The sequence below is a fragment of the Portunus trituberculatus genome, chromosome 41 (assembly GCF_017591435.1).
Source record: "Portunus trituberculatus isolate SZX2019 chromosome 41, ASM1759143v1, whole genome shotgun sequence".
Classification (NCBI taxonomy): domain Eukaryota; kingdom Metazoa; phylum Arthropoda; class Malacostraca; order Decapoda; family Portunidae; genus Portunus; species Portunus trituberculatus.
The window spans coordinates 21,748,540-21,815,363 of record NC_059295.1 but is presented as its reverse complement, the minus strand read 5'-3'; the positions used below and the strand labels follow the sequence as shown (position 1 = coordinate 21,815,363).

Genomic DNA, 66,824 nt, shown 5'->3' with positions numbered 1-66,824 from the left:
CACACACACACACACACACACACACACACACACACACACACACACACACACACACACACACACACACACACACACACACACACACACACACACACACACACACACACATATTAAAGTGTACACTTCAAGAGGGAAAATAATGATATTAGGTATAATTGTATTTGATATAGTTGTTTAATGTTTATACAAGACAAGAAGTATTTTTATTGTTATCCTGAGAAACAATAACATCCGCCAGTCCAGCACAAGTTTGCCTGGCACCGGGAGGCTCAGAGTGCCTCGTGGCGGCCGTGAACTTCAGGAAGGCATCGCAGCTCTAAATATTCCGCGCTCAATCCCCGCAGTGTGTCACTGAACACTTGAACACTATTAACGCGTGTCTTCCATTCATGTTACAGTTATTTTGACACTGGCGTTGGAGTGTTCGGTGAAAGTGTGGCTATAAATTGTTGAATTGAGGTTCTGTGTAAGTAAATCCCGTGTGTACAATCTGGATTGCACAGGAGCGGGTAGCGTTGCGGTGCAGTGTTTGGCTGGTGGCCGAAAAGTTATTGTGAATTCAATCCTGGCTCGAGGCAATTTCTCGGTGAGAGGCAAGGAACAGAAGAGCCAACACTCTTTCGAAACCCTAGAAGAACCATATAGCCAGAGGTACGTACTACTTACCTTAATTAAGACATTTTTAATCAACTCTCGAAAGAAAGCGTCTAGACGCAGGTTTCTCGTAAGGAATATAGAAGTGAGACACGCAAGGTAGCATTGCCGGGGGAAGACAGAGCTATAGCGAGTGACTTGTTTGTAGCATTTCGCTATGTGAGGTTAACTTGCTAATTGATTGCTAATTGTCCTCTCCTTAGCTGACCGACTACATGGAATGTACCATTTATAACCCTGTTAATTACTCACTTAACTCTTTGTTATTGTATTTTACATGATATATATAAGAAAACCACCGACCACCGCCATACGTCAGCGTTCATGCACAGGCTTCAGCTGCTCGGGAAGACTGCAATCACAGCGAAATTCAGAAATCATCCCAGTATTTATTTGTTCGCCGCGTGACCCAACAATGAGACCTTGATCTTGAACAGGTGAATGAACTACAGAATGCATATTGTTGTAATGCTGTACTGCAGGGTATGAAGGCTGTGCGTGCCGGCCACTCCTATAGCCACAACTGGTAGGAAGGAACACATGAACATACCTTCTTGAGTCATAAGCGGTTCCTCAAGGTTGCCATGCTGCCTTAACGAGTGACGACTGTTGCACTGTTTCGGAGGCTGCTATAGTGACCCAGAGAGATTTACGAGATGAGATTCAATTCCTTCGTTAAAAAGATAAACTTACTGATTTTATAAGAGGATATTCTCATGACAGTAAAAAAATCCATCCAGTAGTAAAGTTATCATGAGTTGAAATGCCAGCGGGAGAAATCAGCCTCTTTCACTTTCTCCACGGAATTCTGCCAATATCACAGTGCCGATGAAGCCAAGACGTCCCTCCCTCTCAGCTCGACTCGGCGCTTTTGGGGGAGGGAGGGGAGTTAAGAAGAGTAACTTGTCAGAATGTATGGCTTCCTCTCAAGACTCGACGACCTAACGGGCTTTGGAATTTGCTTTTACTATGCGCATTATATTAGAGGCCGGTATTGTGTGTGTGTGTGTGTGTGTGTGTGTGTGTGTGTGTGTGTGTGTGTGTGTGTGTGTGTTCACTGATGCAGTCTAATAGCCCTTTCATGCGAGGTAATCAAATGCCAAACATCATCATCGGCGCCTTGCAAATGTTAGGTTGCGCACCTTCACACTACTTAAACACGCTCAGCCCTGGTATTACGATATAACTACGGTGAAAACGCCTGCCAGAGCGATAATGGCGGTCCGTATTGATGACAGTGGCAGTAGTGGCAGTGGTAGTGGTGGTGGTGGTGAGGCGAGGCAGAGGTCAGAGGGCGAGGGAGACCTGCCACGCCTCTGTCGCTTTAAAATATCGACCAAAGATACTAGTGCCTTGCCTTCGCCTCTGCCTCTGCCTCTGCCCTTCATCGCCCCACTTCATCCCCCCCTCCCCTAACAAACTATTTCCTTCATTCTACCACTCTCTTTTCGCTCCCTCCTCTGTCTCGTATCTCCTCCGAATGGATTAGCGTTTAAAATTTTACCAGAGCTAGCTAGGTTGTCAAAAAAAAAAAAAAGAAAGAAAGAAAGAAAAATCACACACGTTCTAATAAAGCTCGTATTTTCAAACGTTTCTGTGCTTCACCTCATCTATTTGAGAAGGCTTTATTTAAATTGACACGAGTTCTTTTTAAGGTGTTTTTACGGTTTTAGAGGCAGAGTGACAAGATTATTAACTGGAGAAACTCTTGAAAAACTCCACCGATCATCTATGTGGCCTTGGAAAATAGTCATTGTGAGGTAATATAGCATTTTTAAGCAGGTTTTTACGGTTCTAGAGGCAGAGTGACAAGATTTCTACATTACTAACTGGAAAAACACTCTTGAAAACCCCAGCTAATCATCTCTGTGGCCTTGGAAAATATCCGTGCTGAGAGAATAAAGCGTTTTTAAGCAAGTTTTTTTTACAATTCTAGACGCAGAGTGACAAGATTTCTATATTACTAACTGGAAAAACACTCTTGAAAACCCCAGTTAATCATCTCTGTGGCCTTGGAAAATAGTCGTGGCGAGAGAATAAAGCGTTTCTGTATCCGGATCTAATAAATTTCACGATTAAATGGGTGCACTGAAAAGTAAGCTAATATTTCCTTTACTGGTTTGTTCACTCGTTACTGCCGGGAAGTGGGGCAGCGGTGAACGACGGCAGGCAGGTGTGAAGAGCAGAGTTGAAAGGGAGGAGGAGGGAGGCAAAAGATAACATGAGGGAACCTGATAACGGAGGGGGCGACTTCGCTATTTATTTTCATTTCCGAGGAGTTGGTGCTTCTTCATCGCCGAGGTGGTGGAGGTGCGCGGGAAGGTTGATGATGGACGGGAGGGGAGGGGAAGGGAGGGAAGGGCAAGGGAGAGGTGGGTCCCATGCAGGCAGGCTTATCCCTCTGCTTCTACTCTCTCTCTCTCTCTCTCTCTCTCTCCTTGCTTCTTGTTCCTCTTAATATTGTTGTTGTTGTTGTTGTTATTGTTGTTCTTTTTCTTCTTTTCTTATTTTTCCTCTTCTTCTTCTTCTTCTTCTTCTTCTTCTTCTTCTTCTTCTTCTTCTTCTTCTTCTTCTCCTCTCCTCCTCCTCCTCCTCCTCCTCCTCCTCCTCCTCTCTCTCTCTCTCTCTCTCTCTCTCTCTCTCTCTCTCTCTCTCTCTCTCTCTCGGCTACTGAAGACATCACGCGGCCTTCAGGAACAGCTTGACGTCACGCAGCCTTCAGTGACGTCAGCAAACATTCGTGCCACACACCTGGAGCCTCGGGTTATGGGAGGTCTGACGCCATTCCTGTTTTCCTTCAATAAATGCGTAGCCTGTAGAGACTAAATTTTAATATCAGGTGTTTTTATTTATTTATTTGATTGTCTTCTTCACATCTTATCCTTATAAAGTGAAGAGGTATGTGATGTTGGTAGATTTCTTGCTTGTTGCGTTGAAGTTTGTGAATAATGTGTGTGTATGTTTTATTCAGTTCATGGTTTTTTTATTATTATTATTATTATTATTATTATTTATTTATTTTTTTTTTTTATATTTAGTTTTTTTTTTTTTCCTACACTTCATATCCGTGTTTTTTTTTTTTTTTTTATATATATGTATGTTTTAACCTTCACTTTCTCGCTCCTTCTTGTGTGTGTGTGTGTGTGTGTGTGTGTGTGTGTGTGTGTGTGTGTGTACGTGAGTGTTTGTGTTTGTGTGTATAGAGAAAAAAAAGTAGTAGTAGTAGTAGTAGTAGTAGTAGTAGTAGTGGTAGTCGTAGTAGTAGTAGTAGTAGTAGTAGTAGTAGTAGTAGTAGTAGTAGTAGTAGTAGTAGTAGTGTTTTGCGTGTGAGAGAGAGAGAGAGAGAGAGAGAGAGAGAGAGAGGAGAAAGAGTGACGTGCAAGCCGACGCAGGGGGCGGCAAGTGTCCTGTAATTGGTAACAGCTGGTTCGCCTTTGAATCTGAGCAGGACTAAAAGATTGGTGTGTTTCCTCATGTATTCGCTACCTAACTTCTCTTTCTTACATTACTGAATCACTAAGCTTGGCGACGCGACATGCTGAGGACACAAAACACGCAAATAAACAGAGATAATTGTGTGTGGGAAGGTTTAAGTCGAGAAAAGAGTGCGCGAAAGAGTGAAATGAAAGAGATTGTGAGCCGGCAGAGTTTTACGTCACGCCACACCTGTCCAACCCTCACTGAGAAAAGTTACCACCAATATCTCTTGTATATGTGTTTGTTCATTGTGTTTATTCACGTTTGTACCTCATGGGTTATTTATTTATCTATTTATTCATCTGTTTATTTATTCACTTATTTATTTATATTTTGCTGTTGTTGTTGTTGTTTTTATTGTTGTTACTGCTGGTGGTGTTATTGCTGTTGCTACTGTTGCTATTGCTGTCATTGCAATCATCGTTATCATTATTATTATCGTTAGCTGTAGTTTTGTTGTTCTTATAATAATGATAATAATTAAAGCTATTACCATCACTGTTATATATTTTGTTATCATTATTGTTATCATTCCAGTCAGAACAAACACCACTATACCACGTGCGATGCGTTATTTGACTCTGCGGCAATGTGTTTGTCGCGTGTCGGGTGCCGTGATGGATGACAATCAGTGTCTCGCCCACCGGGAGTATGTGCTGGGCTGGGTGAGGGGAGCATTACGAAAAACACCAGTACATGTGTGGTGGCCCCTCACCTTTCAGCCGCCGTGTGGCAAGCCCAGCGCTGCACGATCCTGCACACTCTCCATTCCGACACATGATTATTAGTGTGTTGTTGTTGTTGTTGTTGTAATTGTTATCGCTGTCCCATTTATTTACTTACCTAACTAATTTATTTATTTTATTTTTATTCCCTACACTGTATCGTGGTGTAAACAAAGCGACTATTTCCTTTTCTTTTCTTTTTTTCTTTTTTCAATATTCATCTACTCTCCAGTGAGTCACAATGAGTAGATGTTCGAAGTGCATGACCTTCACCCATTGATTCATTCATTGAGTCACTAATGTACGTGTGTGTGTGTGTGTGTGTGTGTGTGTGTGTGTTTCACTGTTTGATCTGCTGTAGTCTCTGACGAGACAGCCAGACGTTACCCTACGGAACGAGCTCAGAGCTCATTATTTCCGATCTTCGGATAGGCCTGAGACCAGGCACACACCACACACCGGGACAACAAGGTCACAACTCCTCGATTCACATCCCGTACCTACTCACTGCTAGGTGAACAGGGGCTACACGTGAAAGGAGACACACAAATATCTCCACCCGGCCGGGGAATCGAACCCCGGTCCTCTGGCTTGTGAAGCCAGCGCTCTAACCACTGAGCTACCGGGTGTGTGTGTGTGTGTGTGTGTAACCACTGAGCTACCGGGTGTGTGTGTGTGTGTGTGTGTGTGTGTGTGTGTGTGTGTGTGTGTGTGTGTGTGTGTGTGTGTGTGTGTGTGTGTGTGTGTGTGTGTGTGTGTGTGTGTGTGTGTGTGTGTGTGTGTGTGTTTCAGGAGGTGCCTTGTGTACGTAGGTCAACTGGCCTTTCTCAGTCTCCTTATTTTCTTTGCTCACACTGTCTTAGCAGGAAGAGGCGTGAGGGACTCCTACCGTGCATACATAACCACACTCACTCACTCACTGCCCGTCTGTAGCCACGTTGCATTATGATGTATCAGAAGAACACAACAGTAGCACCGAAGACTCTCTCTCTCTCTCTCTCTCTCTCTCTCTCTCTGAAGCTGCTCTTTGCCTCCCCACACCACAAATTTCCACTATTTCTTTTATATCTATTTACTTTGTTTTTATTTAATTTAATTTTTCTGTTGAAATTTTGTACTGTCGCTTCAGATGATAGTTGTACATTACTCAGCTGTGTATAGCGTTGGTTGTATTTGTAAAGTGTACCTGCTTGTGGTGCATTAGTTCGACGACAGGCAGATTGACAGTGTAGTGGCGTTTGTAATGTAGATTTATGACGGTGGTTGCCAAGATACGGTTCGGCTGAGTGCCACGGAGAAGGATGATTGCTGCTGATGTCCGTCAGTATGTGTGTACACTTTCTGACAGCATTCCTTTGTTTCTTAACCCCTTCAGTATACCATGACGCGTTTCCATATTCACTCTGGTGATTTTATATAGCTTCAGAAACTCATGTTGGGGATTGAAAGAGTGAAGACTCTGGCCATTATTAATCTTCTGATCTCCATAGACCTTTTATGATGTCAATGAAATGGTCTAATTGTGCCCAGAAATCAAGATAAAAACACATCCCAGTTCTGAAGTCGTTAGTAACACCTGAGAACACACTGACCTGCTGCATGTCCACAAAACACACACACACACACACACACACACACACACACACACACACACACACACACACACACACACACACACACACACGGTTACTTTTAAGGTGTTTCTGTCTCGCCTAATTAAGGTACAGAAAGGCTGCAGCGTGGTGTGTTGAGCGTCAATACTCAATTTCTCGACCTGTCAGCTAGTGTTGTCACAAGCTTCCAGTCAAACACACACACACACACACACACACACACACACACACACACGGCCCGGTAGCTCAGTGGTTAGAGCGCTGGCTTCACAAGCCAGATGACCGGGGTTCGATTCCCCGGCCGGTTGGAGATATTTGGGTGTGTCTCCTTTCACGTGTAGCTCCTGTTCACCTAGCAGTGAGTAGGTACGGGATGTAAATCGAGGAGTTGTAACCTTGTTGTCCCGGTGTGTGGCGTGTGCCTGGTCTCAGACCTATCCCAAGATCGGAAATAATGAGCTCTGAGCTCGTTCCGTAGGGTAACGTCTGGCTGTCTCGTCAGAGACTGCAGCAGATCAAACAGTGAATTACACACACACACACACCCTATCCGAAGATCGGAAATAATGAGCTCTGAGCTCGTTCCGTAGGGTAACGTCTGGCTGTCTCGTCAGAGACTGCAGCAGATCATACAGTGAATTACACACACACACACACACATACACCTGCTCCTTCCTTGTACGTATCTACCCTTAATTCTTTATATCACCGCTCCACCTCCCACCTTCCGCATCCCTCTACCTGAAACATTACCTGGAAATTACAATGAATCAAATGTTACCAAATTAGCTCCAGTCAACTTAACCCCTTCACTACTGGGACGCATTTTTACCGAAAGTTTTGGGATCAATTAGACGATTTTATTGACATTAGGAAGGGTCTATGGAGGACAGACGATTAATGAGTAGAGTCTTCACTATTTTAAATCCCCCACATAAGTTTTTAAAGCTGTATAAAATCACGAAATAATAAGAAAAATAGGAAAACGTTTCATGTTACTGAAGGGGCAAAAAATTTCGTATAGTCAGTTCTCTCTCTCTCTCTCTCTCTCTCTCTCTCTCTCTCTCTCTCTCTCTCTCTCTCTCTCCCTTGGAATTTGTGGAGCCGTAAAGCTTAGTTCAGTTTGACAGTCTCCTATGTGTTCGAGAAGCGTTTTTCTTTTCTTTTTTTTATGTAAACAGGAAAAAAAAACTGGCCAATGATAACAAAAATTACTAAACAAAGATCCCCACTTAGTTCCCAGCCCCCATAGAGGTCCGACATTGGGTTGAATAGCTTACAAAAAAGACTATATGGAATTAACCGTTTTGTTTTACCAGTTCCTCTTTCGTTCGCTCCCACACGAAAAACACCGGCCAGCATTGACCATGGAACCTGATCGCGGCTGAAGTACAGTAATCTCGTTGGTTAGATAGCAAACGAAAAGGAAAAGGAGACTGGAACTGGCTAAGAGTGTAGCGATCTCGTGTACTGGCAGTGTGTCGAGGGATGGAGGCTTCAACACATTTATTCCACTCTTGGCTAACTCTCTCTGACCTCCTCATCGTCATTACCATTGGTGTTATTCTCTCTCTCTCTCTCTCTCTCTCTCTCTCTCTCTCTCTCATGACGTGATTGTGTATATACATTCTTGTTGTTGTTGTGCAGGAAAAGCAGCAATGGAATAACAACAATAGTAGCAGCAGTAGTAGTAGTAGTAGTAGTAGTAGTAGTAGTAGTAGTAGTAGTAGTAGTAGTAGTGGTGGTGGTGGTGGTGTTAACAGTAACTTTCAAACATACCCAAGATAATTAACAGGCTGTTCATATTCTCGTCATGTGAATTGCTTGTTTTGCCTTCCATTGCTTTCTTTACATATTTGCTTCTCATTTCGATCGGCTTCAGCCATTCTAACTGCCTTACTTTTTAGCGAACAGTGTTGCATGCATGGCCAGTGCCGCCGCCATAAAGTGAAATGTACCGGTGCAGGAGTAGCAGGAGTAGGAGTAGTTTTAGGTCTCCCCCATTACCTGCAGCCAGTAGGTAGAGGCGTGGGAAGCATGGGGAGCAGGGGGCATGTTTTATGGACCTCTAAAGATCTAATGAACGCCCTAAATTTCTCCAGGGCAATACAGTACACCGGCTGATCCTCTCACACCCATCCTCCCTCTGTGGACCTATGTATGGGAGTGGTGGATGTTCAGTATGCTCATGTAAGACTGACCCCATCCCCTCCCATGCCTTCTGACAGTTCGTCCACGTAATGACCGCCAATGTGTGTGTGTGTGTGTGTGTGTGTGTGTGTGTGTGTGTGTGTGTGTGTGTGTGTGTGTGTGTGTTGGAATAAATAATTCATGTGCAATTTCATTCTTTATTTTTGTTGCAAGTTCATTCATCAAATTCATTACAGAAACTGAAATCAAAGGCCAAATTAATCACTAATTGGAACTGTGACGCTAGCAAACTGTAAACACAGCATGAGCTGTGCGGGAAGCTTATGCTGCCCAACAAATCGCTATCACTTCACTATACACAAGGATGTCTTTCTGTGTGTATCCCTGCGCGCCATCACTCTCACCTCATGTACCTAGTACCTAGCCTCTAATTGCTAATTGATCGGAGAGAGAGAGAGAGAGAGAGAGAGAGAGAGAGAGAGAGAGAGAGAGAGAGAGAGAGAGAGAGAGAGAGAGAGAGAGAGAGGGGTGATATCATTTCACAATAAATATGGCTCTCCCAGTTATCCTTAATGCCGCAGGTGTGTTTCAATGGGAGCTGCTTTGCTATCATTATCCCGTGCTGCGACCAAAATTCTCGTTAATTCAGCAAGCAGTGCGTACAATGCCATCCTGCGGCCACTGTGAGGAACAGCAACTGCCACATTGTGTCCAAACCACGTTGTCGTGTTCCCTCCTCCCTCCTCCTGCTGTACTGACTTTCTTTGAGAGAAGACTGCCAGGTTCTCAAAGGTGTCCTGCAGAGGAGTAACACAGCGGATATCAACGCTTTGTGACAGACTATCAAAAGCTTTGGATATATTTAAGTTTCATTAAAATACCTAAAAGAGGATGACCAAGATTCAGCAAGGAATGTCAGAAGACGATCAGTATAGAGCGGCCTTGATGGAAGCCATCTGGCGATTAGATAGAAGATTGTGAAGTGATTGATGTTTAAGAATCATTGTTGAGGATATATTAGAAAAAAAAGTGGGCAAGAAATTAAAAGTCACTCTTTTTAAGAACAGGCTGAATGTAGGCAAACTTGCAGTAGGAAGGAAAAGTAGATGCTGAAAGACAGAATTGGAAGAATTTGAGTAGGCAAGATGCAGCCACGGAGGCACAGTTTCCGAGAACAATAGGAGGGACCCCTTCAGCTCCATAAGCCTTCTGAGGGTTGAAGGCAGATCTTGAAAGATTTCGTCATTTTTTTATTAATGAAAGAGTTTTTGGCAAGTTGGAGAACAGACTTGACATGATTACGGACATAATTATGAAGTGCATGAGATTTACTGAAATACTGAAATACCTGTTGCGGGTCATCTCTCTATCATATATAGTACGAGGACAAGCTTTTAAACCAAGGTTTGGAAGATCGGGAGAAAACGAGGAATTTAAAAGCCTCCGTGCCAGACACTCACCTCTGTTATGCGCTCTGCACACAAAAACGGGTCTCCGACAAGGAAGCAATAGTCATTCCAAGGAAATTCACCATAATACCTTCTCATGTCCCCCCAAATAAGCAGAAGAAAAACGCCAGCGGTATCTCCATTTTTTTAATCTTAAGGAGGGATTGGAGAAATAAGACAGTACACAGATATGACATTGTGATCGGAAGAGCCCGACAAAGATAGAGTAACAGCATAAGCAGATGGATTTAGGTGAGGAAAGGATCAAGAATGATGAGCTTATCTTCAAGACGGTCAAGAATACGAATATTGTGTTGCACCAGTCGCTCTAGATCATGGAGGATAGCAAAGGTAAAAGCTTGTTCATAAGCATGGTCAGTGAAGGGAGGAAAGTCAAAGCTCGTGGTGAACATTGAAGTCTCTTAAAATGGAAATCTTTACGAAAGGAGATAGGGTCAGAATATGTTTCACTTCGGGATTTAAGGATTCAGAGAATTCTTTATAGTCAGAGGAGTTAGATGAGAGTAAGAGAGCACATAGAAATTTACATGGACAGTGACTAGAAGTGACCACGCATTTCTGGACCAGCTATCACTATTTTCACCATGTGTGCTACAAATTCAAAACTTTCTGACATTCTCTAGAGCCATCTCAAAACTGTGAACTTTGCTATTAGGAAATCATACACTTACATAAATTATGTAGTCAGTCGGCAGCACTTGATGTATGCCCAGGAGCTGCCCGGGGACACTGCTACGCCCACGTGATCAGCGGGACAGTTGCTCTTTTTGGTGGAGGAACTAACTTTCTCATCGGAACAGTCGCTGATGGACACGCTGCCACTTATTGGCCTGCCTGGATATATATATATATATATATATATATATATATATATATATATATATATATATATATATATATATATATATATATATATTCACTCGCTCGCTTGCGTGTGTGTGTGTGTGTGTGTGTGTGTGTGTGTGTGTGTGTGTGTGTGTGTGTGTAATAAATTAGATGGACATAGTGAACGAACAGAATCAGCATGGGATTGTCACATTACGTGTGTGTGAGCATGAGGGTGGATGAGGCAGGTGTGTGGCAGACCAAGGTGGGGAGCATAACAGTGGTGCATATGCTACTACATAATTGTACTGTAGGCTTTACTCACACCAGAATTTGGAGGTATCACTCAGCGTGGCGGTGATGGCACCATTGGCGTCACACTGCTCTCCCTCCAACTTACTGTACTCTGAGCCGACCCACTGCAGCTGCTGCGTCATGAGATCTGTCAAAATCTTTTTACTGTTGTCTGTTTGTATTCCTGTCACCACCTCATCCGTTTGTGCCTCAAGCAGGACAGCAGAACTCGCTGCAGAAGAATAGTTGATTAATTACTTTTCTCTCTAAGATATTATTTGTACATCGGAAAATGATTTGGGACAGGAAGTCTTTGAAATGAAATCTTTGAAATTAAGCAAGTATTGTTGGAACGGTGTGGCAGTGAAATTTCCACAACGTACGTACACTTATCAGGAAAGGTCTCAGGAAACGTCTTGATAGTGTGTCACCAACTGCTAGATGTAGTGTTGTAGTGTTACCGTCCCAACGCACAGGAAAATAATGAAGGTAATTTTGGTTATAGTAAAAGTAACTTGTATAGGAAAAAAAAAAAAGCATGGCAGAACAATTGATTGGGAGGAGGCGTGTGTTTGCCCAGCGTGGTGCTTGATACTGCTTACCCCGCTGCGCTAATCAACCATCCCCAGCACTGTGGAGACTGACGCGCGTGATCTTGGAACTTTTAAGCAGTATTTGGCTCTCAGAACACACACACACACACTCTCTCTCTCTCTCTCTCTCTCTCACACACACACACACACACACACACACACACACACACACACACACATTACAATACCTGTTGTAAGAGTGGTAGAAGACTGAGGTGTGGTTGAAGTCGGAGTCGTAACAGTCGTTGGCGTAGTTGGTGTAGTTGAAGGAGGCAGAGTCGTAGTAGTGGCAGTGGTTGTGGTTGAAGCAGGTGGAGTCGTGGTGGTCGTTGCAGTGGTAGTGGCAGTTGTAGTTGGTGTGGTTGAAGGAGGCGGAGTCGTGGTAGTCGTGGGAATGGTAGTGGCAGTGGTTGTGGTTGTAGGAGGTGGAGTCGTAGTAGTGGCAGTTGCAGTTGTTGTTGAAGGAGGCGGAGTCGTGGTGGTCGTAGGGGTGGTAGTGGCAGTTGTAGTCGGTGTGGTTGAAGGAGGCACAGTGGCAGTGGACATGGAAGAAGTTGTTGTTGTCTTTGTGCCAGATCTTGAATAGTAGTCAAAGTTGGAGTTTTTGTTACAGTTGTCTGAGGTCTCAACAACCTCACAACGCCGCTTGGAGTTCATCGCCACCCCCAGGCTGAACCCGAGACATTTATCCTCTGAAACACCAGTCTTTGCACCAACGTGTTGGGAGCCAACACGCATATATATATATATATATATATATATATATATATATATATATATATATATATATATATATATATATATATATATATATATATATATATATATATATATATATATATATATATATATATATATATATATATATATATATATATATATATATATATATATATATATATATATATATATATATATATATATATATATATATATATATATATATATATATATATATATATATATATATATATATATATATATATATATATATATATATATATATATATATATATATATATATATATATATATATATATATATATATATATATATATATATATATATATATAATGTGTGTGTGTGTGTGTGTGTGTGTGTGTGTGTGTGTGTGTGTGTGTGTGTGTGTGTGTATGGGCTAGAATGACTGCGAATCATGGTTGTAGACTACAAGCGGAAGGAAGTTTAGTTGATTAATTTATGATAGCTTAATGATCTCATCAAGACAACAATTTTGTATACTGACGTCATGCTCAACATTGGTAATCACCAGTACTGCAGATGGCGCCGCAGGCCACCGCGGAGGTGACCTGAGTAGCGAAGTAAGAAGTCCCACATTGATGGCTGGGTTTGGAGCGGTGGAAGAGTGAGGAAGTGATCCCTTCCGATGGCGAGGAACCAAACAGCAGGAGCAGATGCACCCAAGCCACCACCAGTAACCAGAACCTCCCCATCGCATAAAGAGAAGCGTCGCAGAAGCAGGAACACAGCCAACAGACTTTTGTTGCACCCTGTGTAATGAGAAGATTGCTTCTTTGGTCTAGTCGGATTTGAGACGGGGCAACAGGGACAAACCAACCTGTAGAGACACGTACGAGTGTGTATTGCCTTGAGTTATGATTTCTGAACACCTAGTGTAAAAGAAGTCATGATAGACATAGAACAAATTGGAGCCATAAGTGTAGTAGTTTTGCTGGAGTGGTCTGGATGTTTACCACGTTTTTCCATATTCCCTGCTAGCCATAAAAAGCGACTCAAACGAGAAGAGAGACTACTAACACTTCTTTTTGCTTCGAGATTCTTTAATGCAAGAGAGATGAACAGTAACTGAACGATAAAGATTTTTTTGTTCTTCCTTGTATTGTGCTTTTCAGCCGTCTTAGCGGGGATGGAGGAAATACGGGGACATTGATTCCCAGGATTTTTTAGACCGCTGTATTTCTGATCTCTTAGCTAATAGGCTAATGTCCACCGAACTCGTAGGACATTGTACTGGACCACAGGAAGGCGAGTGACTTGGCCGTAAGCTGAGTGTAGAGCAGCTCACGTCTGGCGTACGGACCATGTACAGAAACAGAAACGCTTTGCTCTCACAACACGAGTATTTTCAAAGGCCTTGGGAATGACTTGTTGGGATCTCACGCATGTTTTCCTGTTAGAATTGTAGAAATCTTGTTAATCTGTCAATAGAATAACAAACACACTCTCAAAAGTCTAACCGAACCTAACCTAACCTAACCTCGTAGAGCGTTTGTAAGTAACCAAGGGGCGGCCAGGTATGTTTCAGAATACGGTGCAAAACACGAACACATACACATACACACGCACACACGCACACGCACACACACACACACACACACACACACACACACACACACACACACACACACACACACACACACACACACACGAGCGTAATGCCCAGGCCCTGTAAGATTATAACTAGGTAAAACTAGGTAAATACACACACAGTGTCACACACACACACACACACACACACACACACACACACACACACACACACACACACACACACACACACACACACACACACACACACACACACACACATATGAGAGTTAGCATTACGAATTTTCACGCCACACACACCCACCGCATTGTTTCACCTTCATTTCCATTTTTTTTAAATATATAAAGTGTACAGAAAGAATATTACACTAATAAAAACAAATATACATAAGCCTTCCATCGTGCCAAGCCATCCTTTCTACTATTAACCTTTTCAGTACCATGACATGTTTTCATATTCATTCTGCTTACTATTTGGTGATTAAACACCTTCAGAAACTTGTGAGGGGATTAAAATAGTGAAGACTGTGGCCATTAACATTATGATCTCCATAGACCTATCAAAATTTAAATAAAATCATATAATCATACCCAAACTCAAGGTAAAAAAAAAGTGACCCAGTACAGAAGGGGTTAAGTCCATCACAGCGTGCGAGGTCGCCACTATCTAGTTACTAACAAGAGGCAAATTTAGGCAAAGGGAAGGTAGTATATCTTTTTCTCTTTTTTTCTGGTCAGACATCTATCCAACCTACCCACATACTTACAGTTCAGATCAAACGTGCGTCTGAAGGGAGCGTCGCCTGCCGTGTGCGTCCTCCGTGCCCCTCACTGTCCAGGTGGCGCCACTCATCGACCTGTCTCGTGTACACACCATGTTTCACTCCAGGTCGGCTCTCGTTTGCCCTAAGTGCCTCCTGTCCTTTCTCTTTATCGCTCTGTCTTAAATTATGGGACGAGATAAATACAGACCATGAATATAACGTTTTCTTCTTCTTCTTCTCCTTCTTTCTTCTTCTTCGTTGTCGCCGTCGTCATCGTCTTCTTCTTCTTCTTCTTCTTCGTCGTCGTCGTCGTCGTCGTCTTCTTCTTCCTATTCTTGTTCTTGCTCCTGTTCTTCTACCTTTTTGTTTTCTTTTCTATCATCTAACTCACATCGAGAGAGAGAGAGAGAGAGAGAGAGAGAGAGAGAGAGAGAGAGAGAGAGTGTGTGTGTGTGTGTGTGTGTGTGTGTGTGTGTGTGTGTGTGTGTGTGTGTGTGTGTGTGTGTCATACACGAGTTCTGCTAATACAAAAGTTATATTAGGTCAATTAAGAAGATCCGTTGTATTATAGGTATCTTGATAACGAGTTCTCGTAGATTTATTTATTTATTTATCAACTTATTTATTTATTTTCTCTCAATAACACCTTGGAAATAGAAGAGAATATAATGGTGACCTAAGCGCGCGTTGTGAAATATCTACCGTACTGTCAAACTCTGGTAAAGATTAGAATAGGAGTCATAACATGGTATAATCAACTGTTCTCTCTCTCTCTCTCTCTCTCTCTCTCTCTGTGTGTGTGTGTGTGTGTGTGTGTGTGTGTGTGTGTGTGTGTGTGTGTGTGTGTGTGTGTGTGTGTGTGTGTGTAAATACTCTTCTGTCCAACAAGTATGCATGGGCCCCACCTCAGTGTTTGTGGTCCATTTCCGGCAGCCTTCCAAGGAGAAATCACGCATGTTCCCTGTCACCATATATCACCCGTAATTACTGTTTAAGTTTTGGCTCACTGTTGACTGATATACGCTTTGTTTCTTCTCATAGTGGCCGGAGCGATACTGTGTTTGCATCGCCTATTATAGAGAGCGCAGGCCTCGTGAGTGCTGATTAAAGTATAGAACCCCACTTAATTTACCTTCCGCAGGGTTTCTTGTCGTTGAGTTTTAGGTGTGTCAGTTTTGTAAGGGTTGAGTTTTGAGGGGTCGCTTCGTTCACTGAGATCACAGAACTCTAAACAACAATCACTGTATTGGTGGATTTGTACTGCAACACGGCTCAAAGTTGTCAGGGTATTCGACTTTTGTTCAGGATTGAGAGAGAGAGAGAGAGAGAGAGAGAGAGAGAGAGAGAGAGAGAGAGAGAGAGAACAGCTTATAAAATAACATGTACAGTACATTAGTGTAAAACAAATGATTAGGAGCGAAGGTGGTAAGTGCCAGGCCTGTGCACCCAATACCCTCAAGGCAGATGGCGTGTGCTTCACCATGGACACTTTAGTTTGCTGACACGATTTGTGGCTACGTGTCATTATAATAGTGCTATGAATAGTGCCATACGTGTGTACTCTGCTTGTACCTTCACCATATAGCACACGCCCTTCCATCGTAAAGGTACTCAAGGGGGAAGATTATCATATAAAGTGTGAAATGTGTGTGTGTGTGTGTGTGTGTGTGTGTGTGTGTGTGTGTGTGTGTGTGTGTGTGTGTGTGTGTGTGTGTGTGTGTGTGTGTGTGTGTGTGTGTGTGTGTGCGGTGTTGTTTTGTTTTCCTCCTCACAGTTAGGCATGGACCATCTCGGGTCTCTTATAAGAAGCAAGCTACAGACTCCGCAACACTTCCTTGCGGCACAGGAGGTTAGTGTTGCTGGGATTGCAAGGCTTTGTTCCTGCTGGGTGAATGGGATGTGATGTAGCGTGAAGAATAGAAGTATTTTTATTGTCGTCTGGGTGTGAGTCAAGTGCGCTGACCTTTATACCACCAAGGGACACAAATGCCATACCTAACAGTTCCCAATTCTCAACATACAAACACATGTAAGAATCATAACAATTCAATTCGTCTTTTTTTATTATACTGTTCATATATATATATATATATATATATATATATATATATATATATATATATATATATATATATATATATATATATATATATATATATATATATATATATATATATATATATATATATATATATATATATATATATATATATATATATATATATATATATATATATATATATATATATATATATATATATATATATATATATATATATATATATATATATATATATATATATATATATATATATATATATATATATATATATATATATATATATATATATATATATATATATATATATATATATATATATATATATATATATATATATATATATATATATATATATATATATATATATATATATATATATATACATATACGCAGCTCTTCTTACATTCGAAACGTGTGAAGCAGTGACGTCGCCGGGTCCATAGCGACCCCGAGTTCACCCTGAAGACCCTGTCAACCCTCTGCGTCCTCGTGTGGCTGCTGCAGTGCATTTCTCGGAAGCAGCACGTGCTCACCACGTCACCCTGCCTTCCCTGTTGCTTGTCTCCTGAAGTCTTACTCCACCACCTTCACTGCTGCCTTGTCACCTGGACCACACACCCGTAATAATAATGTCGGGTCTGATGCATGCCCAGTCAACACATCCCTCTTGTCCTTCGACACTGTCTCCTTAAAGCCTTCCATGCTAGTCCATCGAACCCTTTTTCAAGTGTCTTGCTGTAACAACCACCACGTCCAGCCTGCTCGTCTGAAGACGTAATTTGCTGTGTTTGTCTCCAGCCGTCATCACCCACGAACATAATCAGCATTCGCCGCCACACACACACACACACACACACACACAAAGTCAGTATTCGCGTTCGAGCATGAAATATAATCAGTGTTCGTCTCTGGACATAATCAGTATCAACACCTGCCATAAGTATTCGCCTCCAGGCATAAGCAGAATTCGCCTCCACACATAATCAGTATCAGACTCTGGACATGATCAGAGTGTTCTCTTCTACGAATGATGAATGTTCACGTGGCAGCATAATCAGTGCTCCCCTTGCTGTCTCAATTGTGCCTTTATCCTTACCTGTTTGTGGTGTTATGTCTTATCAGGCGTATGATGTGCGGGGTTTTTTTTTTATCTGAAATGTGGATAGTTTTGTTTTATTTTATTTATTCATTTTATTTATTTATTTATTTATTCATTTATTTATGTATTTATTGCGGTGTCATGGTGCATCATGGTGGATTACGGAGGGCAGTTGTGGCCAATTTTCGGCACCTTTACAATCACCAGCTATTATTTAATATCATGTTGACCTGACACGACATAATCGCCATGCGTCATCGACACCGTCCTGGCAACTCAGCTCATCTCCAAACCCATTTTGCTGTTCAACGCAGGTTTTGTTACACGGGAGAGGGCAAAGTAGTGGTGTGTGGTGTGTGGTGTGTGGTTCTATATAGTTCTAGCCAACCATTCCTCATTTACTGGCTGGGTGGTCATAGGGTCTACTTAGTCATTATGGAAACGAAGCAGGAAGAGCTTACATTTATTAATAAACGCATTTTACACTGAATTGCACAACACATCGAATCACATAACATTTAAAGATACATTGATTAGTCTAACTGAATAGGCCGCGGCACCTTACTTCTTATCAAACCACTCGCGAAGGTTTGCTAGGAAAACACGTCTGTTGAGATCAGTCTCGATGACACACACGTAGTGAAACAACAGTGGACAGTCGCTGCCGGTGTCCAAGACCACTAGCGTGCCCGGCTGGCCCTCCTGCTGGCTGCGGCGGATGTTCGTGATGCCGTGATTCTTGACTGTTGCAGAGAGAGAGAGAGAGAGAGAGAGAGAGAGAGAGAGAGATGCACTTATTCATCAGTTTTATCTTAGTAATTGCCTCCCTTCACTCCTCCACTGTAGAGTTTTTCCATGTTTCATCTCAATCACGCAAGTAGAGAATCTTATTTTGTGGCGTGAGAAAAATCATCATAAATCATTACTCACTCTGATCATGTACAGTGCGCATTGAAAAGTATCAGAGTCAATTACCTGCCATACTAACTTCCACCGTGCTTTGTGTTGGTTGTCTTCTGATCTGCTGGTAATCTGTCAGTTAGCAGCTTTTATAGGCAGTGTCAGCAGATCAGAGGACTGAAGACTTGGCTCGAAGCGTACCACACAGTGAGAGTGAATGTGGCAGGCTAGCTGACTATGATCCTGGCCACTATTACTCAACTCTTTCATCTCTCTTAAGGACTGATTTCAAGTTGTCGCAATACAAGTAACCCCTCCGATATTGGAACACATTTTTACCTTGATATATCTGTACTATTAAACCATTTTATTGACATTAGCAAGAGTGTATGGAAGGCAGAAGATTAATAGCCTGAGTCTTCACTATTTAAATCCCCACGTAAGTTTCTGAAGCTGTTTAAAATTAACAAATAGTAACCAGAATGAATATGGAAACGCGTCATGGTACTGTAGTTGTTAAGATGCCCAAACACTTGAGCTTATGATACAACAAGCACTCACTGAGCAGCAGACCACGGAGGCTCGTAGTGAGGTAGGATTCCTGTATGTAGTAGTGGTCGGGAGGCGAGACAGGCTCCGCTAGCATCTCACCACGATTCTCATTCAGACCGAACAGCCACTGGCCCACCATGCCCTCGTAGGTGACCAAACGGTAGCTCCAGTGGTCCGGCGATTCTATCAGGTCCAGTAACTCCCAGTGGTCTCTGAGGGCACGAAAGGAAGAGTGTGTGTGTGTGTGTGTGTGTGTGTGTGTGTGTGGTGTGTGGGGAAAGGGTGGTGAAGAGTATTGTGCTGTCCGCATGTGATATTGTGACGTCAACTCTAACCAAGATTGGAAGGAAAGATCTCTCTCTCTCTCTCTCTCTCTCTCTCTCTCTCTCTCTCTCTCTCTCTCATAGAATACATTAATCATTCGACGAATGGGAAGAGTTGGAGGGAAAATGTATATTACGGCAACAAATAGAGATCGGGTGTTTGAGAGGACAGAGTAGAATTTGAGAACCAAGGAGACATAATATTTGTAAGCATTAAAACATATCTTCAGAAATGGACGTATCGCTTGGAACGGATTAAAGAGTAGGCGGCGATAGTGGAGGAAGGAAATATGGGATAGAAATGAAAACGGAGACGGAAACACATTTATCCGTACCTTTAGACTTTTAGAGTATACATAAATGCATACATACATACATACATACATACATACATTTATACATACATACATTTGAATACTTGGATTCATTTTGTAATTTGCCTGGACACATACATCAATAAATGAATAAGGGAACGGATGAATGAATAAATAGATCAATATATAAATAGACACATGGGTGGATATTCCGAAACATATGGCAAGGTTCACTTATTCCCCAAGGAGACGCCAGGGATCACTTCAAAGCGCTCGTTTTGGTTTTTCGGGAGTGGAGTGGTTCATGAAGTGCTCGAGTTGTAGCGACAAAAATAAGTCACTGATGGCGACCGTGCCGAGAGGAAACGTCTCTGTCGTATGAGTAACCATTCTGACTAAATAAATGACATCATAGTACTGTAAGCATTGACGTACGCTGATCTCAAGGTGAAGATAACCAACCAGCCACGTGGGGGACTTGAAGACAACAATGATCTTTACTTGAACACGCAAGAAATACATACGAAAGCAAGTCTTCATTAGCTTATACATACTAATAGGTTCTCTTAATCGCGTCTGCCACCGTGAAGTAGGAACAAAAAAATGCCTTCAGCTATCACGTTATATCGAAACAGTGAAGATGTTGGGAAAGAAAATGAGGCGAAGGGGCGGAGCGAGGTTATCAACACAAGGATGCAGATGAAGTTCGATTGAGGAAACCACTGACACGTGTTACAAAGAGTGAGTATAGAGTAAAGGCCTCTGTTGGAAACACTACTGAAAAAAAAGGTTATATCAACTCTCGTACACAAAAAGCAATTATTGATTAAGATACATAATGAATAAAATTGTACAAGAATAGTTCTGAAATTAATTCCCTTTCTCTCTCTCTCTCTCTCTCTCTCGAGAGAGAGAGAGAGAGAGAGAGAGAGAGAGAGAGAGAGAGAGAGAGAGAGAGAGAGAGAGAGAGAGATAAAACAGGATGAGGCTGATGTTTGATTGCTTATCCCCTCTCGTTTTCCGTTTGGTTTTAATAGACTATAAATATGTACTGTACATTCATTTCGGTGAGAGGAAGGGCGGGAGGGAAGGCGAGGGGGGGGCGGGAGAAGGGCCCTTGTTGCAGCTGGCGCCCAAATGATTGGTTTTCAAGATAGCAAGATGATAAGATGATTTACGTAGTCTCCCGTGACACAAAGTAAGTTCACCTTCTGAGAATAACTTCTTTTCAAAATTAATGTTATAATGTGTCCCATGCATAAGTTTAATTCATGTTACTGTATTCGTGGACAATAATTTTCCATAATAGACCATACACACTGAAGAATATTATATGTTGTATATATGCAACACTCGTAATGACAGAAGTTCCATGCATGGCATCTGATGATTGCTGAAACGTTGTGGAATCATGAATCCATCCTCATTAACAGACCAACACCCTACTTTTCTTCATGGTATCAGTGTGTGTGTGTGTGTGTGTGTGTGTGTGTGCAATAAATACCTGGGCAGTCGATACTCAAGCAACAGGTTGCCGTGGTGGTGACTGCCTCGTGTCACTTTTACACGCAAAGAAACAAATGGCATGGTAGCGGCCAGTAGGACTCACCAGATTCACTGTTAAAGCTTGAGGAAGGACAGTGGATACTCACATTCTGGTATTCATTTGCGCTATGTTGCTAAAATCTGCCAGTACATTCCACACCTCTTTGGGTTCTTGGTGCGGGAGAAAGAGTTCATAGTTCCTAAGTTGTTTTCCTTTCTTGAGATACAGGAATGCCACGAGTAAGAACGCTGCTATCATGGGCAGCCTCTTGTGTGCTCTTAATCCTGCCATGGCGAAGTCTACCCAGGATGGTATAAAAAGAGAGGGAAAGGGCGAGGGAGGGGCATATGAGGCCGCTTATCCTTGCCAGAGGCTCCTACACACACAATAAGGAAGCACCTAAACAACAGAACAGCTGTTTTATTCTTTTTCACGCACCTGTAGTGTAATTCATATCAACAAATGATCAAGCAGAGAGTATTACGAAAATATTTACTTGTCAAATATTCAACAACCAGTACGAACATGTTTTACACTTTTTTTTTTTTTCTTTTCTTTCTCCACCCCGTTTGTAACCTTAGTTATTAACACTGTTGTTTTGTGAGGGTACTTGTACTAGTGGCGAAGTGTGATGAGAAAGATGCCCCCACATGTTAATTGCAGCGTTGAGAAATCGTGATTTACATAAGCAAGCCCTCGGAATCATTCTAAAACAATCTCACTGGGATTCATTTCCTCACTCACGCGTGCTGTTTCATATGATATATCGTAACAACCTAAATTTGTGGCGAGTGGAATTATGATGTAGCGCGGTGAAAAGAAAAAAAAAACGAGAAAGAAAGTGGTGTGTGATGTGTGTGTCAGTGTGTGGCTGCCCTGCCCACCCACCCAACCCTTCACCACCAGTTGCCTTGCTCACCCCTGCAGGCGGGGCCGTTTTCTGTGGGCTGCGGCCTGTGTTGATATCGATGTGGAGGAGACGATATAACTGGTTACTTATTCTCTCCATCAGATATTACCGAACCTAAGATGGCGCTGTGTAATCCAATAAAGAGGAAGCCTGTGTAGTGTAGTAGGCTGTAGCGGTGTGGTTGTGGGGCTGCGGTGGTAGTGTGGTGGTGGTGGTGGTTGTGGTGGCACTGTCTGACTCTCCTCTCCCTCTCTCTCTAGTGTGGGCTCAGTGGCTCTCTAAGTCTCACCATGGCTGGCGGGTCCAATACACGTTTGCTACTTGTGACAGCCAACATTGCCTCTTGTTTTGAACAGGTAAAGTACTTTTTGTGTTCCAGCACAGGTGAACATTGCACCTGTACTGCTACTACTGCCATACTAACCTCGTTAATTTGGTGTTCATTTACCTACCCATCATTATCTTGCACGATTTCATTATTGGTGTTAATTATTCTCGTGTTTTGTAATTGGTGGACATTATCCTTCTAAAACAATAGCAGCAATTGCAACTGAGGAGTGTTAGTGACTGATGCTGGAGTGACAGACGTTAGCTTGGAGGATAGTGAAAATTTCGGTAAGCTGCATCCCACCCTTTTCCAGTGTGATATTTGTTTGGCTGATACCTTTTCAATATGCTGTGAATTGATCTTACAGTTTCCTTGTGATGTTATTGGTTTTTGTTTCCCTGAAATTTCATTGTGGACAGAAAATAATCTTTCAAGTGATTTTGATAGAAAGATTATCAAGTGAATTCAATAAGCAAGAAAACTCATTAGAAAAAAAGATTGTCAGGAAAACATTGTTTTATATTTACAAAATATTAAATTGTTTCAGCTTGACTTGACTGACATAGGTAGTGAAAATCAGTGCCAGCCAGCCTCTCTTTACTTATGTCCTGTAGCTCCCACATCTAAATGTCACATGAGGTGTCCTTGTGGCCAAACAGTTGATGTATGCACTGCCTGAATGCCCATCCCCACCATGGGCTGCATCATGCACTGTGTGAAATGTGTCTGCACTGCACTTTGTGTTAGTGGTTGCCTTGGAAAGTGTCTGCTTGCATGATCAGATTGAGCCTCACCATGCATGGGAGATCATGGTCATCAGCAAGCTTGCCACTTTTTGAGATAGACTTTGGTTCAGCATTTCCCGGAAGTGGTCCTCAACATGGTCTCTGTTCAGTGGATGTGAATAAACACAAGATGCCTCGTCAAAACACAAGTGCATTTAATCCACCAACAGACTGTGCAACTCTACACCAATCATTGTACATATTGGGGAAAATTAGTTACTGTAGGAAGAGAAGAGAAAAGTGTGATTTGCAAGTAGTGAACCAATATCCATGTGTATTAAATGCTAGTACTGAGTATGTGTTGCAACTATGCCGTACCATGAATTTCAAAGTCACAGTTGTTATGAAAAAGTTTTGCTAAGTAAAGTCATACCACCAGTGTTCCGTGTATTTACCATGACTTTGAACAGGAAGAAAGACATCTTTTCATAAAAGAAATTACTGTGGCTGGAGGTGGAGATGGGCGAGAAGAACATGGAGGAGGAGGAGGATGACCTGCAGATTAAAAAATTAATAATTGTGTTTCTTTGCCTTATAAAAGCATGTTTCTGTTATCATGCTAAAGTTTACTTTGTAATTTAGCTGAATCGCAGTCATAAAGTAGCAAGTCGCACTGGGAGGGCCAAAAATAGTTGCAAAGTCAAAGTTACCTTTGGAAAAATTAAAGTCGCATCCAGTTCTGTTAAATGCAAAGAAAATAATGTGATCAATGTGTGTAGTGCCAGTGAGGAATAAATCACAGCATGTCACAGTTTCATATATGTACTGAGTCCATACCTATGAATGGTGTTGTGGAGGATTGAACTGATAGACTTTTCTTAGCATCAGTGTCTGTTCTCCTCATAGTGTTTAGCACTGACTGCCTCGTGGCACCTCCTCATCAGCCATCTGTTGTTTATAATATCATGCATTGTTAGACTAGCTTTTCAACATTAACATAAATAATAGGATAACAAAGGGCCACCAGGGCCCATCTAGGTTATCCTGTATCAGTTGCACAGACCTCATCATCAGTACTTAAAGATACACTTACAAGTACACAATATATTATATACTAATTCTAAATATTTGGCCCATTAACAGGGCTAAGTCCTGCAGCGAAATCCTCTACAATTTGTGGTCCCCATACATGGGGATCATGTCTTGTTTAACTATAGTAAATTTCTTATAAAAACTATCATGCAGTGCTATACATAATTATAAATCTAATAAATTTAAGTGCTTATCTAGTCTGTTTTTAAACATTGTGATGCAGTCACAGCAGTCACTGCAGGGCATGGTATGTACCACACTGTCTTGGTGGTGTTGACAATCCATCACATGCTGCTCAGTCACACAGCCCATGGAGTGTATCTGGCTTCTGCTTGAGGTCTGACCTCACTACTTTGCATCATGCATTCTGACATGGCAAGTGGTGGTGACACTGGCTGAGTATCCTCACTATGGCATATGATGCCGAGGCATTGGTGATCACTGGCTCGTGGAGGGTGGTGCATGGCAGTTACTGTTGAGCATTTGGATAAATGCCAATACAAAAAATGATTGTAAATTTTTTATTACATCCACATTTTTACAGCACTTTTCATATGGAAAATTTTTGCTGTTCTACACTTGCACTGCTTACATTTCTCATCTTGTGTTCTATACATTTTGCATTCTATACATGTGAATATTACTCCTGTAATTTGATGAAGAAATGTTTTCAACTCAACAGAAAGATGACTGTTGACCTTTTCTAAGGAGCACTAAGCTGAGATCTATCCCTTTGGAAGTATTCCTGCCTCTGACCATCGCCTCAAACTGTCACAACAGTTGTGTCAGATGTCATATGGGATGGGTTTCTTGGAAGCTAGAGAAGGGTTTTAATCCAACACTGCCTCTAACACAGGATGGCAGAAAGCATTGTGTTGACAGGCCCTCAGCTATGTGGGAAATGATACTTATAAGTAGAGTTACTTCTCAGGATGACAGATCTGAGTTAATTGCTTCCCAGAAATGGTCCACCACCCATTGCTTGCTAGTGTTTTCAGCACCATGCACTCCCTCATAGTGTGTTGATGTGTGGGTTTGTTCCAGCACTATACAACAGCTCAGTGTGCACTACCGAATATAGTGTGTACATGTTTATTTATTTTTGTTCTCATTTACTGTGTCACTCCTGTCAGTAGTTATATCATTTTCTCTGTTTGGTAGTATTGAAAAGTATGTTACTATTATGATTTTATGAATAATCACTTCAACAACTGAGGATTTTCTTGTATATATTATAAATTTCTTCTCGATAATGTCTGTGGAGGGAGTGATGCACAGCCAGGAAAACATCACTGACTGACTTCATAACTATGTTAATGAGAAAGAAACACGTAGAAAGAACCCTTACCAAGAGATGGGACACAATTGTGGCAATGAGAGAGAGACTGAAGACAGATAAACTTTGATAATATCTAATGAAGCAATGTTGAATATGTACCTACTCTGCAGTACTTATGTCCTGTTAATGACATAGCGTTTGGAATGATACTGCATTGATATTAGTCAGATCATGATACCTGCTATGATATCTTGTAGTTGAGGTGTCAGGTAGTGCAAGCTAGTGGTTGCATTGCCGCATGTGCTAGTGATATGGATGATAGAGCAGGTTTTCCCCTAATCCTGGTTGGTATGGTTTCTTTGTACCGTGCAGACAGCCTCATGGGGATGATGACATGCAAAATGGGACCTTTGCTCATATTATCCTGCCTCCTTGTCTGCTGTTATCAGCTTGGCAGTGAATGCTTAATAAAGTCCTTGCATGATCACTTCTTTATCATGATTGGTTGTGATTTCATTAGCATTTTTTTAGAATTTTTTTTCCTGCAAATAATTCATTTCATCTAGAACTGTATAGTTATTGACCATCTTGATATCCTTTTTACCATTATTCAGGTTGACTTTAATATTGCTTGCATGAACCACTTAGATTTTGATAATTCACCATTGTGTGGTAGGAGGAGAAGGAGCATACTCTCCTAGCTGGCCCCATGTGGTTTGCTGATCATTTTGTCTTTTTCTTAAGTGTGTTGTGCATGTGAATATGGACAAATATCATATAGTTGATATTCAGCCTTATTGGATGTTATTGTTGTACTGTACTCTTAGGAATGTGAAATTAGTGTCATGAAAAGGTTTTCTGTTGTGTTGCACAGGAACAAACCCTGAGTGAATTGAGATATGGTGTATATGTGTGATTAGACTCCACTATGTATTTCAAACCTGCATGTGTCAGTCGAACCCAGCGTCTTGGCAATAGCAATAGCAGAGTGTTTTCCTCTATGTTTACTTGCTCTCTCTACTGTGTAATTTTTGTTGGTCTTTTCTTGAATATTTTTTTCTGTTTAGTTTGTACAAAATACTTTACAGACATATGTATTACATTGATTTAAAATAAAGTGGCACTGATAGCCATTAGGTAGTGGGGAAAAATCAGCTACTGGTTGCTTTTCTCAGATTTGACCTGTAGACTGTAAAGGACGAGGGGTATTGTGGATATTGAGCAAATCATGAAAGGAAGCAGCTGATTTGCTCATATTAGTAATTCCATCAAACTGAAGAGCAAATAATGGCTTTGCCTTTCATTACTTGCCGTCACTTGTGTCTCAGATCAGCAGCACAGTTGCCTCCTTTTTGACCAGCTTTTTTCTTATTGCTGATATGGCTGCCATCACATTTACTTTTTTTCCTCTAAGGAATTGTTATTTCTTGTACGTATAGGGGAAATCAGTGAAGGCAGGCTCTCACTTCACCTTTAAGTTGTTTTTGCATTCTTTTGGTTACTGGCACAGCCACATCACCACAGGCTAGTTTATGGGTTGACATAATTTAATCAGTAAAGTTGTGCATTGTAAGTATCCATCTCAGGCCTTTAGATCAATTTCTCAAATTTAAAAACATGATTCTGAGGTTGTTATAGCTTTCCCTATTTGCTCTCTGAATGTATCAAAACTTTTCTATAAATTATGTGTGTACAGTACACTGATGTGTTTGTTGTGTTCTTCATGGGATATATGTGTATCAGAAATGTTCATGCTGTTAAGAGTTAGGAGAAAGGGTTTCAAACACTTCTTTTAAACATGAGTGGCAGAGTGAACAAGTGTGCTGCATGTGTGATAACTGCAAGTGCAGTGTTTGATTGGAGTGAAACATTGTGCTTAAAGATAGTATGTGAAAAGGCCTCAGTGTAGAGGGTGAAATGTAGGGTAGTGAGGGTGTGATGAGATGGATTTCCTGTGCCATTATGAGAAATGGCCTGGCAAATGGACTGAAAAATGGATTTAAGGAGAGCATTATTGAAGAGATAAGGTCCAATAGATTTCACTGTCTTGGCAAAATGAAGAGCAAGGATAGGAATGAGTGGATGAAGTGTGCTAAATCATTTGATATGGAAGAGATGAGGCCAAGAAACTTGAGACAATTGACAATTGGATGAAATTATACAGCTTAGTAAATTGTTCTCAGATAACAGCAGGTGTTTTCATGAAACTGAGCATGGAATATGTCTCTTTCAATGACAAAAACAATAATATTGAGATGAAGAGAGGACTAGGAAGGACAGACACCAGTGGTTGAAAGTAAGATTACCAGGATTCTCCAGTGCAAGGCTGCATACATTAGCTTATTTGGTATTGAGGCAAGTTTGTCTTTTGGTTGTTTATTCTTTCATATACAATATCTTTTAAGAAAAGATGTGTTCCTTAGTTCCTTATTGTTATGCAAGTACAAACAAGCCAGGATCACTTTCATTAACCTCTCATCTCATCTAAATACTGAGTTTTTCCCCAGTTGCTCTTTTGTGGGACTGTTCAATTTTATGATTGTTCTAGCCATAACTGGTGTTGTTTATACCTTTATCAGGCTGTTTCTCATCAAGATTCTACTTCAGCTGCACTGTTTGCACCAGAGGGAACCCCCCAAAGAAGGGGATACCTCCTTAAGTACTGTGTGCTTAGACTGTATTCTGTGTAATGGTTAATACAGGTTAATGATTGTGGATTTATGATATGCTGATAAAGAAAAAAAAAAAAAGTGTTTTTGACATTGTGGGAAAGCTTACTTGGGGTGGTAAGGGAACAGGACTGAGCACTATTTAGTCTGAGATAATTATCTGCTCATTATGATTTATGATGGATTACAATATGTAATTACATATATCAGTAAATAATTTGTCTTTTTTTTCAGCCTGACACTATGCTGAAGCCATGGATTACAGAATTCTTGAAGGTGAGTGAAACTCCTTCAGTTTTCTTTGTAGTGCATATTACAAGAAATCCTTACCATGAGCCTTGTTGGATGAGGTGGCAGCTGCTATGAAAAAAAGAGAGAGAAGCAAGCTAATTTACTCTCTCAAAAAAGCCAGAAAATCTAATATGATGGGCAGTGAAGTTGTGGAGGTGTTGTGATACTCGTCTTTTGAAATGGTTTAAGTAGTAGGAAGGAAGAAAACAAGTGAAGAGTTCCAGTCAAGATGAACTTGCACAATCTATCATTTCTGTTACCTTCAAAGTTACTACTTGATGTTTTCTGCCAGTCTTTGCCATGCATGTGTGTCTCACAACAGGCTGGTTCAATCTTGTCATTCTTAATTACCTGTTATTCTTATCACCTTGCAATCAGTTTTGTCTTTGCTGCACATATTGTAAGTGTCAGTGTCTTGTGCATAGTTTGATTTCAGCACAAGATTATAATCATATAGCAAGCAAATATACTTTAGTTGATTCCTCAGTATTTGTTCATGTATACTGTACAGAACAGTACATAGCTCAACTATATTAGTATGTCAGATATGATGGTATAATTGTATAGTATGTATTTAATGCTTATGTACAGCCTTGCTTAAGAATTTCTCCTGCTTGGAAGCCAGAGTCAAGGCCAGTCAGTTCTGAGTGACCCAAACAAGCCACTCCCTCTGCCACCCCCTCCTTCCCTCCCCTGATGTGAGTGTTTGAAATAACTCAAACAGCCATGTATGTTCTGGGGACAAAAAGGGTGACTTGTTTGAGTGAATGTCTGGAACTGATAAGCTTTGAGTCTGGCTTTGGGGAGAGGGAGTAGTAGGTGTAACTGTACATGTGTATTATTATAATAGGATCAGTATATGGTTTCCATGAATGTGTCTGTGGCTTCAAAGCATTCAGCATCAGGTTCTTGTACCCAAGCCACAAAAAATGAATGCTATGATATGATTAGTCTGATTACTCATGTAGTAAATGGATCAGATATTCTTTTAATCTTTCTGTAAGTTTCTCATATACTGCTGTGATATTTTTCTTCTGAAATGTTTCTCTTAACAAAAAATTGAAAATTGAGAGATCTTGAGATTTTCTTATTCTTCAATATTTATTTTCTGGAAGTGTATATGTTAATGTTTGTGTGTGTGTGTTCAGACTGTGGAGGAGCACGAGCCTCACTTCATTGCCCTTCACTGCCAGGAGGTGGGTGGCAAGAACTATGAGGAGAGCATGCAACATGTGGAGCATTTTATAAGGTTGGTTGGAAACATATCATCGTTTCCCTTTCAAAATTTGTAAAGTAGAGGAATTGATAATTAAGTCTTTTCTGAAATGCTGCAGGTATGATATAATGATGTAAATTTAAGAGTGAATAAGACATAAGACGTAAGAAAGGAGGGAAGCTGCAAGAGGCCACCAGGCCTATACGAGGCAGTCCCAGTGTGCTTAATCTACCTAATTCCATCTATCTTCCCCATCCATGAATTTATCTAACCTTCTTTTAAAGCGCCCTATTGACTCAGCCCGGACTACATGCCCACTAAGACTGTTCCACTCATCAACCACTCTGTTTGAAAACCAGTTCCTTCCCATTTCCTTCCTAAACCTGAATTTTTCAAGTTTAAACCCATTATTTCTGGTTCTGTCCCGCTACTGATCCTAAGAACTACATTCATGTCCCCTTTGTTAAAACCCTTATACCACTTAAATACTTCTATCAGGTCTCCTCTTAACCTACGTCTCTCTAAGGAATGCAGACTAAGTTTTTTCAGTCTCTCTTCATAGGGTATATCCCTCATTCCCTGTATCCTTTTAGTCATCCTCCTTTGCACTGACTCCAATTGAGCTATGTCCTTCCTGTAATGTGGGGACCAGAATTGTACCGCATAGTCAAGATGTGGCCTGACCAGCGCCAAGTATAATTTTAGTATTACTTCAGGACTCCTGCTTTTAACACTTCTAAAGATGAAACCTAATACTCTATTCGCCTTATTTCTGGCCTCAATACATTGCTTCCTTGTACCGAGATCAGAGCTAACTATGACTCCTAAATCTTTCTCATACTTGGAACTTCCTAGTGCCACGTTATCTATTGTGTACCTATTGTTTGGATTATCTCTACCCACGCTCAGCACCCTGCACTTGTTAATATTGAACTGCATTAGCCATCTATCTGTCCATTCTTTCATCCTATCCAAGTCAGCCTGTAAATCCTTGGCATCCGAATCGGACCTAATTAATCTACCTATCTTTGTGTCGTCCGCAAATTTACTGATATCACTATTAATTCCACTATCCAAGTCGTTGATATATATTAGAAATAATAATGGCCCTAAAACTGAGCCCTGTGGCACCCCACTAACTACTTCTCCCCACTCGGAATTCGAACCATTAATTACTACCCTTTGTCGCCTGCCGTCTAACCACGCTTTAATCCAGCCTAATATTCTACCCTCTATACCGTGTGCTTTAACCTTTTTAAGAGCCTCTGGTGAGGTACTTTGTCAAAGGCTTTACTGAAATCTAAGTATAGAATGTCATAACTATCACCTTTATCTGCCGCCTCATAAACCTTACTATAAAAGCTCAACAAGTTGGTAAGACACGACTTCCCCTTCGTAAATCCATGTTGTGTGTGATTTATCAAGCCGTGTTTGTCTAGGTGTTCCCTAATGTTTTTGCTATTATTGATTCCATTAGTTTACCCACAACTGAAGTTAAGCTGACAGGCCTGTAATTAGACGTTAGGGTTTTATCTCCTTCTTAAATATGGGAACCACATTAGCTTCTCTCCACATTATCGGTACCTCACCTGACTCCAGTGACATCCTAAAAAGTGCCGCTAAAGGCTCGCTTACAACGTCCTTGCATTCCTTTAGAACCCTTGGATAAACTTCATCAGGTCCTGGTGACTTGAATTTCTTTAGTTTATCTATCTCCTGTTCTACCATCGCCTTAGTTATAAGGATATCTGTCAACTTTTCACTATCCTCTGCCCTAAATACCTCATCGCTATCTGGGATTTCCTGTGTGTTCTCTTGGGTGAAGACAGTTAAAAAATACTCGTTCATAATTCTACTAATCTCTTCCGCAGAACTAGCCATTTCACCATTTGTTGTCCTTACGGGACCTATTTCTTCTCTGCTTTTCGTCTTATATAATTGAAAAATCCCTTAGGGTTCGTCTTTGCTTGGCTGGCTACCCTCAACTCATATTCACTTTTAGCTTTCCTCGTTAACCTCTTAACTGATCTTACTAATTCATAGTATAGTGGCCTTAAAGTTTCATCTCCTGCCTTTAGCCTCTTAAATATATTCCTTTTTTGCCCTATGCACCGCTTTAATCTGTCTGTCATCCACTTAGGATCGTTGCTTCATGATTCTATTGTTTTATAAGGAATGTTGGCTATCAGACCATCACGTATTTTATGTAGGAACTCGGTATAGCTCTCACTAATCCTCAGCTGAGCGGGATACCTCCCAGCTTCCCCCTCCGCCTCACTCTCTCTCCGCCCCATCCCGACTTCACACTTCCCCACTCTTCCCTGGTCCTCCCTTCCTTCTACCTGACTAGATATGCCTTGCCCCTGCCAAGCGATCTGTAAATACTCTCTTAATCCCTCGAAGTTAGCCTTTCTGAAGTCAGGTACTCTTCTTTTGTTTTGTTTTCTAAAAGTTTCATGCCATTTCAATGTATACCTTAATGGTTGTATTAATTTATGATTATGATTACTGCCTTACTCACAAAAGAAAGGTGAAAGATAATTAAGTTTTTTAGCAGTAAGCTCCAGAAACAAAAGAGAAAGAATAAAGATATTAAGTAAAATAGTAATGTGACCAGTATGTGGATATGAATAAATAGAAATTGTTGTGAAGCAAAGTAGCAGGAATGGAAGAGCTATGCAATTAACAGGTTTAGAAAAGCAGTAACCATGGAAATAACAATAGAAGATAGCAAGAGGTACAACAATGTAGCAGTATCAAAGAAAATCAAGATGGTCTGTTACAGGAGAGGAACAGATGAGACAGAGAGCTTTTGACTCCCGTGTATTTGTCCCTTTAATATTTAGGATAAAGTGTCAGTATATAATGAAGATAATTATCGTTATTTCAGATCACTGATGAATAGAGGAACAATGCTGCCCTTTGACAAGATCAGAGTTTACTTAGATGAAGAGTATGAGTCTGCTGAAAAGTTCACTGTAAGTGCTTTTTTAGTGACATTTTTTTTCGTTTGATGAAGTTATTGATAGTTCAGAGAATGGATGATGGGAGAGTAGCATCTAGAGATATGGTTATGTTTAATGGTTCTTCATGCAGCAGAATTATTATCCTTTGCAAAATAGAAGTTATTGATTTAATTTATAAATCTTCTCTACTCCTCACTGACCTTCCTTTTAGTTGCTTCCATGAATCAGTTTCTTGCAAGATTCCTGGATAATCTTTTTACATGACACCTGAAGCAAACTTGATCCCTGTAATAATACGTCACTCTTCCTGTCTAATACTAGCACATGTATATTTAAGTAACACATTTCTGCTGTTGCTGCTGCTTTTCCACAGTTTAATTTGAAGCTGTTTCATATACATCTGTGTACTTGTACAGCTTCCACTCTCTTTTCTTTTTTACTTCCTGTCTACACAAACACTTATACCTGCCTCCCTAGCCATAGTTAGTGTTGTTCTCTTTGTTAGATGTTCAGAATTACACTCTAAAAAGCTTTCATTTCTCCTTAACTACTTACAAGAACTCCACATTCTCTCTCTCTCTCTCTCTCTCTCTCTCTCTCTCTCTCTCTCTCTCTCTCTCTCTCTCTCTCTCTCTCTCTCTCTCTCTCTCTCTCTCTCTCTGCATTTAGATGATATATTTTGTTTTAGAGCCAAGGTTGAGTGCACAACTTTTGTCATTGTAGTTGGATATTAATGGTGTTCATTAGTACAAATTATATTCCTATGCATTGGAATAACTTTATGTACATATGTACATAGACAGATTACAAATGTTCATAATTTATTTGTTTCCAGGCCCTAGGAAACCTGTACTTCATTCACCAAAACGTACAAGATGTTCAGTTATGGGACTTTGAAGGTATTTTGTAACTTTGTTTATACTTTTCATTCATTGTTGACATGAAACCTCCAATATTTATGTCTCCTGTCTTATTGTTTGTCATATGTCTTCTCCATTTTGTGTACCTGAATGATCTGTATAAAGATTTATCACATGGATTTTCAATTATATTTTGTTGCATAGTCTTTGTGTCTCTTTTTACAATAGCTGTATACCTCACCATTATTTATTCATTAGCTAATAATGATATGACACTTTATTGATTCTGCCAACTGTACAAGGATGCTGTGATGGTCACTCAGTTGTGCTCGGATCTGACACCAATATTATTTTGATAGGGCCTGTCAGGAATCCAACAACACCTGTTCTTCTGTGTGGCTCCAATCTAGACCACTGATATAACTTAAATGAATTTACTTTGGCTAATCAAATTGTCTACTACATATTTTTATTGGAAATATTATGCTGCTGATAACCTATTTTAAAATACCAAGCCTGATATATATTGAGAAGTGTTTGTATTTCATTATCATACCCAACATGTTAATACATGTGCAGCCACATACAATTTTTTAATAGTAAGTAACACTGACAAGGTAGTACTTTTTTGTGCTTCAAATCACTATTTTTATATGCCCTTTTTTTTTGTATTTCAGAAAAGAAATTCGTAGATTGTTTAGATAGAAGAGAATATTCAGGAAATATTGAGGATGTCACTACGAAAGAAAAGTCAAAATTTCCACAGGAATTCTTCCCTGAGGTATGTTTGACAATAATTTTAATTAATCTATTTGATAGAGCTTGGCACCCTGCTCTCTATGTCTCATTGTCATCCTTTCTTCTCACACTTTTACTGCTGAAGGTGATGTTAAATCATTACATTAAGTGTTACATGAGCAGTGCCACCAGGTGTTGTACAAGCTTCCCATTGCTTGGCTTGCAAATATATGTCTTGTGGGTGGAAGTGAGCCACTACCATCACTCACTTGTCCAGTGCTACCAACTAACAGCTCTCTTTCCCTTGAAGAGTTCATTATACTAGTATCATTTACATTTGTGGATATAAATCTATTTTCATACTCTGAAGTATATATATATATATATATATATATATATATATATATATATATATATATATATATATATATATATATATATATATATATTATTTATTATTTTTTTTTTTAATGAGTAACTTTCATGGTGGTGCTGCATTACTTGGTAAACATACGCCCGGTAGCTCAGTGGTTAGAGCGCTGGCTTCACAAGCCAGAGGACCAGGGTTTGATTCCCCAGCTGGGTGGAGATATTTGGGTGTGTCTCCTTTCACGTGTAGCCCCTGTTCACCTAGCAGTGAGTAGGTACGGGATGTAAATCGAGGAGTTGTGACCTTTTTGTCCCAGTGTGTGCCTGGTCTCAGGCCTATCCGAAGATCGGAAATAATGAGCTCTGAGCTCGTTCCGTAGGGTAACGTCTGGCTGTCTCGTCAGAAACTGCAGCAGATCAAACAGTGAAACAAAGACATCACCTTTATAAGAATACAATTTTTTAAGGTTAGCACAGAAATAGCTTCAGTATCATCTTATATAAATAAACATGAAATTATTTATTACAAATTTAGCACAAAGAACATTTATGATAATATGTTGTCACACCGATCAAACTCATTCTCAGGGTTTTTTTTTTTTTTTTTTTTTTTTTTTTTTTATGGGTTAATTTAAGACTTGAACCTTGTGAGACTGACAATGATGAAAAGTCATGCCATGCACTGGATGGCAAAGAGATCATTAGTCAGATATTGGCTTCAAGGCACTTTGCTTATAATTCAAATGGAAATTGTATCTTATTTTTTAATGAGAAATCTTTTTTATATACAAAGATGACCTTTATTATTACTATTTCTACATATTAATTTGTTTTAATGAATGAGTTCTTGTCTATTGAGTTATATTAATCGTTTTAACACGTTGTGTATGCCTGTGGGAATGAGTAATTTCTGTAGCTCGTTGTTTTGTACTTTCTCCCTTTATAAACTACAGAATGAATCAGTCCTTTACTTTTGCCTTACTCTACTTTTGATGACACATTCCTTGGTTTGTGACAACACCATTGGTATTTTGTGCATTGGGGTGTTATTATATGACACTCATGAAATCATTAAGGAAACCTTACTTATCAACTTTGATTCCATTGTGCTGCTTCACCTCTTTCACTTGTTGCAATATACTGCACCTGTAAGGTTATCATGCTTAAATGTGATTTTAGCCATTAACCAACATTTAAGGATCCTGGTCTCCACTGACTTCAAGGACACACAGTATGTATTTTGATGTGTCTACAGTCTCGTAAATTATGACTTAATGAACCAGTTATTAAATATTTGCATTATGGAGGAAGATTATTGATTTAAATTCTCAGTGGGATTTTAATGGTCAAAACTTTGGTGTTGTGCTACATTTCAGGCATGGCACTCTTGATATAGAGTATTTTCCAGCAAGTTATTTTAATAGTACACAAGATCAAGATTGTGTACCTGCTAAGTGTTCTATTTTAGTGACAAGGAAGTATGTGAATAATATCTATTTTATATCTTTTTCAGTGCAAGTGGTCTCGTAAAGGGTTCATGAGGACTCGTTGGTGTCTGAATGGAACGAAGTTTGATCTAGTTAATATTCATCTTTTTCATGATGCTTCAAATTTTGTTGCAATGGAAGGGGTAAGTAAACCAGAGTTAGCATCCAATTCATAACAGTGATTTAGTGTGTGTGTGTGTATTTACCTAATTGTATTTACCTAATTGTAACATACGGGAAAAGAGCTATGCTCGTGTTGTCCCGTCTCCATATCTATTAATGTCCAGCTTTTTCTTAAAATCATGAATATTCCTTGCGTTGACCACTTCCACGTCTAAACTATTCCATGCTTCCACCCTTCTATGAGGGAAGGGTGGAAGCATGGAATAGTTTAGACGTGGAAGTGGTCAACGCAAGGAATATTCATGATTTATTCCTGTGTGTGTGTGTGTGTGTGTGTGTGTGTGTGTGTGTGTGTGTGAGAGAAAGAGATCTTGACAGAATATGAACAAAATGCAAGGGTGTGATGGTGTGAAGTCATGGTTTTGAGTGTGAGTGTATGCATTTATTACCTCTTCAAGGGAAGTCTTGCTAAATAGATTTATGAATTTCAGTTGTAAAATAAGTATTTATTTAATAAACTGAAGCTTGTAAAAGTTCATTTGAACAAGCTAACTGTGTTTGCATTTCAGTTCCCGTCAGTGTACAGTCGTAACCGCAAAAGGGCTTTAGAGCACACACTTGACAGGTATTTCCCCTTGTTCCCCTCTGTATTTTTATTTATTTATTTATTTTTTTTTTTTTATGAAATATTGTGTAATTGATATTCATTCAATATGATATACAGTAAGTCCTTGTTATACAGTACATACGCGTTCCTGAAAATCTTACTGCATATCAACTTTACCGTATATCGAACCCAGTATAACATGTAATAATAGGGAATGCGTTCCAGCACGTCAAAAGTCACCCATACAGAAATGAAAATACATGAAAATAATCATTAAAAAAAAAAAAAGTAAAGTACTGCACAAAAGAAATAAGCAGAAAATGTTTTTATTTGCCTTTCAATTGCCATGTATTCTATCAAATGATGTCTTTCCCGAGGCTAAGGGACAGTAGGGATTTCAGCCCTTACTCATCTTCTGCCTAGTGGGCAGACAAGGATAAGACGTCATCGTCTGCACTGTCGGAAGCAGATGTAGAATGGCCAGCTGTAGCAGGGTCGGCACGTTTCAGTGGTTTGAAGAAAGAGGATACTGAGGAAAGGCCAGCTGTAGCAGGGTCAACAGATGTGATAGGAACGGCATGTCTGACTGGCTTGAAAAACGAGTAGATGGAGGACTGTTTAGTTTTTCTTGTTTTTTTCATCATAGATTTCTTGATAAATCTTGACACTTTTCTCTACGTCATGAGCCACTTTGCTACTCCTGGCAGGATTTGGGTCACGTTCCTTCAGACATTCTCTAAGAGTTTTGATGTCCAGGCCACGCACAGGTTCTTCTTCCTCGTCCCCTTCTTTTTCTGCCTCCTGTGATGCCTTGTCTAGCTCTATAAGTTCATCATTTGAGAGAGATTCAGCATGGCTTTCCAAAAGATCTTGAATATCATCATCATCAACTTCATCGAAGCCCTATGGCACAAATTTACTATGTCAATTCTGATCACGCCGAAGCTTGGGAAGTCATGCGCGCATTCTGGCCATACTTTATTCCACGCTAAGTTCATGGTAGACGCCTTCACTTCGATCGTCCCAAGATGACTTGATGTTATCTAAGGCGTGCTTAATGTTATATGATTTCGACCATTCACTGATAGTGGGTTTGCCAGGCCCATCTGTACCCTTTATCAGTTGCTGCATGGTACGCCGCTGGTAGTAGGCTTTTAGTGTTTGCCATGATTATTATGAATATATTTGTGCTTACAATAGACCCTTTAATATTCCATTTATTCATCTAATTAATAATGCATGTAAGTAATATGTAATGCAGTTAAAAAAGGGGGGGAAGGGAAGATATAATAGGCTCCAAGGGTGGTCAAGGTAAAGTCAGTACTGTGAGTGGCGGGGAGGTGTGGCGTTGATGATGTCATCACCCCTGCTCCCCCGCCCTGAGCCCTCTCGGATGACTTGAGCGGATACCATATCTGTGAATTTTTCTTACCGTATATCAAATTGAGGGTAGCAATTTCCAAATACCGTAACTGTGAATTTACCGGATAAAGAACTACCGTATAACGAGGATTTACTGTAATTCATCTATATTGTGTGTGTAATATTTTTTAACCCTTTATCTTTAGGTTCCATAATGACAGCTATGAAAAAGTGCCAATCTTCCTCTTTGGAGACTTCAACTTCCGACTCAATACTCAAGCTGTAGTTAAGGTAAGTGATAAACTGCCATTACCTATATGTCATGTTGTTTTAAATCATTGTAAAGGAAGAAGATAAGGGAATAGCAATGATTTTTGCTAAGTTTGTTGTCCAATTTGTAGATGATATTTTGCCATATACGTATAGATATTGTGAGGAACCAGGCTAAAATATTGATAATTTATCACTTTTCACTCCAAAATACTTTGTTTTCTTCTAATAGAAAATTAGTGAGGGATGTACGCTAGTGGATGGAGAGCTGCCAGATACAAATGAGAAATCACAGAACTTTAAAGATGGCAAAGGTCAAGTGCGGCTGACAGTATCCAAGAAGACCTTCAAGCATCAAGATCACCAAAATGTGTTCCTCAAGGATAATGGAAACTGGGTCAGTCTTTAAATTTGTTTTCACATTCTTATGCTCATATGCTAATGCTTTGGTCTCTTATTGCATATACCTGTGTACATATTGTGTTTCTTTGCAGCTTCGTGAATTTGACCAAGAAGTGTCACAGTTTGGAGATAGATTAGCAGAATTCCCCATCACTTTTCCTCCAAGTTACCCATTTGAAGAAGGTGCTGAAGGAGAAGGCTCTCACTACATGCAGACACGTTGTCCTTCGTGGTGTGATCGTGTCGTCTTGGACAAGGCAGCTAAGAAACTCGTTGATTCAGTATGTTGAAAGCAGTGCTTCTAATTTATTCATCTATATGAGTATGTTTTTTAAATCAGTTGCAGATCCATATTTGGTATTATGTACTACACATCATGTTTGTAATGTGTTGACGTTTTATGTATAAAACCTGAATGTAAATTACCTGTTCTTAAATGGTATTTCACCAGTACTGCCCTTCATTACATAAGATAAAGTCTTCACATGATGGTATGATTGTAACATTTGCAGATTTTTTTAATCCATCATTTGTTTTATTGTTTTAACTTTGCTGTAAGCTTAATGTGTATCTGGATATAATGCAAATCCAGATGTAACTTTACTAGATCCACATATTAAAAGCCAATTTCTAAATATTCTTAATCTTTTTCCTGCAGAGTGGCAGTAAAGTGAAATATAATCTTATTGGGCTGACAACCACTATGGGAGACCATAAGGTAAGTGATCCACACATCCGCTGAGAGTTTTACATTATCCTCATCATCACCACCAACACCACCACTTATTTCAGTTTACCAGTTTTTTTCTTACAGGTGTTTTAGTGATATGTGTGTATTACAGGTCCACCTCTGATTTACTGCCTCCTTTGATTCTACTGTCTTGCTAGATAAACAATTTCACTTGACCAGCTAATTTCAAGAGACCACCTAATCTCAATAATAAATTTCCCTATTATGAATTTATACTATGATAATTATGCAGGGTTTGTATGCACCAGACCACTTCTGTTCTTTGGTTAAATGTAAGAAATAGGTCTAGAATCTTGTTGAATTGAGCAGATCAACACAAAGGTGTGTTGTTTAAACAGTGCAGGTGGGCACTTGGTATATATGCCATCTCTAGTGGCAAACTTCAGTACTACTGGTGCACCATCACTGATCTTGGCTCTATCACTAATTCTGCACAAAATTTGATTAACATTTGTTTCATATTTCTCCCCATTTGATTGGGCTCTCGGTTGCTCAAACACTTGATGTCCTTTGCAATCACAGGCAGACTATTATAATTTTTTTCTCCATTTGCTTTTAGCCATATCCATGGTTCCAATAAAAAGAAGTGCTTCTGATTGTGAAAAGTGCAAACTTTGTGCATTATCCATTAGTTAAGTGCAAGCACTGAATGTGCCCCATAAAAAATAAGATTGAAATTTAGAAGAACAAGAGCAAGAGAGAAAAATTACAGGTACTATTTGTGAAAACTTCATTAAAGTTTTACTTAATTTCAATTAATTAATTATTCTTTAACTTAACCAATTTGCAATTAGGATAGTGAGAGAACAAACTGAACTAAAACATAAAACTATATGAAAAGGAGCATAGATGGCATTATCATGATAAATTGTCACAATAATGATATCGAGCTATCAGTTATCCAATTTTTATTTTTCCTGTGTCACTAATTCATCAGTATCGGCAATACTTTTGGCTCCACACTAGTGATAATCAATGATTTTAGTTTTTGGAAAATGAACATGTTGAAGTTTTTAAGATAAAGGTTAAAATAAAGATTTGGATCCATCAACTTTTTTATTTAAACATCAGTATATGTTGTTATCACTAGTATTGTAATTGTGGTTTTATTTACCAGATATGAGGCGATGAATTTATTGCTATTTATCAATTATTGGTTATGATAGGTTTTTGTCATTGCATCCACCTATGAGAATGAGTAGGTTATGATATAACCTGCATGCTGAGACAATCTTGCCAATTATAGAAAAATAGATTTGACGTAAAATACACTTCAAGTACAGTCTTAAGTTTCTCTTTGGAAGAAGCAAAAGTGCCACACACAAGTCAAAAAGTAGCATAGGAATAACAAGAAATAAAACAGAAATGAGATTATAAGTATCAATACAAGCATTTAACAGATTAACCTGAAAGGTTCAGTGTTTTCAAAAGATGTTTAATGCTTACTGTATCCAAGGAAATCACAAATATGACTAAGGGTGCTACTTTTCATGCTTAAGGCCATTGAGAATAGCATGATTAGTATTAGTTTGTAAAGAAAACAAGCCCAACCTGATGTTGAAAAATTCTTACCCTGTGGAGAATTGGTCAAGATGTTTTCTGCATCTTTCAACCATCATCTTCACCTCCAAAACATACATTGAATTGATAACTATATATGTTATAGTTATGTGATAATTTGATATTGGTGCTATCATAATAGGTATTGTAGACTGAGAATTTGTTATGTTTACCTGTGAATAGCAGTTATATATGTATTACTGTAATCTGCTTGTCATTTTGTGGAGTTAATAGAGAAAAATTTTAATACGTATGTGGAATTGAAAAAATTGCCAAGGAAAAAAAGGGATAAAGTATTTAGCACAAAGTCTTTCAGAATAGGAAATAACTATTTTTATGTGGGGATGAATAAGAATCAGTGTTTTCTTAGAAGGAATTATTATTTTTGTGCTTAGTAGATGCAAAAACAAACTTCAGTCAAAATTTCTTTGTTTATTAAATTTCCACGCTGCTAAATTCATAAATGAAAATACATGCCATGAAATCTTTAAAGTTTAAGGACTTTATGATCATTTGTCTGTGGAAGAGTTTTTTAGCTCCAGGTTACAGATTACATAGGAATTTTATTGTAGAAGAATGTGTATTATCAGTAATCTTGTAGTGTACATGTCAACACACACACACACACACACACACACACACACACACACACACACACACACACACACACACACACACACAGTATAAGCACCATTTTTGCAAGTTTCAAATTGTTGTCAGAATTATTGAAGTGTAATCAAATGACGTTGTCTTCGTGATTGATATTTGTTCATTCTCATGAGGGCACATAAAAACTCACATAAAAAGTCACCATCAGTGTGCATTTAGCTTACCTGTGTAGGGATGCTGGTCTTCCAGCCACTGATGAATTATCTTTGCTCTTCCACCTTGATGGACATTATCACATGTAAATATCATCAGCATTTTTGTCCAGAGCACCATCATCTTTATCTTGAATATTGATGTTGAAGTTGTTGCTTGCAGTGGTTGTTCGGGGCAGAGATAGCAGTCTTTTACTCATACTGGTGTTGGGGTTGACAAGGATAGTCTGAGAATTATAGGAACACTGGTTACACTGATGCTGTGGTAAAGAAGTGGTGTATGAAAAAGAGCACATCACTGGTCTCAAAATATTGTGCATTATGTGTAACAATGGCTGCTGATGCTGGCAAAACACATATCCTTGATTTAATAAACCAAGTAGTAAACCACAGTATTGATGGAAGGTAGAATAGCTGGGACTGTTGTAAGTATAGAGATAAAAGACTCAACTTCACCACAGTTTATCAGCTCGAAAATACTGTAGTCATCATCTGATAGACTTGATATGCTGTGACAGTGCTGATAGTAGAATAACACCAATAGTAATCTCACATTCAGCTGTGAAAGGAAACACCCATAGTGATTACAAACTACAATCTTTCTAATGTGAACTGAAGAGTGTAGGTGTAATGATGATAATAAAAAATGAAAGATGGTGTATGTTTTTAACATGAGAAGACATTGCAAATCATGTTTCTTTTACACAAAATTATTAATCTCTCTCTCTCTCTCTCTCTCTCTCTCTCTCTCTCTCTCTCTCTCTCTCTCTCTCTCTCTCTCTCTCTCTCTCTCTCTCTCTCTCTCTCTCTCTCATTATATACCTTCATTAGTAATAATGTCACTTTCCATTGATAACTCTTTCTTTTAATTCTTCTGTCAAACCTAACACTAATTCACACTCTCTTAGCTCTCATGAATATATATATATATATATATATATATATATATATATATATATATATATATATATATATATATATATATATATATATATATATATATATGTATGTATGTATGTATATATTGGTGACCTGTGCTAGATTATCTTCCTATTTTTAGCATCTCCCTTGTTGTCATCATGAAGTGATGTCTTGTGAGATAAAAGGGAAGACTTGTCAGTAGTTGTCATGTGAAGTGGTGATGACATGGTTTTCTGGTAAGCTCAGCACTTCAATGAGATGGATTTTAGATTTATGACTTCAGAGTTTTGCCACACCATTGGGGCTCATGAGTTTATATAGTCAGCTACATCAAGGATGACATTTTGGAGCAGCTATCTTTTCCCTTCAACAGTGACAACTGATATAAATATGAGTACTTTCATTATGATCATGATGCTATGGACAAAAATTGTTACGCACAAGGGGATAACTTTACTGAAGTTTCTACCTGATTTATAGTTGCTTTGGTCTTGGCAGTTGGTGGGAGTGTGGATATTTGATGTGATGCACAAGTAGACACAGCAGAGATTGCAGGGAACAGTAGGGAGGAGATAACTCTTGTCTCCTAATGTATAATTATTCAGTAGTTAAGTAAATAAATTGCCATTAATAAATATGAATCAAATATAATTTTCTACAAATAAATCTGTAAATATTTTTGGGTGTTGCAAGGACTTTTTTCCTTTTCCTTACATAATTATTATTATTTTTTTTTATGAAGAATCTGTACTACCCTCATAAGGATCTCTCTCTCTCTCTCTCTCTCTCTCTCTCTCTCTCTCTCTCTCTCTCTCTCTCTCTCTCTCTCTCTCTCTCTCTCTCTCTCTCTCTCTCTCGTATCAGTTAGGTGCAAAAATGGTGCTAAGTTTGTGTGTGAATATATTATTGGAGCTGTGATTCTGTCTGTTTCATTAATATAAATAACTTATGCATGTGTGTGAATTATGATATATAATTTCTGGATTGTAAACTGTATTTCAATCCATCTATCTTTTCTTTCTCTTCTGGCAGCCTGTGTATTTGGATGTCACCATTAAATGTTAACCAGGTATTGCCCTTCAGCCTAACTCAGTCATAAAATCTCCTTTAGCTCGTGACATTGTTGCATTATGTTTCCCTGTTTTGTAGTCTTACTAGTAATAGTACTACTAGAATTGAAGTTTTCATTGATCTTAGTGAATGCATTGTTGTGTGTAATATTTATTGTTGTGTTGTAGATCTTTTCATTTAGATCCTTTATTAATTTTTCACTGGACCATAAACAAGACTTAGAGTGTACTTACCTGTAGCTGTATGTTAGTGTATAATAGTTTTAGTACACTATTCTCCTTACCACTTGTTAAATACTACATATGTTAGCTGTTTAACTTGTTTCACCTTAATTTCATTCAGCATGTAACAATATATAGGCCCGTATTCTGAAATGCTTTGCTCTCTCACCATCACTATTTTCCAAAGACTCTAGGTGAAGATAGTGGTGTTTTTAAGAGTATTTTCATGGTTCTGGTGATGGATTGGCAAGATTTCTGGTATATCATAAGGAAGAACTCTCTTGAAAACCTGGCTAGTTGTCTCTGTGGCCTTGCAAAATTGTTGTGGTGAGAGAGCAAGGAGTTTTTAATATGGGCGATAGTCTCCATGACAAGTGGCAGGAAATACATTACATAATATGTATTATACATGTTGATGTCTTTTTATGAGAAAGGTAGCATGAAGAAAATATCAAGACAGCAAAACAACCAGTGAAAGAGAAAAGTATCAAGTCCTTGTTTCTCAAGAACTGTAACCATCTCTAATACTATTTATCTCATCATCCCCTCATCCTCTTCCTCTTCCTCTTCCTTTACTTCCTCCTCCTCCTCCTCCTCCTCCTCCTCCTCCTCCTCCTCCTCCTCCTCCTCCTCCTCCTCCTCCTCCTCCTCCTCCTTCTATAAATTAGAATAAAAAATTATGTAAATCTCATATTCAGAAGGTTTCAAGTGCTGTGATGCTCAAAAGTAGAAAAAAAATATCTGGGACTCATATTACCTGAAATAATTTTTTATCTTAGATTGCCAGTTGCTCATCCTGAGGTATGAAGATGGAGGAAGGACATTGCAAGTTATGAAGGTGTCCTGAGTCTAACCTTGTCTGAAATGAAGGTTATCATGGCATTTCTGATGCTTCTCCAAACAGTATATGAGGTTGAAGTGGAGACAGTTCATCAGTGTTTCCCAAGATCTTGTCATGAAAGGAGCTATGTAGTGAATTGAGCTTAGTGATGCAAAACTAAAGAAGTAATAGTGCTTGAATCAAGAATGGAGTTTATGTGTGATTGACTTGGTCACTGTGAGAAAAAATGTAAAGAAAGTACTATCAAAAGTCAAGGACAAAAATATCATAACATCAATTAAGTATATTTATCAATGTTCACCACACTGTCAACTTACTCACAAATCTCTCTCTCTCTCTCTCTCTCTCTCTCTCTCTCTCTCTCTCTCTCTCTCTCTCTCTCTCTCTCTCTCTCTCTTCCTATTCTGTTACTCCTCTGACACCTCTCCTCAAGGCTCCTAGTGAGAAATTGTCTCTATATTAAGGGATTCTTGAATTGATTGGCAATTTTCTTTTTAATGTATTAGTTTCCATTTCTCACTCATCTTTTTTAAGGTAGTTGGTAGACAGGTATCTCAACATGACCTCTCTGAAAATTGTGTGGAATAAGAGATTTGAGAATTATCAAGGCTTTAATTTATAGGTGATCGAGCCAATCATTTGCCTTGTATCGGACATATGCACGTATTGTTCATTTGTATAATCAACATGGTACAACACTACCTAAAGTATAACTATATATATATATATATATATATATATATATATATATATATATATATATATATATATATATATATATATATATATATATATATATAACAGTACTAGCCAAAATTTTTTATTCTATTCTATTTCCTTTTTCATGGATGGTGATGAAATATTATATAATGTGTGTGTGTGTGTGTGTGTGTGTATATATATATATATATATATATATATATATATATATATATATATATATATATATATATATATATATATATATATATATATATATATATATATATATATATATATATATATATATATATATATATATATATATATATATATATATGATATGGAAGAAAAAGTTCCATTATCAATAATGATGTAAAGAGGCTCAAGTGGTTTTGGAGAATGCAGTGAAACACTACATGACAACTTTAGTGACTCAGTGAGATGGCCACCAAACAGTTGAGGAATTATGAAGTAATGAAGGATGTGTTTCAGTGAAATAATGGAAACAGGTGCATTACATTGGTTGGCCACATGAAGAACAAAAGTAGAAGTAAGGATGATAAAGATTATTAAAAACTTTTAATTGGAAACTAGTGATGTGGGGAGGCAAAAATAGAAATGGGATGAGCTCTTAAAGGAAGGACTTAAAATATATAAAAAAAAGCAATGATGGTGATAATAATAATAGAATTGCTTATGATCATAGAGTTAACACCAGATGATGAAGACTAGCCCATATGGACCCATACATAAAATGCAGTAACATAGCTGGTGTAGAGAGCAGTATGAACCAGATTCCATCAACTCCTGAAGTCAATTGGAGCCTAGATGATGATGAATAAGTTAATGTGGATGAGAAGCCAACCACCAATGATCATTTCCCCCACCACCATCACCAACTACCACTCTGCATCACTATTTGTCACCTCTCTTGTGTCAAATCCGAGTGTAGGTTGGACTTCCTCACTTGGGGCAACGGTTTCCTAGCGGGTGGGGTTTGAGATAGGAGGTACCCCAAAAAGTACCTCCTTTAGCCCATAAATTCCCGTGAAAAGCCCACATGGTATAAAAAAAAAAAAAAAGAAAGAAAAATAGCTCCATGAAAAAGGAACTGTAGAGCTCAAATTGATTAGAGCTGAGCAGCTCACCACAACATTTGACTGTATTGCTTGGTTTTGGAATAACTTCATTGTGTGACCAATTAGTATTTATATAGGCTTTGCCAGACTATCCTTTTTCCCCCAATGTTATCAGCTATCTTTTGATCTCTTTTGTGCTTTGGCATGCAGAGAGGTGACATTGCCATCATGAAATACTCGGCACTTTATCAAACTTTCTTCTTTAGTCACAGTTTTCAGGCCTTTGTCTTACTTTGTGATATGCTTTCATTTAGGGTATGTATTAGCAGGTTCTCAAGAAGAGATTCCTGAATATTACACCAACTATTTTGAATATGAGTTTGTATTGTATTGTGCTGTTGTACCAGTGTTTTCAGTAACCAACATGGGTGTGTATCCTTGCCAGACATCATTATAGTGTCATAATCCTTATTCAAATTAACTCAGTTTCCAATGTAATAAGTTCCTTGGTTTTAGTCTCATGGAGAAACATTGGCATTTAAAAGTGCATCATAAAAGTAAGGCTTGAAATTGTTTTCCCTTTAGTGTCTAATGTAAGCAGATTACATGCATTAAGACAGATTCTAAACAATTGATATAATGCTCTGCTTTTTTTCTTTTTCTCTCTCTCTCCCTGTGCAGCCAGTGGGCCTTTGTGTGGAGGTTCCCATAGGAGCAGGTACAGTGCAGTGTTGCTCACCTCAGGCACCATGTCGTAACTTTGTGCATGATCCTGCTGCTCAGTGTTTTGTGCAGTCAGGCTGGTGCCTCTGTCAGTCCTATCCACCCTGCCCAAGACCCATTGTAGCATCTGTGTGCTCCAACAACCCACTCCTAACCCCTCTCCCAGGCCAGGTTCTTCCTGTGACCCTAGCCTCTGCATGTCTCAACCCAGTAAAGGTTGACATGTCCTTCACTCAAGATAATGTGAACACCCCTGGACAGTGTTTAGTGCCTCAGTGTGTGTGTAGTGCTGGTGTTAGTGAGGAAAAGCTTAGTCATCAGTGTCATTGTCAGTTCCGAACCACAGACCCTCAAGTGATACCCGAAGCTGGAGTTAAGTCTAGAGACCTAATGAGGAATCTGTTGCTGTTAGGTGCTGGCTGTGATACTAGAGGAGGCTTGGAAAACACTGATCAGTTATTGAAAAGAGTCAATTCTGCACCTAACACTAGTGTTGTACCACCCAAACCATATCACCACATTCCCCTGGCATCTTCACACTCCCTTGACACTGGTCGGTGCCTTCACCTGACATATGCACCTAATGCTAAGCTGCGACTCAGGTCTTCCTCCTCAAGATTCTTATCACATCACAGTTCTTCTACTGAAGAATGGTTTGAAGAAGTATTTATATCTCAGGATTCAAACAAATGTGAAGATAAATCATGTGATACATTAGTAGCAGCAACCTCACCTGAACTTAAAGACTGCAATAAGGATACCATTCCATCTCCAATCACATCACCAAACAATGTTAATACAGACAGAAAATCTTCTCCAGTATCAGGGGAGCATCAGGAAGATGTGACTTTATGGGGTCCTGTTAACCAGGTGAGAAAAGAATCTATTGGTGACAGCTTAGGTGGTGAGAGCTTGGGTGAATGTAGTGAACAGAGGGAAGAAAGTCATAGCACTAAAGAATTATCAGTGGACCATGAACACTTAAGCACTGAACAACACTCCCTCAATAACTTGCTCCTAGCAGACAGTTGTGATCAACTCTCAGCTAAGAATCTTTCACAATCTGGGTCCAGCATAAGTGCACACTACAGTGAAGATAGTGTTTCCACTGGAGGCAGACTCCTCAAGGATGGGGAGACTGTGTCACAGGCCCCAACATTTGACATAGCAGATGTTGACCCCAGTGATGTAAGCACTTCCAAGCAACATGCAATTAGTCAAAAGCCTAGCAGCAAGTCCAGTACTGACATGTCTGAGCACCCACCTGGCCACTGCTGTTGTGTTCTGTCCTAACCTTGGCTGCATATACCTTCCTGTAGTATCCCGTAAGTTTGAGTTTTAGTTTTTGTTGTTTTTTAAATCAGCTATAAATATATTTAACCCATATATAGTATAAACCTAACTCTAATGAAGTTTCTTTCCAGAGAAATATTCTTATAATTGAAAAAGTAAAATCTTGCTAAGCTTATTGCAGGAAACTTTCCATATATGAAAATGCATCCCATTGTTAACAGAACATTAGAATATTTTTAGTATTGCTATAAAGGCTCTTTCATTTTAGTTAGTGTAAACCTATAGCACATAATTTTTTTTTGTTCTAATATAATAACCTTGTCAGAATTTTTACATAATACTGTATATGCAGATAACAGATATACATCTTCTTGTTAAAATATTACCTCCAACAAATTTAATTTAATGCATCCAGCTGGCTGTGCATAAAACTTACATGTGAATGTCTCAAACATATTTACAAGACAAAATTCAATCAGTGTTTTTTTCCCATTTTTTGTCACATTACTTTTAATTTTTGTTTTTTACATGAGTGCATATATTGCTCCATGTTGCTTGGACTAAGAGAAATAGCCTGAGAAGATGTGTTTGGTTGTGATCAATTGTAACCTTTAAAAAATTACACAGTCAAACATGGTGCCATAGGTTGTGACCAGTCACAGTGTGTTGCACGTAAAATGTGCTTAATTCAGTTATGTTTTCAACTTCATGCTCAGTGCAGTGGCACTGCTGCTAGTGTCCCATGCAATAAGACATGTATTTGTGGGGAATTTTTTTTTTTTATTCTTGAAACCAGTAATGAGGTCAGTGAATATACATGTGCCAATATGGTACAAATGAAAGTGAAAAAGAGAAAATTAATTAAATAAACTTTGTGCTATTGTTAATGCAGCTGACTAAAACATTGTTGCAACCTACACACTCTTCCCTTATCACAGTCTGTATGAAAAGTTATTGTGCCATTAGATTCGAGTTGGTCTGATAGATCACAAAAGGTAAAAAAAATTTAACGTAATATAGAATTTGCTATAATATTGCTTTTCCATGTCTTTTAGCACATTTAAAAAAAAAATTAAGAGACTATCAGCCAAATGTTGAAGCTTGAATTATGACCAACAATTGTGAAGCTGCTCCCAGCTTGGAGAGTGGAGGTATCATATCCTCATGACTTTATATTTCAATATTGTTCATATATTCTCTACTGGGGAAATATCTGTTGGCTTCTCTAGCCATTCTTTGATAATTTTAGTAGTAAGATCTAATGTTCCATTATGAGAGAAAATATTGGCTCTGCTAATTTCAAAAAATGATTTAAGATGGTTGATTAACCATTAAGGTATGAGCATGATTTTTTGAGTGTAGCAGGACTTATCAGGATCAAAAGCTGATTGCTTGTTCAATGTTAGCACAAAGAGTGTGTTCATCAGACAATGAATACTTCTACTTATTTCTTTCCAAACTGGATAATTTTCTTCCTCAGTGAATCATTTATAAATGAATTCATTTTTTTGGTACAGTAAATTTGATACCCAAGATCATGGGGCAGATTATCATGGAGAGAGACACCATCTAGTGAATTAGGATTCCCTTCTGTAAGTTGACATCTTGTAAGGCTCAGCTTAACCTCCAACTGCCTTCTGAAGTATCTTGTCCTCTCAGGTATCTTATAGAATTTACCAGATGGCGTATGTGGGAGAAGTAAACATTTGCTCCCAAAAGCTTTTTTTTTTTTTTTTTTTTTTTTTTTTTTTTTTTTGTTCAGGGCAATCTGTCATTTCAAGCCTTTCTCAGTGCAAGTTTCCTAGTTACTAAGACCTGGTTTGTGTAGATCTATGATACCCTGAATGTTTTTCACCACCCATATCTAGTGTGCTATGATACTTAAAGACAGAAGTGCAGTTTGAGAGCAGAAAGTTTTCTTTTAACCCATATTGAGAACTAATAATGTAGCATGACAGTCTGCTCTTGAGGAGTAGAATACTCTTATATAACCCAGATAAAATCCTCCTGCAGGGGGAATTTTCTACATAAACCAAGCAAATATCTTAAAGTACTGTGCACAGCTGCAGCCTGTTATAGCTCACTGACACTCTACATGTACAGTGCACATTTCAAAGGAGCCAGTGTGGATACATTTGGGACTGTAATAGTTTCCAAGAGGGCATCTGTTTCCTACACCACATGGCTACTGTCACCATTTCCTGACAAGCAAACTATTCATACTACAAATATTGGAAGTGTGGACCACTTTAGTTTTATCTCTGAAAGTGTGTTATTCAAACCATTTAATGAATTTATTAATGTTTTCTTGCTCTGCAGATGATGGGACTCCAGTTGATGAGCCTGTGTGGCAGCTGAGAGAGCCAAAGGAAGCAAGCAGTCCATCTGGCCACTTGTCGGACTCTGCCAATGAAAGTGAGGAACCAGTATCTCAGGCCATGTGGTGTGGACCATCAGGCATTGTGGCTACACGTTATTTGGCCTCCCCTACTACAGCCTCAGACAGCCATGTACACATATTCAGGGAGACCACAGTCTAGTTAATGGTTAGTATATTAGGTTCCCTATTCTTTGGAGTTCATGACGAAAACATTGTTGAACTTTATGTTTGTATATTGAAAAGGATTTTTAACAAATGAGCTTCAATTTGGAGATGCCATTTGCTCTTAAATGGTTGAAATTCACTTTCAGCACTCTTTCATCCATGATAAATCTATTTTGACAAATATTGTTCTTTTTGTAAAACTATATCGATAAACTTCAGAAATTCTAAATATTTTGCAAAAAACAGGAAGACAGGAAATTACCTTATGTAATTTTCCATTCTTATTACGTAAAACATTTTTGATATTTGAATTATTTTAGATTCAACATTTACATTTTACTGTGATGATTAACTGTGGATTAGCAAAGTTCACTTGTTATATGTTATTTCCTGAGAATAGCCAATGAATTTCATTACTCTAAAATTTCACAAGTCATCCATCAACTTTTAAAGGACATTGTGTACAGACTGACATTTATCATTCCTAAGAATATTTATGAACCTCAAAAGTTATGTATAATTTTTATGGTATGTGTGTTTGACAGTCAGTTTGAGCCAGTCAGTTGTTGCTGATTGTCAGACAAAAGATTTGATTTTTTTTTTTTTTTTTTTTTTCTCTCTAGTTCAGTTTATAATGGACTTCTGAAGTCAGGATTTGTGCAACGCAAGGTACAATGCAGTTAGGTACTAATTAAGTCAGCAGGTAGGTTATGAATGCCATCTGTTAGCAGACTGGTAGTGTATTGGTTAATGTGCTCACTTCACAGCTGGGAGGTCAACGATTCAGTTTCTTTGTCAGGTAGAGAAACTTGGGCAGGTTTTATGTAACAGAGAGCTGACTCAGGTTCAGATACTAGGCATAAGTTTGGAAATTCCAATCTCACAATGAGCAAAAGTGTGTGGCTGGGGACACAAAACTCCCATTTTTGTATACTTGCTGCATGAGACCAGATGTTGCTCATACTACTTATGTTAACATAAGAATCCCTGCATCCATGAACCAACATTTGTTGATATATGTATAACTTAACTCTGTCTCACAACCACCACTCACCAGGGTGTTATTTTTCAAAGTTCACATGAACACTGTGCAATATCTGCAGGAAGACTGTTGCAGAATCAAGGTAAGAGAAGAAAGTACTGCCAACAGAGAAAAATTAAGACACTGCATAGATTAATTAATGGTGCTGACAAATAGGTGGTATTTGCTGAGAATTGAATCCCAGCCTATACACTGTTCAAGTTCACTGTGTGCTCTATTAAAAGTAAAGAAAAGGATATAAATACTACAGCTTCAGTGTTCTTGTATGTGCTACTATGAATGAATAACTGTTCTAATGTTTCTTTTGAATAATAAACTGTGTGGACAATAAGTCATGCATTTTTGGGTTCTGATAAGACTTCTCACCAGCATAAGCTAACTCTGATCTCTCAGGGTCTCAACCAAAATATTATTACATCAGGGGTTGTATCTATCTTAGGCACCTCAATGGTAGGCAAGTATCAGTTCACCGCCTGAAAGGCCTCTCACTATTGCAAATAATGTATGAAAATTTGTGAAAGCCTTCCAATCATCTCTGGGATGTAAACATTTCTCATGACCAGCTAAAGTTAACATGGATATTATTACTTTATTGATTAATACTGTTGTTAACAGGAGTTTTTGCCTATTACCTAATCTGAAAATGTGCAATTATATTAATGTGATGAAATTGCGTTAATAATGTATGGTTTGTGTGTGTGTGTGTGTGTGTGTGTGTGTGTGTGTGTGTGTGTGTGTGTGTGTATATATATATATATATATATATATATATATATATATATATATATATATATATATATATATATATATATATATATAAAATTGTTTTAGAGCTGCTAGTAAAGCCAATAGAAATCTCACAACTTGGAACAATTTTTACAACTTGGAACAATTTCTGAAGTATCCTCAGTGGTTAATGAATTTGTTACAGAGCTTGAAGAAAATTTCAAAGAAATCTGAACTGTTCACATGGTTTGTTCATATATGTGCTTACTGTGAACAGTAATATTGTTAGAAAAATAGGAAAGGTGACTTCCACACTCTTCCTTGGACCAGAATATTTGTCTCTTGTGGCTGAAGAACAGTGACCATCCTCTGATAATGACCGTCTTATTTGTTTTTATTACATCATTTTTTACTCACCATCACTCATTATCATTTGTTGGTGCATTAAGAAAAGGCAAGGGGAAAATCATGGTCTTTCTTGATCCTTTGGACTCACAGTGAGTGCCTATTTATTATGCAAATAATTTTCTGGTCACAATACATATTCCTAAACCTCACCATATAATTTACATACATGTTTGATATGGTGCACCAACTAATCTCATTTTCAGGTGTCAGTGTAGGGTCACTTAATTCTGTGGTTCTGAATGCAGGGACTCTCTGTGTATTACAATATATATATATATATATATATATATATATATATATATATATATATATATATATATATATATATATATATATATATATTATAATGGCTGAATCTACATACAGGTGCATCTTTGATTCTGGCAAATACAAAATATATCATAGACTCAAATTCAAATTGCCTGAGAATCTGTCTTTGCCATCTCTTAAAACATTGAACTCTCTCATATTGCAAATGTGCCCCCTATTTCTGCATAAATCTCAATAGATAGATGCTTAATGCAATAGGCTGACAAAAGCGAGCAACTCCCTAAATTTGGGTACCTATCTTGAGTGTTCATGTATGCAAGTATGAATGTTCACATGGGTTATTGAGCCACACAGCTCGTGTATGTTTACCTTCTTGCTCATCTGTGTTGTCACAGACACCATGCTGCTGTATGGTTGTGCTGTTGTAGGTACCATGCCACTGTATGGTTGCTCTGATAACCAGCAGATTAGCCTGGTCTTGGAATGTGTTCTTACAAAATCTCTTCAAAATCACAAAAATCCAGTTACAATATTGACGACAGAATATATCACTCAGCTAGTGCAAAATGACCAGGAATATTACAATTATTGGGTGAAAAGATAGTACAGTAGTGGTCATGATATCTGGAAAATAATCCCTCTTTATCACAAAAGAAAAGTCTTATTTTATTTATTGCTTATTTTATTTATTATTTTTATATTTAGCTCTGAGTTTCTATTGACATGTTTCTTGTTTGACCTGCATGTATCCATCAGCAAGATAGAAATATTCTGTACGAAAGAAAACAATGTTTGCTTCATTGATTTAACTCTCAGTAAAAGATGCCATAATTTTTAACAGTAACCTATTTATGGAGAAAACACATAAATGTAACAACTTTGATAAGGAGACAAAAAATATACATCTTGTATGTATGTATGCATGTATGGTGATTCCAGTATATGTGTAGAAATCCATATGTGTACCCAGTTAGTGAAGATCTCATTTCTTTATTGTTGCTGGAGAGAATTATTTCAGAAACTTTTCTTCAGGGTTGAAGTTTGAATGTAAGAAATATTAGTGAAAAGAAGAAATGTATATAACATTAAATATAATTGGTAAAGTTCTAAAATGATTGTATGTAGTGTTATGTATATAGTAAATGTAATGCATTTGTGTATATGTGCTGGGGATTGCGATATATTTGTGTGTTTGTTCTTATTATTTTTCACCAACTCCTCTCCGGCTAGCAAACCTGTAGCTATTTCCACATATTCTTACACTGTTTGTGTTCACAGGATTTGTGGACATTTTGCCATTAACACATTAGTTGGTGTATTCCAAGTAACTGGTTCTTTTATGGTGAATTAAAGGAAACTGGAAAGCAAGGAAGGAAACATTCAATGTAGACATAAGTTGGCTGACTTGTATACTCCACTTGAATTCATGAAAGCATCAAAGAAGGAATTTCACCTTTCAATTGTCAATGTATAAACAAAAATAAGTAATAACAAGAATGCTCATAGTCCGCTGTGACAATGCAAACTATCACACAATCAGTCCAAGACTAACAGATTGGACAGTGTGTGTGAGAAATCAACTGTGCTGCTCTTATTAGTTTTATCTCAAATATACCACATGTGTGTTTTATTTATTAATTAATTTATTTTTCCAATAAGTTTTAACATATGGTGTGGCCTTGTCCAGATAGATGATAATTTCATGAACATGCTAATATTCATTATTTTATAAGTGGGAAGTGAGTGCCAATTGGTAGAATTAAGAAAACACTAGATAATCCTGCTGAGAGATTAAACGGTATCACTTTATCTGATGATACATCATGTCATTCATGTGATAGTTTGAATGACTAAAGTTAAACTCCCTCATAATGCAAGATTTTACTTTAGAGCTCTTAGGATAATCACGAGATGATATCCATAGAAAACAGATTACACATGGGCAGTCCTTTGTGCCAGCCTTAGCAATGCCTGGGAAGATGCAACTTGGCCTGATTGCAATGACATTATGTATCTGTTGATAGGTAAGCCTAGTTCTAGTCTTTATTCCAGAGTTCAAACTCATTGTTGTTAGATTGGTGTATCAGTTCAACATAACATGAGCTATCTGGATTCTTCAGATTCCACCACTGATAATGCTAGTACCAGATGACTGCCAAACTTTTCCATGGCTTTGTAACCACATTCCCTCAGTGATTCCAACAGGTTTTGTGAGGAAAGATGTCAAGATCAGCTCTCTATTGTTGACAAGGGTATATGGTATGGTTATCATATGTGTGCTCTAATAAAATGTAATTAAGTGGGATGAGATTCTAAAGAAATGTCTTGAAATATGACAATCTTATACATATGTACACATTAAAATTGACAAGCAGTCTTTAGAACTTTACCATACAATGGTTATCTTAATCTACTATACAAGAGCTGAATTGACATCCAATCACAAGAAAAAAAATTTGATAAAAATTTAAATCGCTTCACTTCATATGCAAAGGCCAATGATACTAGTATTATTGTTCTTGTTTTACACATTGATGAAGGAAGTTATGCAAGTTGTTAGCTTTGACCCTCTGGCTACAAGTTGTTTGTTTCACTCATTAGTGTTCTCACAGCAAACAATAGACTGTTGGCTTGAAGGTCCTGTGAGCATTCATGAAACCTTACACTCCTTGACTCTTGTCCTTGTACCACGTGCACAGTTACTCATAGTGCAACACACAATGAAACACCAAATTTCACTGCCTTGAAGTTACAATGCATGGCTTGACCCAGCTGTTTGATGTACTATTTGTTTTCAGATTAGTAATTAAATGGAGAAAAATCAGCAGGTGAGGTGCCCAGCATTGTCCAGGAGGAAAAGTCCTTTACCACAGTATGGGGCAAAAATTTGTCATTTGGCCAATGGTGGCCTTAGGATTAACAATGTATCAGTCCTTCAGTCAAAGCAAAAGTGCCATGAAACATTTCCTTGTGCAGAACCCTGCCTTTCTGTGCTTAGCTATCTTAATTTGGCTTACAGCCTCTCCTTTCTTGCAGTACATAGTTTGAATTTAATTATATACTTTCAGCCAATTGGGATTGAATTTTTATTATGCATCTTGATCAGCAGTCAGCTTTCCTTCAGTCTCATTTGACATTCCCTTGCTCTGGCATCAGTTGTTCAGCCAAGAATTTCCTTGTTATTCAAATGACCTTAATATCTTTGATCTTTGGGTTGTGTAAGAGAATCTCCTTTAGAGATATCTTATCTCTTGGTAAGGCTGCAAGAAGCATAGTCATAAAAAGATGAATTCTAGCCAAATATAACTGTGAAGATAAGAAAACACAAACCAAGAAAAGAATGTTTGAAATATGAGTTGCAGTTGAACACTGATGATTTGCAATGAGTATCTAAGCAACTATATGTTCTTAGAGAAACGTGTGCCAAGATAGGACTTGCATCTGTACCGCTATTGTGAGTAAATTTGATTTACTTATTTTGTTCTTTATTATTGTGGAAAAAACCAAGGTAATTTAAAGTATGTCTGTAAATATTTTTGTTTGAAAATTTTTCACATTAACTTAAAGGTGCGTATACAGCCACATTGAAATTCATATATTATTCATCTCTGTTCCTGCCACATTCCTGTCTTAAAGCAACCTCCAGTATTGTGTTGTTTTGTAATGGGTGCACCTCACAATTTGGCAGAATTCAGAGAGACTTTAGTTCTTGCATGAGTGAAATTTAGAAAGATGATAGATTAAGTGCACTTTTAAAAAGTATAAAAGAAAAAAAGTGTCTGATGACATGCAACATATCATAAAAGTCCAAATTTCTTCCTCAAATTCCAGTAAGCCAAGTGTCTCTAACCATCTATGGATCATGGTAATACATTAATACAGAAATTATGTAGAAGTTAGGGTTCCCAGTGTAAGGATTCTGAGATCTTGCATTGTACATGGACATACTTTTAAAATTTATATATACATATATATTTTACCTGTGCAATTATAAGATTAACTGAAAATAATTTTTATACATTTAACATAATTTTACCAAAATGTGTTGTATTTATTAATATTCTATTAAAATCAATATATTACAGACTCTGCATCTGTTTTCATCCATAGAGTACTGATAAAGACCAGTGGGTATGTACCACATGGAAACTGTACCTTTGTGTGGGCAAGTGAACAGATTCACAACATTCCGCCAGATCCAGTAATATCTGTAAACAATATGATCATATTTCCAAGAGGGTTTGATACTTTCCAGCAAAGCTTTGATGTCATAGTTGTGTATTTATTTATTTTTATTATTTTTTTAATAGCACCTCAGGGAAACAACACATGTTTGCAAGGACAATTTCACATCATATTTTCACACCAAATTCTATTTTCCAAATTGTGTGTGTGTATATATATATATATATATATATATATATATATATATATATATATATATATATATATATATATATATATATATATATATATATATATATATTACCTAATTTTTTTTACTATTTCATGATTTACAACTATCTCTTTCTCTACCTAAAGTTTCTCTTGTGGTGCTCTATTACCTCTGAGACAGATAGTTACTATTGATTTCCAGTGATGGTTCAAAGTTTAACATTCACTGTGTATCACACTGTTACTCTTTATACTTGGTCACAAAATATCATAGTCATGTCCAGCTTGGGGTTTTAATGGAAACACTTACAAACTGATCTGAAGGAACAATGAACTGACCTTGAGTGACAATTGACAGGACAGGAATGGTAAGCAGGCAAGTCTGATATATTGGTGATCAGGTTAAGGTGATATGTGACACTTTGGGGCATAGATATACCTAAACTATTTGCAGTAAGGTTCAAACTTTGCAAGTAAATTTACATTGTCAATATTCTATGGAAGCAAGAATGATGTACTATGTACGTGTATACATGTAATATACATATAGTATGTATATGTGTATGTAGTATAGTGGAACTGTAACAATGCTCTGAATTACACATTAATACTTACCCACTGTTCTTATTTTTGTCTATGAATAATTCTTTGATAATTCTTGCATCCATTGCTAATAATTTTCCTCAATTTTCTAACTCCCAACATCTTCAGGTGAAAACTTATGAAAACCTCTCTCTTTGTTCAACCATAGACAATGTATTTAACTTCATCAAGATTAGTAATAAACAAATAAAGTCAGTTATCTGATGTTTTACGGTGCTGAACTTTTACAATGAAACGTAATATTCATGTAATGAAAATGCATAACTGGAGTGGAATCCTGGCCACATTTTTCTGAGTCAACTGAATCAGCTGAAAAATTAGTGTCACCTCATTTATCATGTCAAAATTTCTGTTGATACTACATACACCAGACTGCCTTTTAGTAGTTCAGCTTTTGAAAAATAGGTAGGAATTCATTTTAAGGCATTTATATAATAGAATACTGAAGGTATTGAGGGTTGTCTGATGGAAATAAATAAATGTCAGCTGATCAATATCATAACAAATTTGTGATAGTTTTGATGTTTGCCTATTAGTTAACTAAGGTTTTAAAGTTTAACAGTAACAAACATGAATCCATCAAAACATGCATTTCTTCTCCTCAACAAAACAACTATTATATATGATTATTAACACTGTTACATTGATGTTATTACTTAAGTGTTTCATTAAATCTTCATCAGTACATCAGAAGTTCAGCAACTGAATAGCTGCTTCCTGTACTTACATTTTCCTTCAAGTTTCCTCTGTCATCTCATCAATCTGTCCTTTTTCATCAATCATATTCTTAAAGCTGAACAAGAGTCACCAGGAGGCTAACATAAATTCTACTAATTGCAAGTTGATATGTATCACAATGTTATCCATCTTATGGCTGATGGGCTTGTGTTACTGTCATGTTGGCTAAGATGTAGAATTCCTACATGGAGCCATCTGGGGATGAATCATAAACCAATAAGAAAGCATCACTAGCAACACAGGTAGTACACCTGCCATCACATGGCTCTTGTTACCAGCTGGTTTACTCTCAAGACGTTATGCAGCATTCACACTGTTGTAATATGGTTCTTCAACTGACCATCACTATTATTGTATAAAGACCATTTTGTTTCCCAAATATTCACTGCAGAGAATGTTTTGATATATTGTCTTAGTGTTGTACACTAATGAAAAATTGTCATCCAGTACTACTTTTCCTCCAATGCCATGAGTTCTGTACCTACAATCTGCTACAAATAGTCACATGTGAATAAATGCTGAGGCAAGACATGATATTACTGCACATCTGGAAGACAATTGCTTCACAAAGTCAATACTAGCCAGCTACCTGAGTTAAACTGTTAAATATTTTATCACATTCTTTTTATCAAGACTTAAAGCAGTACTGTATCATTTTGTGTGTTTAAGTGTTTGTGCTTGTGTGTAATCACTACAGTTTGTTTTTTTTTTTTTTTTTTTTTTCTCTCTCTCTCCATAGATTATAATATCCATAGGGTCATGAAAGGAAATAATGACTCATGGCATGTGGTATGAAACCACATACCATACCACTTCATTTAAATTAAATATCCATTTGTCAATATCTCCTTCAGTGACCAAGCTTCTTGTATACCACTGTATCATTTTGAAAGGAAACTAAATGCCTTTCTTTTTAAATAGTACTACATACATACATTTTGCTGACCTGCAATATTTTTGACACAAGGCAAGTTTATTAGAGTGTTAGGCTGGATAACAATTAGAGTGTAAGTACATCAAAGCATAATTTCAGGTTATTGAAACTGATCTTCAATTTATAGTAATTCAAATTTTTATTATTACAACTTGTGCTCAGCTTGCTGAAGCACAAGTGCAGTTATCACAACTAAAGTCCAATTTGTCATAAAACAAGTTCAGTTTATAAAAAATTTCATTCATCAGAAGACAAGTCCTATTTATTTCAGCATGAAGTTTGATTTCAATGAGAAAAAAAGATTGGCATGGAGATTCTATATTAGATAATCAGACGAGTAGCTTTAAAAATTCTTGAATTTAATGTACTGCTTTACATACCATGCAACCATTGTCTTTACCATAATGCTAAGTACTATTCCATACAGTCTAAAGGAGTTTGGCTTCTTTTCAGAGTGATTATGTACAGAAGAGAAGAGTATCTTAGAAAACTATTTATGATCGTATGTATTCAAATTAACTGCATTGTAAAAGTACTAAGTAGCAGTAGCTGTAGTAGTGTTAGAAGTAGAAGTAGTAGTTGTTTCTAGCACGACTTTGGTGAGTTCAAATTTGATAAGTATAAACACTGTTTAGGAGAGATGGACAAGAGTTGTTCATGACAATGCTTCCTGCAGAATTTTGAATGATAAGTGCAATGTTAGTTATCATAATTTTGTATTTATGTACTATGAAAACTTTTAAAGATATTATTTGAAAGTGTTTTTTATAAGATTATTTTATTTCTTATATTCCTTAGCTAGATTATATAATGTATTATGACATTGTTGATAATTTTGAAATTTATATAAGATGCACATTTAAAATGTACTTTGTTACTGTTCATGCTGATATTTCCCTCCTCCTAATTGAGATCAATTTCATATATTGTAAATATTGTTATTGATATGAAACTGCTCACCTGAATCATGAAAACACTATTTTATTTGTGTAACTTTCTTTATAAACCTTTGGCTGATATAACCATCACATAAACTTGGTTTTAAGTACTCTGCCTCTCCTCCATCCCCACCCCTTCTCTCTCTCTCTCTCTCTCTCTCTCTCTCTCTCTCTCTCTCTCTCATTATTTATCTGCATATGAGTTTCCTCTGTATAATGATTAACAAAAATTCTAGTCACACAAATTTATCCACATATCACTTCTTTTGAAAGCAGTAAACAAGAAGCACCTCATATTCCAAGGCTGACATAGCACTACAACCTTGCTATAAGAACATTTTATTCTCTATCAAACCATTCATTTGTTCCTTCAAGATTTCTGCAAACTTTTGAGCTTCTCTCCACAGCAGCATCAGTAAGGCTGAGCATATCATATTGGAAGAGAGCACTTTTGTGAAATTTTTTAACATTACTTGGTACCATCTCACATTATTGATTATCACAAAGTAGAATATTAAGATCTACAATTCACTGTATAAATGTCTTCCACCAATTGTTACTGACAGCTGTTTTTCTGCCACCTGACACACACAAGCAGCTTTCCATTCCTAGAATATTGATGCAGTTAAGATTTCTTTTGTCTCCCACTTCATTCTTTTTTTTTTTTTTTTTTTTTTTTTTTTTTTTTTTTTTTTAGCTACTATCCAAGAAAATCTGAGTAAAATAATGCTGAGAAATAAAGTTAGAAAAGAAATGCCAGTAGTGTTCTTTTCATGAGACCACAGCTTCTCCATGGAATAGGTCTAGAATATACCCAGTATCTTTACCCTCTTGTCTGACAACCATTTTATGATTTTTACCTTATGATGTGGAGCAGTCACTTCTGCCTCTTTGTTTTTAATTTATCAAAGCCTTGTAAGTTCATGCCATCTTCTGTAGTTTTTATGTTGGCAAGTTTTCTGTTTGATGATGGGGCCTAGGAACAGTATTGGGCCCAGCATATTCTTTATGGGATGCTGTTCCATACTTGTAACCAGTTTGAGTAATTTCTTATGATGCTGTCTCTTTCATGTTTGTTTCTGAAAGTGCTATATCTACCAATACTCTCCTTTCTCCCTAAAAGTTCCTAATTTCCTTAGTAATCAGCTGTCAGGAGTAATATTAACCTTTTCAGCAATCAAGATACACCATATTCTTTGTCTCTTAGGCATTCCAATAACTTCACACAACTAAATATTTTATAATACTTCAGTGTAATCCAGCTATTAGAGGGCCAACTTACAGAGTACATTCATCCCACTCTTTCTTTAGTAGCAATTGTACCTCCAATACCCAAAACTTATTTCACCTTCAACTAAAGATACAGTCCTAAGACAAGAAAAGGTTGTTGTACATACCAGCGAGCCACGTGTCCATCCACGATGACGCCATCCTGCAAATGTCACCTTTGCCAGCCTTTTATGTGGCTCACTTGGTATGATGTAGGTATATCAATACAAAATACCAACAGTAATGGTAATGATAATGATGAATAGATAGATACTTTGGTGGACAAATAGAAAATGTAATGATATGGTATTAAAAAGTAACATACAACCGTTTGAACACTAAGTGTGACACTAGCAATTATTATCCATATGATAATGTTTTTCATTTTTATTTGGTAGCTTCATTTGGTAGCTAGTCTGATGGATCAGTTAGAAGAAAAACAAAAAAAGGATAGTTAAGCTATGTGCATAAGATTATGTAAATGTTATGTACTGTACTATGTATTGATACTGATCCCTTCAAAGAAAAAAATGAGAATAATAATAATAATAATAACAATAATAATAAAGTGTTGGATTTGGTAACCTGATATATTTCAGGTAAATTAAGAGAAACAAAGAAACCTGTGATGCAGAGATTATTGAACCCAAAGGCTCTTTTATAAATGAAACATGAAATAGCACAAGTTTGAAAGTGCAGTGTTGCCATCATTTGTATAAACAATTTACTTAATGCATTTTTGTCTCATAGTTCCCTCCATCAGCAGAATGTTAATTTCTTTTGTAGCCTCTTAGCTGCAAATTGATTCACTCTCTCAAATGCAACATCCTTTGTAAATTTCAATCTTTTGCCTCAACCTTTCATCTTTCATCTGCTGTAACATTTTACTTACTCTTCCTTTACTGAAGCCATATTTCTTCACCCCCCATTCATCCCCATCCCACCTCCTGCTCTCCTGCACACTTCACTCTAACACTCTTATCTTAGGCTTCTTCCTATATTTTGTTTTATTAAACTTTTTTAGTACCTCAGTCATTCTCTTGTACCTAACCTTACCATTTGAAAATTAATAAATTAATAAAAAATAAATAAGTATGTCCATAACACCCAACATACTCCAGCAGTTAATAATTACACCTTCACCTTCCCTTCTCAGTGGTATCAGTATTACATTTCTGTATACATTTGTATTATCCACCATTGCCATTTCATTGTTACCTCCATTATTATTATTTTTATTATTATTATTACTACTATTATTATTATTATTTTTATTATTACTATCACAAATCATTATTCTTACTCTTTTTCTTCCTTGCTCCTCCCCTCCAGCCAGTTCAATGACAGGTGAGAAAGGAAAAAACGTGAATAACACAGCAGTAGTACAATTCTTGCATCCCAACATTACTCTCTTGCTAATTTCTTCTGGTGCTGTATATCTGTCTGTTCCACCACAGTCTGAACACATATCTTTCAACAAGGGTAAGTAACAAGGGTAAGTATCAAGTACAGTGTTCCACAGTTTGTCCGTCATTCTTGTGGGTAATAATACGTATCTATTTTGCCTCATGACGTCTTTTTTTTTTTTTTTTTTTTTTTTTTCAATCAAGGATTTTTTTTAATAGTGGGCCTTGTTTTAAGTATTTTGTTGCCCTTGGCTGGCTTCTCTCCTGCATAAAAAAAAAAAAAAGCTTCATTTCTGCACTCTGATTCATCACAATTTCAATTAATGTTTGTTTTACTTTCTTCATATTATCCTAATTAATTATTCCCCACAACTCAACTTTCAGTTATTGCTTGTCAGCAAAATAAACCATTGTACTGCATTTCCTTCTCAGCAAAAAAAAAATAAATAAATGAATAAACAAAATAATTAATAATAATAATGAAAATAATAATGAATGAATTAATTAATTAATTAAATAAAATAAAATAACTTACACATACTTAAGCATTATTACAATGTGGAACTAGAAGAAAAAGCATCACATCTCATAAGCCCATCAATGTGAGTTAGCATGGCCTCTTGAAAATCTGGATATTTCAGTGGAGATAAACTCAAATCCATGTGCTGCTGCTGCTTTTTCTTCATTACAATTCAAAACAATGCAGTTCATCAGAAAAAAATATACATACATTTGGGATCACACTCTGGAAACACACTGAGATGAAAAGTATGAAAATAAAAAATAGAAATAACCAAATAGTAGAATATTATTTCTGTTCTTCACTTATACGTAGTGTAGTTTTTCAAAAGGGACTCCTGAGATACATACAAGACAGCTATCAGTCTCCTTGAACCCCTGCTACCCCTTAATGTACGTGGTGTATAAAGAATACAAGAATAAAACTGAAGGATGTTAATAAATTCTGATACACAAGGATAAAATTTTTGGAAGAGTACTTTTATCATGATCAGACTCTTGAGAATTTCCATGTGGGGAGCATTATGGATCAGAACCAGGCACACTTAGGGGACATCACCTCTAAAATGTTCACCTGACAATTGGCAACTAAGATGTAGAGCAATGAGAAATTGGCCTTATAAGTCCATAAGTCGAGTCACTACTTACAACCACAGGTAACGTGCACACACGCCTCCAGACAAGTTCTTGGACCCCGAGTATTTAAATATTGCATTCAATAATCACTATTAAATGTTTGATTGTTATTTACTATATAATGTTGCAGATAACAACATATAAAATATTCCAAATTATGTAAATGTGAAAATAACCCTTCATAGGCAATAACTGTATTATACACTATCTCGTGACTACTACTTCTATCTTTTTATTGATCAGGGTAGTCACCATTATTTTCACCCCTCGAATGAAGACTAAAAGTTGAATATTAGTTTTATTAAGCTTGAGCTTAGACACCATCAATATTCCCTCCTAAACAAACACCCAATAATGATTGATACAATTTGTTGCTTAATTACACTTACTGCTTTCCACTTCTCTCTCTCTCTCTCTCTTCCATACACACACACACACACACACACACACACACACACACACACACACACACACACACACACACACACACACACACACACAAACCAACCACTACCAAGCCAACAACTTCCACTGACAGGGTTTCAGGACATGACCAGTGTGTTTGTTACTTTCATAAAAATACTGTATTGTGTTTTAATGTTTTTAAATGTCCAAAATCAGTCACTATGCATCCTTAAAGAAAATAAACCAATAAAAGAAATCAGTATAATAACAAAAATAATAATAATAATAATAATAATAATAATAATAACAATAATAATAAATGTCACAAATGACTTATACAGAAAGGAATGAATAAACAAAGACTGTTCCAATATGCAACAACAACACTTAACGGCAGGCTAAGTAACATAAAAGGAAAATGGATAGTATATATTCCATCTGCAACCAGCAATTTTTAAAAGCAAATGCAAAGACAAAAGATAATAATAATAATAATAATAATAATAATAATAATAACTGTAATAATGACAATAATAATAAAATCCCTCTTTATCTTCCGCTACCCTTATAACAAGCCTATATTTCATCAAGTGCTCTATAAGTCCATCGCCTCAGCTGTTATCACTTAGAGCATCAAATCGG

The 66,824-nt window shown here is 37.8% G+C and overlaps 4 protein-coding genes across 6 annotated transcripts in view; 1 reads left to right on the top strand and 3 right to left on the bottom strand.

Moving 5' to 3' along the window:
• Positions 1-8,834: 8,834 nt before the first annotated feature.
• Positions 8,835-14,966, bottom strand: LOC123517205 (integumentary mucin C.1-like). Of its 2 annotated transcripts, XM_045277218.1 has the most exons (6): positions 14,879-14,966; positions 13,072-13,312; positions 11,990-12,493; positions 11,240-11,440; positions 10,761-10,923; positions 8,835-9,417 (listed from the first exon to the last, which is right to left on the bottom strand). In XM_045277218.1, the coding sequence occupies exons 2-5, from the start codon at positions 13,253-13,255 to the stop codon at positions 10,766-10,768; spliced, it is 1,047 nt and encodes a 348-aa protein (XP_045133153.1). In that variant the 5' UTR covers positions 13,256-13,312; positions 14,879-14,966; the 3' UTR covers positions 8,835-9,417; positions 10,761-10,765. The 2 variants fall into 2 exon arrangements, with proteins under 2 accessions (XP_045133153.1, XP_045133154.1); XM_045277219.1 differs by lacking the exon at positions 10,761-10,923.
• A 3,520-nt stretch (positions 14,967-18,486) lies between these two features.
• On the bottom strand, positions 18,487-21,995 carry LOC123517204. 2 transcript variants are annotated; one of them, XM_045277216.1, is made up of 3 exons: positions 21,778-21,995; positions 19,498-19,700; positions 18,487-18,779 (listed from the first exon to the last, which is right to left on the bottom strand). In XM_045277216.1, exons 1-3 carry the CDS (start codon positions 21,960-21,962, stop codon positions 18,598-18,600), a joined length of 570 nt encoding a protein of 189 aa, XP_045133151.1. In that variant the 5' UTR covers positions 21,963-21,995; the 3' UTR covers positions 18,487-18,597. The 2 variants fall into 2 exon arrangements, with proteins under 2 accessions (XP_045133151.1, XP_045133152.1); XM_045277217.1 differs by lacking the exon at positions 21,778-21,995 and adding an exon at positions 21,630-21,743.
• A 578-nt stretch (positions 21,996-22,573) lies between these two features.
• Positions 22,574-51,807, top strand: LOC123517202. The gene is made up of 14 exons (XM_045277214.1): positions 22,574-22,937; positions 28,909-28,950; positions 30,114-30,214; positions 33,072-33,159; positions 33,983-34,046; positions 34,685-34,788; positions 36,628-36,744; positions 37,294-37,349; positions 38,900-38,984; positions 39,196-39,360; positions 39,458-39,646; positions 40,024-40,083; positions 48,014-49,380; positions 51,668-51,807. Exons 1-13 carry the CDS (start codon positions 22,872-22,874, stop codon positions 49,346-49,348), a joined length of 2,472 nt encoding a protein of 823 aa, XP_045133149.1. The 5' UTR covers positions 22,574-22,871; the 3' UTR covers positions 49,349-49,380; positions 51,668-51,807.
• A 13,754-nt stretch (positions 51,808-65,561) lies between these two features.
• LOC123517203 (protein CDV3 homolog) overlaps positions 65,562-66,824 on the bottom strand; it is a 5,535-nt gene continuing 4,272 nt past the window's right edge. The window contains exon 5 of the mRNA XM_045277215.1: positions 65,562-66,824. This exon is cut by the window's right edge and continues 84 nt beyond it. Within this exon, the coding sequence (XP_045133150.1) occupies positions 66,794-66,824 (31 nt within the window). The 3' untranslated portion in view covers positions 65,562-66,793.

Bases quoted from the DNA above. Each gene is read 5' to 3' on its own strand.
- LOC123517205 (XM_045277218.1), bottom strand. From the start codon at position 13,255: ATGGGGAGGTTCTGGTTACTGGTGGTGGCTTGGGTGCATCTGCTCCTG. The intron at 12,494-13,071 runs GTGATTACCAAT...CTGGTGTTTCAG, and splicing joins CGGCGCCATCTGCAGTACTG to AGGATAAATGTCTCGGGTTC. The intron at 11,441-11,989 runs GTATTGTAATGT...ATTCTTCTGCAG, and splicing joins TTCTACCACTCTTACAACAG to CGAGTTCTGCTGTCCTGCTT.
- LOC123517204 (XM_045277216.1), bottom strand. From the start codon at position 21,962: ATGGCAGGATTAAGAGCACACAAGAGGCTGCCCATGATAGCAGCGTTC. The intron at 19,701-21,777 runs GTGAGTATCCAC...TCGTGCCCTCAG, and splicing joins GCGCAAATGAATACCAGAAT to AGACCACTGGGAGTTACTGG. The intron at 18,780-19,497 runs GTGAGTGCTTGT...TCTCTGCAACAG, and splicing joins CCTCCGTGGTCTGCTGCTCA to TCAAGAATCACGGCATCACG.
- LOC123517202 (XM_045277214.1), top strand. From the start codon at position 22,872: ATGGCTGGCGGGTCCAATACACGTTTGCTACTTGTGACAGCCAACATT. The intron at 36,745-37,293 runs GTAAGTAAACCA...TTTGCATTTCAG, and splicing joins ATTTTGTTGCAATGGAAGGG to TTCCCGTCAGTGTACAGTCG. The intron at 39,647-40,023 runs GTATGTTGAAAG...TTTTTCCTGCAG, and splicing joins CTAAGAAACTCGTTGATTCA to AGTGGCAGTAAAGTGAAATA.